Consider the following 55,691-nt stretch of genomic DNA (forward strand, 5'->3'; position numbering starts at 1 on the left):
TGCTGAACCGCTCTGGTTCCAGTGTGAGTGCCCAGGAAACCAGGCTGAGCTGGGCACTGGGTGGGGAGAGCAGCTGTGCAGGGCAAGGGAGCTGACAGCTCCCCTGAGCAGTGGGGAGCTGGGTGGTTCTGCTGTCCCCACGCTCATGGCTCTGCTGGCTGGCCCAGATCAGCAGGAGCTGATCCTGGGCAGAGCAGGGCTGTGAGGAGCTGAAGCCAACCCTGCTGTGGCACAGGGACTGGCAGCCACAGGGTGGGGACAGGCAGCTTTCCTGAGAGCTGCACTGGTACACTCAGCCAGCCCCTCACCTCTCTGCCCCTGGGGAACTTGTCCCCACAGTCCTCTCCTGCTGGGTCCCTGTCCTCCCCGTCATGTCCTCGTCCTCCTGAGCAGCTTGTTCCCATCTCCCCTCACCCCAGTGCCCCCTGTTATTTTACACAGTTCTTGCTCAGTGCTTATAAAATCAAACCTATTCTGCACTGGCTGTTATCTTCTTAAAGAGGCATGCTTTTCCACCTCCTCCCATAAAATAAACCCTAGGCCCTTGAACACTGATGGCCAGGGTGGTCTCTGGCATCCAAATGAGATCCTGCTAGAGCATTGTACCATTCATGGCATCAGTATTTCCCTATCGCTGCTGGAAATTCTGCAATATTTTGAATTGTCTTTGCCTTTTAGAGTCCTGCAGTGGTGGTTCGCAGTCATTCTGTGATTGCTGAATGTGCCAGTGTTTCCCACTTCTCTCATTCCCATCTCACTCGAGACCTTGAACTTTGTTCTGTGAAAAACCAAAAAATCAGAAGTGAAACAGACCAGTGTGGTGTTGCTCTCCTCGCTGAGTGAAACAAAGTCACTTCAAAGCATAGTTTTGTATGTTGCTTGAAGATCTCCAGATAAGGTGGAAAAAATTGCAAAGCCTCTTTGCAATTCATGGTGGAGAACCTGTCCTTACAGAAAACCAGCAAAGAGAAAACCACTTCCCTTAATTTCCTTCAATTACAGCAAGAAATAAAACAAACAAAAAGAGACATCCATTGGTCTTCTCCTAAATAAAATTCAAAAATTTGTCTCTTTAATCTTAAGGGGATTTCCTTTACCTATTTTTCTCTTGAGATGTGGTAACTAGAATAAGCAGATAAAAACTTGCCTTGCTTGCAACAACTCCCCCTTTTTTAAACACCAGCTAAACCAGTTATTTCTGTGTAATTGAAAGGAGATAGTTCGCAAAGTTTACATGCAGATTTTAGCTGATAATATGAAGGATTTCTGGTGAAGGATTTCTGAAGGGTTTTCTGGTCAGTCTAATTAAGTGGCAGACCCAAATGACAGTACAAGACAATTGAGTTTTTTTCATTTTCCAGATTTTGATGATTATAATTTTTCTTTTACAGGAAAGCAGAGAATTATAAAAATGGCCACGACGGCAGCAAATACTCAAAGACAAACGATAGGCTGCGAGGAGTACAGTCTGTACAGCAGCCTGAGCGAAGATGAGCTGATAAAGATGGCCATCCAGCAGAGCCTGGAGGAGGACACAGCAGCTCAGACAGTGGCCCAGAGCCCCCAGAAGTCGCTGGTGGCCCGTGCGGGTGAAGCGGCCGCCCCAAGCCGTGCCAGCCCGCACAACCCTCCCTACCGCATCTACCCCTGGCAAAGGTGAGCGAGCGCCGGCCGAGCTCTGCCCAGAGAGCCCCGCCCGGCAGGGGAAAGCAGGATCGCTGTGTCTGCCCTGTGGGGAAAGCAGGATCCTTGTGTCTGCCCTGTGGGGAAAGCAGGATCCCTGTGTCTGCCCTGTGGGGAAAGCAGCTCCCTGTCCCTGTCCGGCAGGGGAAAGCAGCTCCCTGTCCGTGCCCTGTGGGGAAAGCAGGATCCTTGTGTCTGCCCTGTGGGGAAAGCAGGATCCCTGTGTCTGCCCTGTGGGGAAAGCAGCTCCCTGTCCCTGTCCCTGTCCGGCAGGGGAAAGCAGCTCCCTGTCCGTGCCCTGTGGGGAAAGCAGGATCCCTGTGTCTGCCCAGCAGGGGAAAGCAGGCTCCCTGTCTGGCAGGGGAAAGCAGGATCTCTATCCGTGCCCAGCCGGGGAAAGCAGGTCCCTGCCCGGGAGGGGAAAGCAGGCTCCATGTCCCTGCCCATGAGGGCAAAGCAGCTCCCTGGCCGGCAGGGCAAATCAGGCTCCCTGTCTGCCCTGCAGGGGAAAGCAGGCTCCCTGTCCCTGCCCATGAGGGCAAAGCAGCTCCCTGGCCGGCAGGCCAAAGCAGGCTCCCTGGCCGTGCCCGTGCTCTCTAATTAGCTCTGCCAGGCGGCTCCTCTGCGAGTCTGTCATTAGTGTCAAAGCCAGAGCCTGCTATAAATCCAATGAGGTCAACAATCTACGTGCTCGCAGCGAGAGGAGGATTTGCTTGATGTTGTCTGTCTCAAGCAATAAAAAAGGGGCACAGCCACAAGCTTTCATGAACAGAAGCCCTCCCAAAGCCAGCTGCTCTTTTTTCCCACTGTATGCCAAGCTTAGGTTTTGTCAGAGAGGGAGCAAAGCATTTGTTATGCGAAAACATAAAAGAGGCACAAAAACCAGGTATATGAAATAGTGAGAGCTGAGTACCTGTTAAATACTTCAGTTTTTAAAGGATGTGATTATTTCTGTCTGACTGTGATTATTTCAGTCTGACTTCAAGCACACCACTCTTAACCAAGAGCAACTCCAGACACCAAATTGTGGCAGCATCCCCCTCCCCTGCAACGCTGAGCTGTGGTCACAGAGACCTGCTGACAGTTTCAAACCCAGACATTGTTCCCCTTTCATTTTATAAAAGGCAGATTTCTCAAGGGGGATGGAAATAGATTCCAAAGTCATCTACAAAGCAAAGAAAAATATCATTTTAATCTTTTGAGTTACTTTAGTTTTCCCCTTCCTAATAAACTGAGAGTTACTGAAGTAACATGTTCCTCTTCCCTTTTTGTAACTCCGCCACCCTCTGATGCCTTGCTCATAACCACCTGTGGTTGTTTGGTTTCCAAGGCTGGGAAACTGGGGATAATTTAATGAGCAGCAAGCATGTACATAGGTGTGGAATCAGGATGCTGTGTTGCCAGCAGTCCTGCTGCCACCAAAGGCTGTGGTTTCTCAGTGTGATTACTGTGTCCCTCTACAGCCAGCTCTCCTGTAGAGACCTGATGCAGGGGAGAATAAGGGCTTCCCTGGCCATTTGGTCCTGTCCTTGTTGAAGGTCCTTTGACACCTGCTATTTTGGCAAAAAGCAGCATTAGCAGTTCTGTCATTTTCTGTCCTGTCTCAGCCCAACACTGTCCCACCTCTCACCAGAGGGAAAACCTTTGGGTTTGAAGCACCAAATCTGTAGCATTGCTGAGCTCTTCTGCCACCTGGGAGAGCAGAGATAGAAACGGAGCTGACATCCAGCAGCTCTGGATCCTCCTCTGCCCCCTCCTCTGACTTGTCTGCGTGGCCCTTTGGAGGTGATGAATGTCACCTCACCTCGCTTTGTGCCTGCTTCCTGTGTGGTGGTGGTAGGGTTAACCACACTGTTGTCTTATATGGTCATTTGAATCCCCTGACGCTTCCTCAGAGGGCCAAAAATAAACTCGAGCCGAGTGAGCAGCTGAATCCAGTGCAGAGCAAGCCGTGGCCATCTGCTTTTATTCAAAGCCTGACCGGCAGGCTCGCTCTGTCTCTGTGCATGTGTGTCTCTGCCTCTGCCTCAGCATGACCTGTTTCTCCTACTCGGAGTATTTCTCCTTGTTTCATTCATGTCATCGCCACTCCAGATTGGCCCAGCAGACAGGCCGTGCTCAGCCGTCCGGCTCGGGGGCAGCCTGGGGGGTCAGGCGAAGGTGCGACAGCAGCCAGCTCAGCACATCCCAGGCCGTGTAAGTGTCTCCTTCTCCTCTCCTGCTTTTCCCTGCAGCCACAACAAGCCTTGCTACCCACTCTCTCCCTGAGACATGTCTTCTGGGTGGTGATGGTGCCTGGTGGGGGGAAATGTGGTGTTCATCTGGAGGAGGTCTCAGTGACACCTGCACCTCACCCTCACTGCACTCCTGTTCTTCCTTCCAACCTCCCCGCTGCTCCAGGCCGTTCCTGTGCTCTTGCAAGTGACCCACTTCAAATACCCCTTGTTCTCTTCTCCCTCGTCATCTCCTCATCCCCCCAGTGCTCATGTCCTGGGGACTCTGGGTCAGTCAGAAGGTCTGCAGTGACAAGGACAACAGGGAAGGGATAACTGCACTGTGGTTAATTTACATAGGCTGGCTCAGTTATCATCAAGATAGATGAGGCAGGCAGGTGCTGATAGTAACTGCACTAGTATTAAGTTCAGGGCTCAGCAATGGGCAAAAGTATTTTATAAATGCTCCCAAGATGCCATACCTGCTCCCAGCCATACCTGTGCTGTCCAGTCATACAGAGGAGGGCTTACTTGTCCAAGGAGGAAACTGTCTTGGCTGACTGATCCTCCTGGCCATGTTTTGCTGTTGGCAGAGGCTGCAAATAAGCTTAGTTAAACACAGTCATGGATGAGAAAAGCAGACATTGGCCCAAGCTCTGTCCCACTGCCTGTGTGTAGTGGAAATGTGTGGACCATGACAGGTTTATTACAGCTCTCTGCAGTGCAGAACAGATACATGCCCTTAGCTATCAGGTGACAAGGGTAATGTGTTACAGGCAGCACTTCCTTGCATCCTGCAGAAAAGGAACTCCTCACCTTTTCTATCTATCCAATAAAAATTTTGTTTAATCCATCTTACAAGTCCCTCCCTGGATGCAGGGACTACCCTTCCACCACTCTTCTGCCTTTCAGCTCTCACCCAGCTCTACAATCTCCCCCACCTTCCCCTGCATCCTGGCTGATTCAGACTGATCCTGGCCCTTCACTGGCATTGCACTCCCTGACCTTGTGAAAACATCTTCCTGCTACAGCATGAAGCCTTCCTTATCCCTGTCACCTGCCAGCCTCCCTTGGCCACACTGAAATCACATCCTCTCACTAGGTGCTCTGCATTCCTTGCATGCCTTTTATATGCAGAAGACTTGACGGCAGGCTGTTCTTTTCCACCAGGTAGCTGCACAGAGTTCAATGTACAAGGTTGATAAACTAGCCCTCCTCTGCTGCCAGGTAGAGCAAAAATATAGCTGGGAAGTCCTAGGAGAGCATGATGGCATGACTGGCATTTTTATAGCCTTAGTCTCAGATCTAGGCAGGGATTCTATTTCGGTTCACCTGTGGAAGTGGTGTTTCTTCATCCTGCCTGCATCTCTCCAGGCTGTCAGGAAAAGAAGGAGCTTTTTGAGCCTTTCCATGCTCCACTGAACCTCTTCTTCAACACTCAGAATTGACCTGACCATGCATCTCATCTGCAAGGGGTATTTATTATCTTGCCTGCTGGTCTTTGAAATGCAGTAATTCTTTTGAGTTGCCTATAAGGTTAAGATTTGTTCATATCTTCAGACTTCCTCCATATTTTTAATGCTTGTATTTTCTATAGCTGATGAAATCCAGGCAGCAGAATGTGGTGGGTTTTTGTAACAGCCAACTATAAGTCAGGCAGAAAACAAGGATTTCACATGGAGATTCATTAAACCTTCTGTTCTGATCTGGAATTTTCTTGGCTAGAGCATCCGCAGCCTGGTCCAGCAAACCCCCTCATCTTACTCAGGAATCATTTAAGGTCAAGGAACCCGACAGAAGTTTGCTTCATTCAACATCTGAGGGCTTAAGCAGAATAGTAACTGATTCTTCACACATTTTTAACCCCAGCACAGATCCAAGGTACCTCCTGCTTTCCCTGAGGTCTCAGATAATGTGATTTACCTTGCATTTGCTGCGAGCCGGCCCATGTGCAGACCCCTGCCATGGCCCACCTGGCATGCAGTAATTCATTAAGCACCAGTAATTATATCATGTGCCCAAATCCTGAGGTCACAGCACAGCCCTACATGTGTAACTTGAGCGTTTGTACAGAACAACAGATGGTTTCAGCAGCCTTGTGCCAGAGGTGTTGAAAGATGAAGATCCCCCACCTCCGCCTCCTCTCCCAGCCAAAAATGCCAATAGTTGCTGTCAGCAGACTTCAACGAAATGCTCAAACACCTGTATAAAATTCCATGGTATGTACACAATTAGCAATCTTGGGTTAGTCCCCAGGGTACCCTAAGCAGTATGGAGATACAGCCATGTCCCTGGGACATCCAGCCAGCAGATCTCAGAAGGTTAGACGATTCCTCCCAGGAGGGCTGTGGCCAGGACAGCAGCTGCCTGTTCTAGCTGTTATCTTCTCAGGCAAAATGCCTGGCCTTGTGTCCCATATCTCTCCTCATTCCAGTGTTGCTATTTTTGTGACCCTACTGTCTTGAAATCACTGCTTCCAGCTATAGAGAAGGAGCAAGTGGCACCAAGTACTATTTCACCTGGGAAATAGTCTTTTCCCATTCTCTGGCACAAGTGTTGAGATCACCTGTTCCACTCCTGGCCCTGAATTTATCCTCAGAAAACCAGCTTGGTGACTTCTTTCAATGCTAACATCAGTGTTTATAGCATAGATTGTGTGCCTTTGGGCAAACTGAAATTAGTGAGGCCTGTGTGAGTTTCAGACTGTTGGTCTGTCCAGCCCCTCCAAGGCAATGGAGTTCAGTGCTGGTCCTGTAACTCCAACAAGGTGCATAGGTTGCACCAGTATACTGCTTTGTGAGGACTCCTGTGCTGACCTGCCCATATTTTTCTATCTCTGATCTCACTCTGTTGTGGTATTTTAGACTTTCCTCTTGTCATAACTGGAGTTTCTGGTTGTTCCCATCATCACTAGCCTGTGTGACCTCCACCACATGCTGTATTCCTGCCCTGGCAATGGTAATAGACTGAGACATGCACCTCTCTCCCACATCTCTCTGTCTTCAGGACTGCAAGATTTTCTCTGTAGAGCTAGTTCAAACCACAAATGCTTCAGTGCTTTCTGCAACTTCTTGTTTTCTGTCTCTGAAACTACAGCCCACGTTCATTTTCTGCAAGTCCCCATTAGAACTGGTAAAGTGCTTCCTTCCTTCGTGCTGAATCTTAGTCATTTAGTGCCTCACAATAACAAAGCTGTGGCTGCACTGTCCCAGCACAGCTCAGCTGGAGCCCAACACTGGAAGGCACAGCCCACCAGCATGCACAGAGCTGCTGCCCACCATGGGCAAGGGTCCTGCTGCCTTGGCTGCAGGGTACAGCCCCCAGCTCCCTCCCTCTGCCATACCAGCAGCCTCAGAAGGGTTGAAGGAGGGTGGCAGGTCCTGTTCAGGTGCTGCTGACTTGGGGAAAAGTGGCTGCCAGGCAGTGTTGGGGCTCCTGCTCTGTGGGGAGAATCACAGGAGCTGTCGCTGTTGCTCTGCAGTGGGATTGGTGTGCCCAGGTCAGCCCTGCTCTGCAAACCCTCAGAGAGCTCAGAGAAATGGGTTGCCTGGAGTGTGTGGAATGCAGGCTTGGCAGAGAGAGCTGGGTAGGTGGAATTTTTTCAATTTTTCAATCCTCCCTGGATGGAGAAAGGAGAGCCAAGACCAACACCCCAGTGTTCACATGCTCTAACCAAAGCTCTCCCTACTCCATAAGTGGACTGGCTAAATTCTGAAAACAGGACTGTGTGAAGAAATAAGAAGTATCTTAAAAATACAAGAGTAAGATTTATTGATAATTTCTGTTAAAGCCACCCACAAATCAAATCAAAATATTTCTTCAAGGATGAGCAGGGGTAATTCTCCTCAAAGCTGATCTTATTTGAAAGATCTCACATGGAAGCACCATGCCACATGGGACAGTGTGGTGATGCAATTATCACAGTCATGGACACTCCACAGTGTATAGAGCAATGTCAGAGCCAGTCTTCCTCAACTTCTGACATGTAAAGTATAAGTATTTGTGTCAGACATTTGTTACAGCTACTTAGTTCCCTTACATTCTGAGGAGAGTGATCAACACCTCCAGACAGTGATTCTTCTGATCTGCTGACAGTAACAAAATTAGAGAAGACAAATTTTACCTTTACAGGCCCTATGGTGTCTCACTGAATAAATACATGCTTTATAGACTGCAGGGGTTCACTCTTTTGGGCAAATAAAATAGTGATGTTTCTGCAGAAAGCTTCTCAGTAATGAAGGAAGGAATAACCAAGTTTTAATCTTGTTTTAAAGAGAAATTGACCCTGTAGTGGCAGCAATCAGGGATGGAGATGAAAAAGCAGTATTCAACATGATGAAATCAGGAAAAAACCTTTCTGTACCTAACAAGGACGGCTGGATACCCCTCCATGAAGCTGCATACTATGGCCAAGTGGGCTGCCTGAGCCTGTTGCAAAAAGGTCAGTGAAGTTAAAACTAACTAATTACAAAAGAGAAAATAAGAACATGAATAAACTAAAAGGCCAAATTAGCAGTATTTCAATCCTAGCCTGGGGCTGTATATGAAGATTCTTTCTAATCTCCCTGCCTGTGTACTAATTTCATCTTCTCTCGGAAAGTAGGTTTCCAGACTGAAGCCTCTAAAAGTTAGGATATTTGGGAGAAAGTGATGTGAGATAGATTCTGCCAAGCCCTGCATTTCTCATGCAGCCTTGAAGCTGAGCTCTCTCCTGTTAAGAGCTGCTTGGCTGCTGCAAGCTGACAGAAATAACCCCCTTTTTCCCTGGGGGGAGATCCAACCCAGCATCTCTTTGCTGGTGCCTGAAGTTAATTGCTGTAGTTTGTTTTCAAACTTCAGGTGAAGAACAGTTGCTCAACAACTTTCTGCATCACTAGTGGCCAAAGCTGGGCATTTTAATTTAAACTGAAGACAGGTTTCGATACTCAACCTGAGTTATAGTAACAGTATGTTAATGTACATTATATATATATATTAGTATATATATATGTATAATGTATATATTGTACTATATACATTAGTATATTCCTATATATTAGGAATATATATATTATATATATTAGGATTTTTTAATATATATATAAGGAGTATATATAAATATATATTCTTATATATTCCTAATATTAGTATAACACACTGCTTACGGAAATGAATAAACAGTAAAAACTGAAACTCTCAAGGATTTGGAAGGGTGGTGGTGCTGCAGACCCTTTGCACTACATGCCACAGTGACTCTGGGCTCCCCGTTCCTCCCCAGCATACCCAGGCACCATCGACCAGCGCACCCTCAATGAGGAGACAGCTCTGTACCTGGCCACCAGCCGGGGCAACCTGGACTGCCTACTCACCCTGCTGCAGGCTGGGGCTGAGCCCGACATCTCCAACAAGGCCAGAGAAACGCCGCTCTACAAAGGTGAGGAGCTGCTCTCACAGGGGTGCCCAGCTCTGCTGGCACCACCAAGGCACAACTGCAGGATCTCTTGTGATGAGGCGCTGAAAGTCAGGGATGAGCTCTTGTTTTCTCCTTCCCTGTGGTAGTCCTCTATCTCCTGTGCCTGACCTGCCGTGCCATGGCCTTTTATCTCATCCTGTCATGTAGACAGAAATAGCAGCTGCCTTGCAGGCTGTGATGGGGTGTTGAGAGTGAGGGACATTCTCAGCTGGGCCCTAAGCACAGCAATGTCCCAAACTTACAGCAAGCTGGCCAGTGAAGGGCTATGAATGCTCTGCTGAACAGTAGGACCTAAATAGCTGTTAGATGTACAAGAGATGGGCCACGTGAGGAGGATTCCACACACAGTAACTGTAGACATACCGTGATTCATATACTGTGGGGGTCAGGCCAGGCTGTGTGCTATAGGAGACTCATAAAATTATAAACAATTCAGTGAGGCAGATAAAGTATTTAACACAGACATATTACTTTGCTGCTGGTCGGAGAGAACACTTTCTTCTTTTAGCAGACTAGCAATATATCCATGATATCACAAACACTCAGAGGAGACCTCTCACACCTTCCTGTCTAATCTCCTTTGCTCCTGCCATGAAAGTTTTTAGCACTCTAAAACAGTAAGACATATATTACAGGTTAAAACAGCAATCTTGCCTCCCACTTTGGATGCTTAGCATTACAGCTGCTTTTAAAATGCTTTTGTTTTAAAATACTGGCTTTTAGTTGACATGGGAAAGGCTGTTCAGCTGTGCATTAAAGACACAGTAAAGGTCGTAGTAGTAGCAGTAGTAGCAGTGCTCATAGTAATAATAATCACAACAAAAATTATTTCAAAACACCTTTTAGCCAGAGAATTGTTACTAAGAATGGGGTAGCCTTGATGCAATCTCTTCTACACTATCCTAAAACAACAACAACAAAAATGAGTTAAAAAGACTGTCATAACGAAATAGTCATCATATGTAAGCAAATTAAACTCTGCAGATCTATGGATAGAAAATTACAGAAATGTCTAATTACATAGTTGCTTTCAGTATATGAGTGACACCTGTTTATGGGGGAGAACACTATGGAGCTATTGCTAAGAAGAATCAGAACTAAAAGGTGGGATCTCTTTCTCTTGTGAGAAAAAGACACTATTATTTCAGGGAAAAAACTGATTGCTATGAAATGTGCTTCTCTTCTGTACATTTTCCAACAGTTGCTAACTGGGGTTTTCCATGTAGCTACCCATTCTATGTACCTTTAGGTTGCAGTCCTGCCATTAAGGTGCAAGGGAGCCCCAAGATTTGGGATTCAAAAAGCTATGGGCAATTGGTAGAATAAAAATCAACAAAATGATATTAATAATTAGGAAACTATATTTAGCTGAGAAAGTACTACTGACTCACACAACTGTTGGTTTGAACTTTTTATATTTTCTTGTCTACATAGCGCTTTATCTGCAGTCCGTGGCAGTAAGATAGAGTCAGTTTGCAGAGAATTTGGAAAGAAAGGGTTCAGGTCACGTGATTTCTCTAACATATTTGTTCTTCATAAATTACTTCCTGCACCTTATCACCTCACTGTGTCACTGTGGTTTCTTGTTGGTACAAAGGTGCTGGGCTGGATTCCCCCAGTACCAGACTCGACACAAGCCCTGCACAGGACACTTAGCCAGGTCCAGCTGAAGACTGGCTTCAGTGTCACATCCTTTTTGAGCCTCAGACAATGCCACTTGGCAGCAGCCTTTGCTCTCGTGTAGGCCTAAATGGATCTTTGGTCTTACTATGGCCTACTTGTATGATAATGCCTGGGGCTGCATGAAACAGATACACAACACCCAGAAGCCTGTTCTAGTGTCTTCCCTTTTTTCTAAACCAGCTTGTGAGCGCAAAAATGCAGAGGCTGCAAGACTGCTGGTGCAGTACAATGCAGATACCAACCATCGCTGCAATCGGGGATGGACCGCGCTCCATGAGGCCGTCTCCCGAAATGACCTGGAGATCATGGACATCCTTGTGAAAGGGGGTGCCAAGATTGAGTCAGCAAATGCCTACGGGATCACTTCCTTATTTGTGGCAGCTGAGAGTGGGCAGTTGGAAGCTTTGAGATACCTTGCAAGATGCGGTGAGTACAGTTTACACACATCTATTCGTTTAATTCTTAATAATTCAGAGTTTCCCAGTGATTCTCCCTGGCTCAGTTTTTCTGTCTCTGGACGCCAGGCCTAGCCTGCAGAGAGCCTAAGAGCCTTCTGCTCCTGATGGTAGAACTGGGTGGGGTCTTCACAGAGCGTGGTCTAGACACATGCTTCTTCAGCATTCATTCACAGTCACCTACTTTGAGAAGTCATATGGTGCTGTCCGACTGCATTTCCTAACAATCTTCTAAACCCATACTGCTGCACACATGTAGCCCAAAATCCAGTCAGTCATAAAAGGCAGCTGCAGGTGGTAATAGATGGCAGAAGTTGAACTTCAGCCAACCCCATTTTCTCAGGAACATGTGCAGTGATGGGCAAGGTTAGCTGTCCTCATAATGTATCCTCTGAAAATTTATAAAGTACTGCTGTAGAGTTTATGGGTTTATATCAAATAGAAGGAGACTCACTCTCCCTATGTGTAAATGTTCAAATATATAAACAGAGTGGATTTGAATCTCATTTACACTAAATCTTTTACTGCTCCAGTCATGTAAAACAGCTTTACAATAAGCACAATACACTTCACTACTATTTTGAGGCATATTTTCTTCAATGTAGGAAAAACTTGGGTCCCACACTTGCAAAACAAGAGTTTACCAGTAATGTAGATAAGAAAATGTTTTGAAAAAATTAGTATGATTAAGAAGGATATGAGAGCTGAGAAACCAAAAATGTGTTCTGCTGCCCAGCTAGTCTTGTCAGAGAGTTTTGTATGACTAGTTAGTCAATCATGATGCCTATGACTTAAGAAACTGAGCCAGAATGCGATTTGTGTTTCAAATTAGATAGATATTAAGATTTCCTTAAAGTTCAATTTTGAGAAAAATACGCAAGAAAAAATCCCATGAAACTGTCCAATTTTTCAAGCTCTTCAAGCCCTGAAAAGCTCTTCTGAGCATCCCAGGAATGATATCATTCATTTTTTATGATGAACAATTTTCATCATAAAAAGGGTTTATTTCTCATTAGGAATGAAGTCCTGTGTTATGTTTTGTCACTGTCATTCTCCTGTTGTTTCCAGCTACAACATTTTCAAAGGGCCAAGCACAACACAGATGTTTCAGCTTAGGGTGAGAGCCCAGGGAAATGTTCTCATTGGCAGGGATTTTTCATGATCAAACAGAAGACTGATCAGTTTCTTTATTGGAGTTTAGAAGCAAAACTCCAGTGAACTGTCATTCCCATTTAGGATTCACATAGAGCAGCCTTCCTGAGAACACCATGGTACAGTATATGACAGGCAAAATCCAGGCCTAAGGGCCTTAAATATCTACAGCAGAAAAAGCTAAATTCCATATTGTTTATGGCAAAAAAATCTTGGTTTATGCTTGCATGTTATTTATTAAGCAAAGTACACATTAGAGCTCAAGAAAGAAATTACCAAATAGTCTAGTAGTTTGTTGGTAATATTTCTCTTTTTTTTGTAGTAAAACTTACCATTTGAAGCCTAACTCCAGCCCTCATGAGGTGAAGAAATATGGGCTCAGGTGCTGAGTTTTGAAATGCAGTATTCATTGATTATGGCACTCCCAAATAAAACCTCAGAATTGTTGATCAGCACCGTGCAGATGTCATTTAATAGAGTATTATTTTAACCTGGATACATACTAAAATTAAAAAGAAGTATAAATACTGTAAATCTGTGTAGTACTTACAGTGTGACTATATAGAGTATAAATGATAAATATAAATAAATATATAGCATAAACAGATATCCATAGAATTTTGGAGAGCACCTATTGAGATAATCTAATCCAAACTCCTGCTCAGGAATAGTATATATACATAGTGTAAACGCATGAATATTAATGGAATTGCTGTGTTTGAAGGAAAGGCCATGCCATATAAAGAACAGCCCAATTTATTTTCTTTTAATCTTTGAGCTGAATGGACCCTGGATTCATGACTGGGACCTAATAGTTGCCATCCATGATAAACTGTCCCTCATAAAATTCCCATCATATTATAGATCAATGTAAATCTATGATATAAAGGTGTATAACTGATATGACTGTTCCACCTGTGATATGACTGTGTTCACATCCCCATCCAGCACATTTCATAGCTCCAGTGTCACGGAAATATAAGTGTTCATTCAAAGTATGTTGTTCCCATCTCACTTTAACCTTTTGGTGCTAAAAGGGTTTCTTCCTTCCTAGGTGCTGATATAAACACACAAGCCAGTGATAACGCCTCTGCTCTTTATGAAGCCTGTAAAAATGGACATGTGCCCATTGTGGAGTTTCTTTTGTCCCAAGGAGCAGATGCCAACAAAGCCAATAAGGATGGCCTGTTACCTCTTCACATAGCAGCCAAAAAAGGGATTTGCGAGTAAGTTTTAGTTCGTTTCATGGTTTCATCTTTTAGACAGGAATCCAAAGTCCTTATAAAAAGGAGAATGGAATGTCCCAGAACCAATTCTGAGCAATGTGAGCAAGGCAGGTGCCAGCTGAGAAGTGGGCTTTCTGCTTGCAGAGCCCAGGCTGGAGAGTGTGTTTGGAGGTTGGGATGGGATGGGGTGAATGTGGGGTGAAAGACTCCTTTAATTTTACCAAGACATCATCTAGTACAGCTAAATAATATCATGTATCTTGGAAGTGGATTAAACTGAAGTCCTCAAAATATTCCTAAAATATAATAGGAAAAAGTATTGCTGGGGAGTGTTAGTCCTTAATAGCATTTGCAGCATGGTTTGCAATAATTTTCCTACATAGGCCCATGGTGATTCTTCTGCAGAAGCAGAAGATGCTGGATTCTTCTCTGGTGTGTTCAGGTTTTAATAACAATAATTCAGTTGCTGACAGCAGGAAATGGTTAAGTGAATCTCTAGGGCATTAGTGAAATTGTCACTAGAATATGGTGTCCAGTTCAGATATCCTTCCTTTCAGAAACCTTTCAGGAAATTGTAAAGGCTTCAGAAAAGAAGGACAAGAATTTCTCTTGGTCTGGAAAATATATTTTATTAGTGAATGATCAAATGACTCTTATTTGTAACAGACAAATTCATAAAAAGATCCACTGCTTTCTTTCTGAAATTAAATGTGTTTGGGACAGAGCTGAGCATATTTTTTATAGAGGGAGACAAGTAACTGGTGGAAAAATTAGCAGAAATCAGGTAGAACTACCAGTCCTCTGAAACAGAGATTTTTCTAGGAAAGTAATAAACTATATCCCATGATAAAGAATATCAATTTAGAAGATGCTGTCTGTTGGAGGATGTTGCATTGTCATGTAAGTAGTAACTTGGGACATTGCAGCCTGCTTCTGAGCCTGAACTCCATAGCATTTACTTCTGATCCTAGAGCAAGTTTTAGTTCCTGCTTTTAATCCCTCATTGCTGGAAGAGTAAGTGACCCACAGCTAAGTTTTTATTGCAGTAACAGATCCCTTTGGTGACTGTAGAGGATCTTCTGACTATCACAGTTTCTACCAAAATATTTCTACAACACTACATCTTCCCAAAATGCTTTTCATTCTAGAATTTAGATTTGTTTTGCAATGCCAATTAAGCTTCTCAAACCACTTTGATAGACCTGAGGATATTAACATTGGTTGGAGTAGGCCTGGTTCCTTGTGCAAGCTGTGTATTCTAGAGGGCAGCTCAGTGTCAACTTATGTAGCGGGATTATACACTTACATCATGTACATGAATCCACTGCACTGAATAACATGCATGATTCAAAATTTTCTCCAGGGTTTGAGTTATAAAGTAATTTGCATGTGTGAGAGACAGAACTCAGCTTCAGTTGTTCACTTTCTGAAAAGTTTATCTGAAAGTACAGTAAGTTGATCTGAATTATATAGAGTATGGGCCAGCTCTCTTTCCCTCCCCTCAGCAGTCTCACACTCTGACCTGAAAAATTAACATGGAAACTCCACAACTTGAGTTCACCCTGGGTTATGGAAGGAAGGGCCTGATTCAGGGCTTGTATCAATTATTCCCAACAACCAGCAGCATAAATGAGACCAGAATTTAGTTCAAACTCTGCCTTCCTTCACTTGTAAAAGATTGAGCACAAATTTTGTGCATAACTGCTGCAAACTAAGTAGAAAAGAAAGACAAAAGAAAAGTATATTCTCTTATAAATATTTATCTAAATGACAAAACTTTAGCCTGTTTGGCTGATCATTCTTAATTCCTCTGGTATTCAGTAAAATAACACCCTTCATGGTGACCTCTGTATTCCTGCAGATTTAGTACGTAATTCTGCAGGAATTCCACACTTCAACTTTTTGCCAGAGCACGAAGGCTCCCTACCATCAAAAAGCCAAGAATGTGGTCCCAGGGCTCAACTGTCAACTCTTGTTGCTTGATGTTTGTTTATTTTAAATGACACCTTGTCAATATTGACCTGAAATTCATAAGGGTCATCTCATAAGCTTCAAGCCGTCATTTAACTCTTTCCCCCTTAGAACTGAGGAGTTGAAAAGGGAAGACTTCATGAAGCGTGGGCAGATTTATTAAGTAAATACAAGTCAGTAAACTCTTGGCGTGCTCACACTAAGGATGCTCTGCCTCCTCCTCCACATAACCTCTAACAAATAGAAAACACAGAAGCAGGTGTCAGGGATTATTGAAATCTTGGCACTATTTCAAAACTGTACATGAAGCTCATCCCTGTGACAGACATGGATGTGGCCTGACTTGTCTGGCCTTGGCTGCCTTCACTTGAGTTGCATTCTCCCTCTAGAGAAACAGGAAATGCTCCAGAGGCACCATATTACTGAACTGACCCACTTTGGAGGGTGAGAAAGAGACACAGGTTCAAGCTACACAATTAAACTGGCAACAATTTGATGCTTCCTGCTTGTCACACCAAAATAAATGTGGGCTGCAGGGACTGTACTGAGCTCTAGGATTTGGATGCAGAGCCTCAGTGTGGCACCCGTGAAGTTAGGTTCAGGTTCCCCTTGCAGACAGAAATGATCCAGTGCCTCTTTAACTCAGATGTGAAGAGCTGGCTGAAGCACACATGCTGGAGGGAAAGAACAAAACAGACCCTTAAATCTTCAAAACATTTGATCATGGGATGAGTAATGCTGGTACTTGGCGTAGTGTCCTCACAGTGCTCTGTGCCCTTTTTGTTATTAGACTCTTGCAGAACATTTGCTGAGGGTGGGAAGTTGCCAGCTCACCAGCACCCAAACCTCCAGCTCCCTGGCAAGTGTCACAGTGCTGGAAAATTAGTGTGACTGCTTGGAGAAAAAAAATAAGTGCTTAATTTCCCAAGATATTTACATAATTTAAAAGCCTTTTTGTTTAAAAATGAGATGTAGAAGTAACTTGGAGACATCAACAGTACATCACGTAAATAGGAACATAATCCTGTAAAATTACATCTTCAACCCTTATTTCAGCTCCTGGGAGTGTTGGAGGCTCAGTGTTTCACAGGATCACAAGATCATCACAGACAAAGGTTTTACTGGCTTAGCTCATTATGTAAATATATGTTTGAGGGCCCAGTGTTGGGACCAGCTATTGCTGTCAAGCTGAAGATATTCAGCATTTTAAAGGAGACACACTACATGCTAGGAAAGTGAGCTTTGCATGTTTGTCTGTCACCAGAGCTGATGACTGCTAGGCAGAGTATTCTGCATGTGAGGAAAGGAGGTGGAGAAGGTGAGCTTGGCTTCCCAGCTCACACAAGTTCCTATTTAAGAAATCCCCCTCTACACAGATATTACAAAGGGCGTGTGGGCAACTCCTGACACAGCAGGCAGACTCAGGTTGGATGATCCCTAGGGTCTTTCTAAAAGTAAGTTTCCTTGAGGTGAGTTGTCTATTTCTACAGAATCAACCTAGGACCTTGGCTATATTACCCAACTTTATAAGCAGGAAATGAAGGTTTAATCCATAGGGTTGGTCATGCAGCTTCATTGACACCTGTGCAGACATAAAAATGATCATGGGTTTGTGACTGCAGGGCTCCTGTGCATCATATATTTGAAATTCGTATTAAATATTAGAGCAGCTTGATTTATGTTGGTGTGTTTAGGGCCACATCATGCTTTCCAACAGCAATTCCTCATTACTGGGGTATAGGACTTGGCTACACATGTTTTCTCCCTCAGCTGAAACATGGAAACCAGACTGGAAAATATTTTTACTTCTTTTTCTCTCTTTTACTAATTGTCTTTTTGGCTCCCTGTGGTCTGGGATGGACATTGATAGCCCCATGAACTTGCCATAGCCAAAAGCTGCACTGTGAAGGCCTACAGGATAGGTACCAATGCAGGGTAATAACTGAACTGTAAAATCTAATAGGGAAGGCCTGGGAACCAAATCTGTAGTTTATCCTAGCTCAGTCCTCCAGACATGGGGTTTCACCTCCTGTCTGGTGTCAAGCCTGTCTGGTTACTGTGGCTGTGACCGACATAACTTGCCAGCACTTTGTGTTGGCACCCTTCTCTGCTGAGCAGTAAAGCAAAACCTGAGAAGGGGAGATACATTCTCTCTGCTGGCACCTCAGGCTGGAGATTGTGCACCTTTTCCTCCAGTGCTACCCACAGCATGATGATGAAGGTGCAGAATATCTGGTAGCTCCTGGCTGGTTGTCTGCCATTTGGGCTGTGGAACATAACAGAAGTTTCAACAGGGTGGGTGAGTGCCAGCATGTCTCTCTTCCATTGTAACTGCCCGTGTAGCTGCCATTACATCACAGAAACTGGGTGATAATCTCAAAAATATGTGCTCCTCCATGAAAGGGGAAGGTCAAACAACTCATCTTTTTGGCAAGGTCGGTGCACAGGGAGTTGCTGACAGGTTTGAGGTTTGCAGTCTGGCTTCTATGAGTTGTCCCAGTGTCTGAGTTAGCAGGCTCTGCCCTGGGGGTACAATCATAAAGCTATGAATAAAGCTTGCTGCAGGCTTGTAGATGCCCTGGAGCTCACTGCTGCTCACTGAGTCTCCTCCTGGCAGGATTGTGTCCATGCTGATCCCTGTGACCAGCCGCACCCGTGTCAAGCGCAGCGGCATCAGCCCCCTGCACCTGGCGGCCGAGCGCAACAACGACGATATCCTGGAGGAGCTGATCGAAGCTGGCTACGAGGTCAACACCACCCTCTCTGATGAACGCTCCTGCCTCTACGAGGACAGACGCACCACCCCACTCTATTTTGCTGTTTTTAACAACAACATCTACGCCACAGAGCTGCTGCTGCAAGCTGGAGCCAACCCCAATGTTGACCTCATTAACCCATTACTCATCTCCATCCGCCACGGCTGCCTGAAGACCATGAAACTGCTTCTTGACCATGGGGCAAACATTGATGCCTATATATCAAGTCATCCCACCACCTTTCCAGCTACCATCATGTTTTCAATGAAGTACCTTTCTGTGCTGAAGTACCTCCTGGATCTGGGCTGTGATGCAGGTTCCTGTTTTGAGTGTCAGTACGGAAATGGCCCACACCCTGCATTAAATTACAGAAGGGAAAGACTGAATGATCCCCAGGTGACCAGGGAGCCAGCTGTAGTACAGGTAAGCACTGCCCAGTCTACCTGCAGGACTTTTAAGGACATCTCCTACCAGTGGGTTCTGACAACATTAGTGTATTTTTCTTCCAACTTTTTTGCGAGAGAAAGTGCCACAATACCTACTTTATTTACAGAAAAAAAAATGCTTAATATGAGCCAGCAAACATTCCAAGTTTGTGTCCAATGACTGCAGGAAGGTAGGGAACAGCCACTGTGGCCATAGCTTGAATTTACAGTGAATTGTAGCCATCCTGACAGTCTAACCGAGAGTTCTACAATGCTCTTTTCCTCTGGACCTTAGGTGCCAAAAGTGAGGCATATTTTCTTGACAAACATATGGATGAGAGCATATGGGAGGTAGAAACCTTCTTTTTTAACTTGCACTGTAGGATTTGTTTTGTCTGATACAGAATGTTAGCTACTGGTTACATGAAAACAGTCTAGTGCTTCACTCTGTGAGGGTAAACCAGTGAATGTGAACAACTGCAATTTCTGAGTCTACTGGAAAAGCAGTCACGGAGAGAGAGCATGAATTATTACATTAGCTATGTGACTGAGTTATATTTGAAGATTTCACAAGAGATTAGGAGATTTAGGTCCATGATTTCATCTTTTCAAAGCCACTTCTTCTAAAGCCACAGGCTTTAGATATCTACATTTTATACATGTATCTTTGCAGTCCTTTCTAAAATGCAGCTGGACTTATCTTCCATTGGTCTGGAATGGGACTCTCAATCCCTTAAGGGGCTTTGCAAAATTTCATATTATACTTTTCTTCTGATTTCCATATCTCCTCTCCTTCCAATGTATCTCAAAACCTAATATTACACTCAAAATTTGCTGTCTTTCAACATGCTACACAAAAATGAAATCTCAACATGGCAGCTTTTCTATTTTGCACAAAATCGAGGATGAAATCAATCAGCTTCTAGCTAGTGTAAGTGCAGCTTTGAGGGATTCAGCAGAATCCCAAAGGTATGGTTACCAATATATATTCTTTTGTGGTGGAAAGAATAAAGGAAAACATTAAATGATCCTAGAAAATCTTGACCTTTTTATCAGTCCTGTCTTCCAAAAGACTTTACTCTCAGATAACATATCTGGGAGAAAAAAACAACCAAAAAGAAAATCTTATAGAGAGAATTAGGAGTCCATCACAATATTCGCTTCTCCTAAAGAGGGCTTTACCCTCAAGAGTCTTTTGTCACAACAAAATTCCTCCAGTATACCATATTTTTTGTCAAAGAAAATTTATAAAATACATCATCTCTAGTTCTTGATCTGTGATATTGTAGCACACTGAGTGAACAGAGAAATGGAATTCCAAGACAGGTAGACAGGGTTTGTCTACTTGTAGCCCTCTATGGTACCCTAGCCACTCAAAACCAGTTCCTTCTGGATCTCACCTGAAATTATTGCCTAAGAAAATATTAGGTCACTCACAAAGAGTCATTGCCTGAAAGGTCACATCATATAAGGCAGAGACAGAAAAAATTGTATAAAAATTTATTTGTCTAGAGAGAAAGTCTAGTGACACTATGTGTCTAGTGAGGAGATATGCACACAGAAAAAAAAAAGTAATCCCTTCCCTCTAATATTGTTTTTTATTTGCTTTTGCTGCTAGGATTTTAGCTAATAAAAGTGAGGCTTCTGTGGTAGCTTCATGATAGTTATGATATGATATCATAGGTAGTTATGATATGATTTATATTCTGAAATGTGGATGTTCTTATGAAACTACAGCCTTCTCCATACAAAGGATGTTCTTCTATTTTCTTGTGTAAGATTATGTAAGGATAGTATATCTTAATTATTAGTCTTTATAAAGGCCATGAAGTACTGTAACTGGGTTTGGAAAATGCACAAATATAAATCATAAGTGATGCTACTAAATGAACGTGTCCTGGGGAAAGTGAGCACAGAAGAATGAATGGTTGCTGACCCTCCCCCGTTGGCGGAGCTGCTGCTGATCCCGGGCAGGAGGGCACGGGCGGCAGTAGCGCGCAGTCACGAGAGGGCATTCGGGTGGCTGCCGAGAGCGCAGCCCCAGAGCCGCCTGCTCCGAGCAATCCCGCTGCCTGCTGCTGCAGTTGTGCATTGTTTGTCTTTATATTGCTAGGCTTATTTTCCTGCAATGTGTTTTGAAACGTGCTCATTCCACAAGATGTTTTTGTAAGCCGAGCTTGTGAACAGAGAAGAAGGCAGGCAGGGTCTCTGGTGGAGACAAGAAGAGAGCAAGTAAGATGCAGTGTTTTATGGCCCTACATGTGTCTTCATTCCCACTCTCCTAAAGCAGTCACTGCAAGGAGGTGTTGTGCAGGTGCCCAGTCTGTGTCTCACACGGGTAACTGCATGGCAGTGACACAAACACTGCAGTGACAGGCAGACTCAAAACTGCACTCCCTATAAGCAGCCCAGGTTGGGAACTGTGGGCTGTCCACTGCCATCCTCCTGACACTACTGTCTCTAGTTGTCCTGGGAAACTTTACATGGTGATGTTTGGTGAAAAATAAGAGTCAGAAGAGTAGTGAACACCTCTGTGAATGCTCTCACCTTGAACAAAATAACCTTATTTTCCACAACTCTATTTTACTAGGTGAGCTAATAAAATTTTACTTCTGAATAAGAGTATCCACACAAGAGTTTAATGGCTTTGAGTTAGGACTCATGCATGAAAAACCAAATTTCATCTAGTTAAAGGAATTTAAACTGAGAGAGCTTTAAGCCGGTGCATTTTCTTTCCTGTTTGGTGTGGGCTTTGAAGGTGTTTGCAGACAGGCTGAGTGACTAAGTTGATGGATGGTGCTTCAGCCACCAGCATTCAATAGGGTTCGGCCTTGTGCCTGAGTTCTTATGCACACAGCATGATTTAATTCATGTTAAACTTCCTGAATGCTTGCATGCAGATTATGTTCACAGATATCTTCACCATATGCAGAGCCCTAAGAGAGAAAGATGAAACTGACTGGTATAATATACATATTTAGATTAAAGTGGGCAGATTTTTTTAAAATGAGATTGCTTAAAGTCAGGCTCTTAAATCTGTTCTCCAGTATTTCTATAAGAAACTCTCCATGCAATGAATTTCAGTACTCTTCAGCTTACACTGGAGACAATAGAAAATTGGCATGATCCAGGACTGAGTAAGGAAGGCACCCTCTATTAGGCCCAGGATAGTTCTCACATGAGTGACTAAAATGGCCAGGGATTCATCTGTGCAGAGATTTCTCCACATTTGTTTCTCATAAGATGTTTGGTCCCCCAAAGCTGCAGATACTAGCAGGTTCACAGGAAGCAGGAGGTGCTGCATTCCTCTGAATCTCCCTCTTTCCCCAGGATTCCATTTTACCCCCCAGAGCCCCACCCAAGAGGGGAAAGGACCCAGCATGCTATGTCACAGGGCCCTAGACTGCATGGACCTTCCAGTAGCCCTTGACTAGCTAGGGGCAAAGTTCCTCTGCCCTTGCATTTCTGTGGAAGTAGGATCTTAGGACTTACAAACAATTCAGCATTATTGCATGCTCCAGAGCTAGGACTTTGCCAGGGATTTGTGTCATCCTGTGATTGCAAAGACGGAGTTCTGCCCTCAGGTGGAAAAGAACAGGCTTTAGTTGAAGTTTTCTGAAGGGAAACTGGTGATTGCCCTCACAGCTGGTAGAAGGAGGGTACCATGAACGCTATCAGGGCTATTGCAATTGCTGTTTCCACAAATCCATTTATGTCCCACTGATGGCAGTCCATCTGTTTTTCCTTGAAGTTTTGTGAAATGGTGTCTACTCCAGAGATAAGTCGCTGGGCTGGGCCGATCATCGATGTTCTTCTGGATTATGTGGGAAATGTGCAGCTCTGTTCCCGGCTCAAGGAGCATATTGACAGCTATGAGGACTGGGCTGTCATTAAAGAAAAAGCAGGTATGGTCTCCCAAAAGAGAATCCAGCACAAATTGTCCCACTGTTGGATTCAAAACCTCGGTCACCATCTCCTCTTAGTGTTCATCCCATAAACTTGAAATCTTTGAAAGGATTTCCCTTCTGTGACTGACCAGATATGAGTATCAGTAATTTCTGGCATGTCACTGGCCCTGTGGTGTGAAATGCACACCAGCCATCAGTCTGACCCACTGGGAATGAGCACAGCAGTGCAGAAAGGCCCATTTGGATGTAGCTGGGGTTCAGTCAGATCAGAACAGATGGGCAGCACAGCCATCTCCACAGCAGCCTAGCAGGCACCAATGGCCTTTAAAGACTTTATTAATATTCCACTCTCCTAATATCCTTTCCCTCAGGACAAAGCCTTTCATAGATATTTTCAGAATCAGTTTTTTGGCACCAAGCAAAATTTGGTACCTATTGCATTTATTTTCATTGGGAAGGCTAAACACTTTGAAGTAGCTTGTTTAAATCCTCCTAGAAAGCCCATTGCTATGGCTGAGATGGGTACAGCACCCCATCCTCCAGGCCCACATCCTTCCCCATGTCATGCCTCAGTACACATGTTCTGCCACCAGACATATTATCCCTTCATTACAGAAAAAAAACCCTTTTTTCATTCTTCCTTCTCCCATTTTCCTCCTGACACTCCCCTGCCCAAGCTGAGCTCAAGTCCCTCAAGTTAAAACCTGTTCTGCTCACGTTTCTGACCCACTGTCTTTTAGAACCCCCACGACCTCTTTCCCACCTTTGCCGCATCAAGGTCCGGAGCGTGGTTGGAAGGAACCGCATTAAACTCCTGGACACGCTGCCCCTCCCAGACAGACTGATCCGCTATCTACAGCACGACTACTCACAGTGACCCCAGCACACTGCAGTGCAGCAGCTTCCCAGCATGGCACCCAGCCTCACCACTGTGGCACAGGTGCACAGCAGGGAGGAATTGCTGCTGGCTTGGTCGAGCACCCCTCTGTGACTAATCTAAGAGAAATGCGCTTTTGAAGCAGGAATGAGAAGAAAACGAGGAGACAGCTAACATAGGAGATTGCTGTTAGGTTTTTCAAGAGAAAACACATACAATTCACCTCAGACCTTAGTCTGCAAAGAAGAAGGAATGAAAGCCAATACTGACAAATGAGTAGTGCTGAAGCAAGCATCAGTGAGGAACTCAAAAGTGTCCTGAAGCTGTGGTGGAGTTTAGCATCCTTGCCGTGGTCACAATTAAGAACTTGTCAAGAATCAATGTGTTTGGGAAAGCAATCACATTGCCTTCACTGACTGAGATTTTTATTGTAGTTTCTATTCTATTGTTTGGATTTTTGCTAAGTGTGTTGGTAGCTAATTCTCTGATATTTTGACACCACCTTGCTAACACCTTTTTTTCTTTTTTTGTACCTTTCTTATTAAGTACTTGATTTATGAACCTTCAGATCTCAGAACTCTTTAATAGACTAAAATCCAGAAATGCTGAATCCTTTAAAAGTCAAGGAAAGGTTTATTTAAGGAGGATGGAAGAATTATATTTGCACATAGCGAACACAGTTCATTCTGTGTTATATTTGCAATAGGAAGTAAGTGAAATTTTGCTTGAGAGAATTTCCTAGACTAGGTATTTGAAAGCAACCCTTAGCTCTTTCATGTTTTTTTGGTGCAAATTAGAAGTAGCTGCACTGTAAACAGTAGGTTTATGCTTTCATGAAGCCAGTGTCAGAACAGAACAAAGCCCTAGAGGAACAGGAACAGAGAGTGATGTGAAGGAGAGAGGCAACACTGCTGAACCAACTTATTCTCTTCCTCCCCCAGATCTTATCTCTGTAAAACCCAGGTCTCCAACCTCCTTGGACCTCTATGGCTGTAACAATACATGATTGAAAGTAAGAGAATTTATTTCAAAATTATGGAATTCAAACTGCAAAATTTATGGAAATGAATACTCAGAATTAGGTTTCCAAATCCTTATTCAGATGCCTAAACAATGGCAAGTTGCTTGCACCAGGTATTCCACTTAAATCAGGGGAATCATATACATATCAGATATTACTGAGGCAGAATAAAAAATCTCAGAATTTAGCCCTGAATTTTCTGACTTTGAGAGTTTGAAGGATCTTTTAGCTTCCTTTGACACTGACGAAAGTTATTATCTCAGCTTCTTTGAAAATTAGGTCACCTATTTACAGCTGAGATCCACAACTGATTTATGGCAGCTTAACAAGTCACCATCTATCTGCTGAACCACTATAATTGTCCGTGAAATTCTTTTATTGAAGTTTTTAACAAGTCACATTCCCTCACAGCTGGGGAGGCCAAGGAGCCCATGAACAGTTATTGGCAGAGACTACAGATCCCTTGACAGGTGTGACTTGGTGAACTGCTTTGATGAGTGCTTTATTCTTCACTAGGCACCTAAGAAAGAATGGAAGAAACTAAATTTGGAACTACATCTTTGCAGATCTTATGCTAGAAGCACACTCCTTACCTTAGGTGACAGAAGAGCTGTGCACCATAGTCTGCTTGGAGTCCCCACCGGTGACCTTACAGATCTGGTTTTGTTTGTGGGTCTGCATACCGTCCACGGGATATGACAGAACTCTAAGTAGGGAAAATACATTGCACTGAGTTTTATTTGTGTGGAGTTTCATATCTTAACACAGGACTAAAGTGTGTTGCACAAATACAAGTAATACAATCTGTCTGGGCACACAGACTGTGATGACTTTGCATGACATGTCATCACTTGTGGGACAGGATGAGAGGAGAAAAAGCATTGGTTACATGATTCCTTACTCTGTCCATTGCTGTCCCCTCTAAAAATGCAAAAATTGAAAAACCAACAGAGTTTCAATTCACACTGAACACTGCTCTTGTAAAGCTTTGGAAAGTCAGGTGAGATTCCTCCACTGGTGAAATTTCATCCAGTAATTTCCTTTACTGCCAGTTTAAGATCTACTCCCTTGTCTCCTGCAGGGTGAACAGGGAATTGGTTAGAAATACATTGGGTGGAGAGAAAAGGAACTAGAAATTGCTGTATCAGTTCTGCCAGTGAAGGCCCTGTATTGGTAAGCAGTACCTGGAGAAATAGGAAATCACTGTGGAGTTCATGCATCTCTCACTTTCTGGGTCTGTGCAACAAAGGTCTGGGTCTTACATCGATATAAATCAGAAGTCCTTGAAACAGAGTAAGTATAAAAAAGCAGAGTTGTAGAGGGTGATGGATACAGACAGAGCTTGGTGGAAACCACTTCAGAGTTTGGTGAGCAGTGACAGCCCTGAAGACCCTGGCAGGTAGAAGGGCTCACAATCACCAAGTACTTGTATAACTCCAGAAGTGGGATTTCATAAGCATCCCAAACTGGGAATTTTCCCCATAGCCAACATTTTTGTATCCACAAAAGTCTGGCAAGTAGCAATTTCTTTTTATGTCCTTGGAGAAGCTGAAACTGGGTTTGAATGGGATAAATATGGAAAGCCCATTTCTTCTTTCAACCAAGAGACCTTAGTTTCTACTGGGAGACCCATGTCCTGATTGCTGTCAAAGATCTGTCCTAAGCAGGAGTCACTGAGCCAGAGAGCACTGGTCTGATGGGAACATAACACAACTGTGGGAAGGATAAGTGCATGCTGTGCACAGAAACTGAGGTGAGCAGAGTCTATCTGTTAGAGGGGGAGTCTGGTAATTACAATGTTATTAAGTCCTTTCTGCTTGATCTTTAAAGCAAACCTTCACACACTCAGTTTACATTTATTTGCACTGAAATGGAGCCCGCTACCTCTCCACTCCAGTCACTGACATACTATTTTGTGCACAACACTGAATCTGCACAAATTCAATGTGCCTTTAATGCATCTATTTACATTTACTGTGAAAAGAAAAATACTCCAAAACCCAGGCAAGCCAGGCTTTGTAAGCAGATCAGTAATTCTCGTGCAAGGTAAAGTGGCTTGTTTCACTGAGTGTGATAGTTAGACTCCTTCAGAGATGATGACTTTATGTGAAATGTTCTAGGAATATTTCATGACCAGGTTACTGTACTTTTTTTTTTTACTGCAACATGTGCAATTCACTTGATGTTCTTGTGCACTTTTTTGATTTTTTTAGTTTTATTTTGTATGAAAGTTTTTTCATTTACTTTCCCCTTCCCATTATTTATAAAAGCTATTTTGTTTTTAAAAGTTTAAATCCACACTGTTCTAGTAAATAGCAGCTCTCAAATGTTATGTTTCCATCTTTCAAACAATGTATGAATAAACAAGTAGATTCTTAAGGACTATCAGCTGTCCTGAATAGCAACATCAACCATCGACCAGCCAAACACAAAAATACCCAGAAAAATTCTGAATCAATCCAAGCTTGAATAATTAATAATTCCATTGTTAATCTCAGGGATGAGAGAACAGTAAGTATTGCTAGAGAGGAGACAGAGTTGCTATTATTTGCAAACCTTTTGGAAAGTCTCACACATCCCCATTCAGGGATTTTGAATATACTTAACAATTGTCTTCTGTTCATTTGTGTTTTACTTCACTGCTGCTCCAGTTCAAAGCCCCAGCAAGGGCCACTGCCTGCTTTGGGCTGGGGGGGGAGGTTCCATATCACAAAGGATTTTGAAAAAGTAACATTAGTTCAAATCTGAATGTAGGAGCATAAATATTTGAGTCAGAGGTCATTTAAAATGGTCTGTTTCAATCCTTCATTATAACTTTAAAACACACCATTCTACTACACGGAGAATGTGGAGCAATATACATTCAAATAAAAAGGAGTTTTAAAAAAGTAAAAAGAAAACTAGGAATTTAATATTCAAAATATAGAAACTTGGTTTTAACTCTCTTCTTCCTCTGGATTTCTTCAGAAATAAATTTATACAGAGGCTACCCACTTTGCCAAGTATTTTAATTTTTACTAAACTCCTTATTCTGGTGTGATCCACAGCACTTAGAAATTTCCCTAATGAGCTCAAGGAGGAACACTTAAGCACAGCAACTACTGCAATACCAGTAGTTCATTCCATGAGCTGGTCTGGCCACCCAGATGGAAATCCAGACCAATGCCAAGGAGGCTGCTCTGCATTGATAGTACTGAAACAGAGTTCAGCATCTGGCTGCATCTGGATTACTGCAGCAACACAGAGCTACTGATGTGAGAAAAGTCTCCCATTTCCATGTAACAAAATTCCTTACCTACAGGACTGTAAATGAAAAGCTGTTGTTCTCCTTCCTTTAACTTCAATGGCTCTGGCTTCTGTTACACTCCTTTTGGAGAGGGACAGAGTTTCCTCATGGATTTTTTCCCAAAAAGGGAAAGGCATCTAAGTATGTTCCAATCTTTACTTCTGGATCAAGAGCTAACCTGAAGTCTTTGACCCCTAGACTGGCTCTTTAGCTCCTCACACCTTGCATTTAGTTGCAGGTATCTGCTACCAAAGACATTTCCTGCTCTCTCTCCTGCAGTCCATACTGGCTTGATACATAAATGAAGTGCCATAGTGGGGAGAAAGCAATGAAAGCCATCACTATTTCTACTGTTTTCCTGCACCACAAACACATTACAGACATTGTTTCAATAAAAGTGAACATTGGTGAGATAGGTGAGGTTTAAGGAAAGAGTAAACCACTTTTAGCCTGGGAGTAGAATCATAGAATATTTTAAGTTGGAAGGGACCCACAAGGATCATCAAGTCCAACTCTTAAGTGAATGGCTCATCGAGAGATCAAATCCACAACCTTGGCATTATTAGTACCAGGCTCTAACCAACTGAGCTAATCCCAGTGGTAGTTCATATCCCAATAAAAGTTGCAACCTGGTTATATAATACCAAGGCCATTAGAAGATACAAAATGATACTCTACAATTACTTCCGATTATAATTTTTTTTTTATTACTGCAATGCAGTCAAATGAAGCATTTTCTGTTTTTCCCCTTGTAGAGATGTCAGGAGTCATGGAGAGCTATGCTAGTCACAGACCAAACCAAACAAAGCCACTTTTTATTGAGTCCTGGGAGAAGTTCCCATTAGCTTCAGCAACAGCAGATTCAGGCCCTGGGAGATCATGGGTGTCTATTCTTTGGTCTTTTTTTGTCCCAAAATAAACTTTTCTTGACTTCAGTGATTTACTCCAGTATAACCAAATAGACACATACACCTGCAGTGTTAAACCTCTCGTATCTCATTTCTGTGTCTTAGTACCACTTTCTCCACGGATTTAAGAGAAACCTAACTTAAAAACACTTCCTAATAAATTCTCCAATGCCAATTTGTTTAAAAAAATTAGGAAAATGCTAGGCGAAACATTTACAGCCAGGTCTTGGGAAAACATCTTAAAATCAGGGGGAAAAAAAGATATCTCTCAGCCAGAAATTAAGGCAGTCTATTCTTTACTTTTTTCTTCCATCACACCTAATGGTTTTGTGTTAAACTAATAAAATTCCTCATTTATTCTGTTGATGCAGAGCAATTCCTGATGTGGAAATTCATCCCGCTTTCATTTCACCAGCTTAGCACTAGCTAATTACTTAGTAATTAGCTAAGACTTACTTATGGGAAAATTACTTCTGATTTGTATAAATCTGAACAGGCAGAAATTTCAGCCCTCATATCTCCCCACCAGTTGCAAATCAAACCCGTGTCTACCCAGTGGGGTACTAAGATTTGGCATTTGCAGAATCACCAAAATAAAATTACCTTCTTTCTTCCCTTATTTTTTTCTTTTAATTCTGTCAGTATTTACATACAACAAGAGCTTGAATCAATCACAAGTGGTTTTATATCAAATTCCACCCTTCCAGTCTCTTGCATGCAAAACGATATGACCTGAATATCTTGACTTCTCTGGAATTACTTTAAAATACAAAAACTCTTTGAATGCATTTAATTCATTCCATTTCACTGCTGCTGCCGCAGGGCAGACCGAGAGAAGATGTTCCCACGTGGAGGAGGTCTCCTAGGTGTTACAAACGCGGCTAGGAATGGCCCGCAGCCCCGCTCGCCGCGGCTCAGACAATGCCCATCCATGAAAGAGACCTGGTCATGCTCCGTGCCACCGGCTTAGCAAGGTTTATTCCCGATTCACCCCCGTGTACGGAGAGGAGAGTGCAGCCCAAGTACCTTCCCGGCAGTTCCTAATTCCCTGCGGCCCGCCCACGAGGCACAGGGTGCGATGGCCGGCCTCCTTCCCCTGCGGCTCGGCGCTGCCAGCAGCTCATGCCTGGAGGCTGGCCGGGCGTTCCGAACCCCCCTCGGGAGCTGTCGTGTTCGGCATGACTCTGACTCCCGCCCCGCTAAAGGTAGCCAAAAACATTGAAGATGGGAGGGGGGATGGCGGGCTTGGTGGGAATGGGTTTCAGAACCGTGGGCCTGTAGAGTTTCTGCCCCGGCCCATCGGCCTCCTTGCAGAAAGGCGGCACCTCCGCCGGCAACGTGGCCGCGCTCTTCCTCCACAGCCCCAGCCCCGGGAAGGGCGACGGGGGCAGCGCGCCCGGGGGCTGGTACACGCCTGGCCCGGGGCAGGGGAAGGGGCAGCAGGTCCAAGCACCCACTCGGCCCGAGAGGGCCCCGGCGGGCTCCTTGTCCCCGGCATGTGGCGCAGTGTCAGGGGGGCTCTCCGGGCCAACAGCGTCTGGGGTCCGTTTGCTTTTCTTCCCCTCATAGGGAGGAGGGTCTCTGGGGGCTTGCAGCCCCTCAGGGCTGGCAGCAAAGGCTCTGGCCGTCAGGCTCTGGGCCGGCCGTGGCTCTTCCCAGAAGGAGGCGGGGAGCTGTCGCTTCCTCATGGGCACCTGGTCGGGTCGGGCAGCCTCGGGTTTTTGCTCCTGCAAAACCCGTTCCCCGGTGATGCTCTCCTCTGCCTCGGCTGTCTGCATCACCTTGTCGGCGGCAGCCCCGCCGTATGGGCTGGGCTCAGGTGCCTCGGTCAGGGGGCCGCGGGCCCGGTCCTCTGCCCCCCTGCGCCAGCCGCACTCAGGGGCTTTGCTGGGGTGACACCTTGGGATCCGTGAGTACTTCTGAGAAAACCGCTTGAGCTGCTTCTGCAAATATTTTCTGTGGTCAACTGATCGGCGACAAGGAGCCGATTTATCCAGAGCCGCTTTGATGTCGCTCGAAGCCAGGTTAACGAAGTTCAGTAGAGTTTTTACCTCGCTGTCCGATGCCATCTCACTGAATGCACCGCGCAGAATTTCCCATGAAAAGTTTATAATCCTCCTTCAGACAAACCACGGCAAACCTGCGAAGCATGACAGGCAGAGTTTTGAGCAACAAGCTTTGGTTCAAACAGCACTGAGCAAACGGACGGAGGACATGTCAAACTTCTCAGCCTCACAAACAAGTTGTCGGTCAGCGCGCTGCCATGCAGGGGAGCTGCCGTGGGAGCAGACGCGTGCCCCCAGCCCACGGCCCCGCACGGCTGCCCTGCACACCCCGCACGGGGAGCGGATTCCAGGGCCCTGCACGGCTGCCCTGCACACACCGCACGGGGAGCGGATTCCAGGGCCCTGCACGGCTGCCCTGCACACACCGCACGGGGAGCGGCCCATAGGGACAGCACGGCTGCCCTGCACACCCCGCACGGGGAGCGGCTCACAAGGACAGCGGCTCAGCGCCTAATCTCGTTAGGGAGCGCTGAGCTGGACAGAGCCGCGGTGGCCGCCCTGTAAGCGAGCACGGACACTCACCCGGCGAGCGACAGATGCTTTTCTCACCGGTGCTGGCGGCAGCGTCGCTGCAGAGGAGAGAGAGGGAGAGAGAGAGAGCCCCTTCCCCGCTAATCTCGTTAGGCAGGTTACACACCGCCAACCTCGGCGGAGGCAGCCGGGGCCCGCCAGTGTTTGGATGTAGTTTAGCAAGCACTTGAGCAAGCTGAATGAATATCGACTCCAGCGAGTTCGGGGCTCTCCCAGGCCAATCAGAAGCCACTTTGCCAAATACAAAGCATCCCAATCAGGCATCAGCCTCCCCTCCTTGCATTCTTTGCCATCACAAATTGTCTCCATGGGGACAGCCGCAGAAAGACAGCTAATAAATACAATCATTTCCCCATGATTTCTACCATTCTCCCTATCCCCTTCACCCCGATGAAAACCTTTCATTTTAAAATTACACAATCCAAAGCAAAAATGCTGAAGATCAGTTAAGAAAGTTTAGACACCCTTTTCTCTGCATTCTCGAAAGCTGTCTGTGGGCTGATACTAAACATGCTTCATTGGCACAGGACAATATAATACGGGAGACTGGACTAGCCTACTTTTAACTGTTCCCCATCGGAGCATTTTTTTTTTTTAAGGGGAGGATGATGTCAGAAAAAGGTAGGAAAGGAACAAATCTCTAAAGAGATGTGCAGATATCCATGGAAAGGGAGCTTGAGCGCTCAAGAATCTTGTCTTTATGTTTGCCCCCTCAATTGAGTTACACAAAAGCTGAATTACCCATTCAAACTACCCGAACAAAAGGATGGAGTTGGATAGTACTCTTGCATCTGTAGTCAAACAGTTAGAGACTTAAATCGAGTCGTCATGATGGAGAAAGAGTTAGACAAAGCCCATAGAATTGCCATCAGCAAACATTTTCCTGTGTCATATTAGTGGGTCTCCATGACTCCCCCTGGCCTGGGGACAATAGCACAAGTTTGCACACTCGACTACTGTCACCCTGCCAACGCTGGCAAGGAGCAGAAACAGGACAATCCTTTAAGGGGAAAGCATGCCCACTGCAGGGAAGGTAAGAAGAGAGGGAAGAAAAGGCGTGTGAAATGCTAATTGAACTGCTTCCTTTACTGATCCAGAGTTTTGCGAGCCCTCTGGCTTCTCCAAGGCTTGTCCCTAAGGGGTGACAGTTACTTAAAAGCACAGTAAAACCTAGAGCTGGAGGAAAAGGAGAGCAGAAGAGCTGCCCTTGGTGTGCACTGATGACACAGAGCTGGCAGCAGCCTGTATGCCAGCCAGCACCTGCTGCCTCCCACAGCTGAAGTAGCTTTGCTCCTGCTCTCCAGTCCCCAGTAGCCCAGAGATGGGAAGACTGGATAGGGGCACAGCACCTGTGCACCCATCATCAGGGACATACTGCCAGCTCTGATCCAAACTCAGATGTGTGCTGAGGAAAGCAGGGACTGAAGTCCAAGACATTTTGCAAGTAAAATCTGTTTTACTATTATGAAGCATCAAAGGCCTGAGCACTGAGGGATGAAAACAGCCACATTTCACATGTATTTTACTGACTGTTATTTTATTTTATTTCTATTTATCCAATTTTCATCACAGGAAGGCAAGATCCAGACTATGCCATTATTTGAAAGTCTGGGCAGAGGCCTCAGGGATGACTCTTCATGATCCCTGTGTTGGTGCACTCATCCCACTCACACCTTTTCTCTCAGTCTGGCCTGAGCCATATGTGGGGGTGAGGTGAACCCAGGCTGAGGTGTTTCTGGTCTAGGGAGACCCTGGGTCAGCGACAGAATGTGCTGCAGAGCTGTTGGCACCATGGCTGTAGCACAGTGGCTGATTTGCTACTTGCAGGTGTGCCTCTCTCCTCCTAGTGTCTGTGTGGCCTGCACAGACACTTCTGTGCAGTTGAGGCTGCAGGGAGAGGTTTTGTTCAGCTCATTCAAAGAGATGCATACCAAGGGGTCATGTCTCTCTTTGCAGGAATAAACTGACTCCTGTGCTTGAGGTTTCAAACCCAGCCTGGGACACCACATTTCATGGTGCAGTCTCCCACTAGAGGTAGTTGGTTTCCCAAGGGAAAAAGGGAGAGAGATAGATAAGTGACAGGTGCCTGGGAGACAAAGATTATGCCAGGATATTAATGAACTATGTCCTCAGAGGCCTGGGAAACTCGTGCCATGTATTGTTATGAGACCTACATCCAATCATGGGGGCTCCAGAACCCTGGGCTGTGCTCTGGGCCTGAGGGCTAGTGGGTTGGCTGGACTGAGGAGGGTGGATGTGACTTGCCTGCTTACTGGGGGGTAACAGACCTGCACACCTCCAGCACACTCACTGCAGGAGCGCTTTCTGAGCTCCTGTGCTACAGCCATGCCCATCTTCTCCCAGGAGGATGCTTGTGCAGGATGTGGCTCCTTGGGCAGCACATGGCAGGGGTGGAGGAGCTCCCCACACCTTGCTATGCTGTCTGCTTTGCCATCCCATTCCCCTGCAGCTGGTAACAGTGGGGTTCCAGAGGGGAATGAGCCAGCAAGCAGGATTTGAAAACCAGAGCAACCCACCCTTTCAAGGTCAGACTCAGGTTGAGCTGCACAGGGTTTTCTCTAAGAGGCCACCGGAGCCCTTTTGTTCCTCGCTGCTCTCGCCATGTTCATCCCAATGTACATGTGAAAGGAACAATTAACAATAGGGCACTCCTCTATGAGGATCCAATGCACTTTGAAGTGTCCACCAAGCAAAGGCTCAAGAATGATACATCATTTTCCACTGTGAACATGTCAAACTAGTACAGCAATTGAAAAAATGTCTCCACATGCCTTCCCAGCATGCAGACAGGGACCAGCTGGAAAGCTACTTCATATCCGACATGTCACCTCCTGACAGCTGTCTTCTTGGGAATTTTTAGTATGTAAAGTTTTCTAACTCCTTTTTTTAAGTAAAGCACAAGAATAAATTCATTCACTTGAAAATTGCAGCCAGGCCTTTACTAAAATGAAGCATTTCCTTTGAGACTAAATGAAGAAAAGAGGAAAGAAGATTTTCTTGCACAAATATATCCGCAAACTTTTTTTTTAATTGGGTCACTAATTGTAAGCATTGTCAACTTTTAGTCACTTCTACACCAAAATCTCACCAAGTTTTTTTCCAGGCTGAGGGGCCCATTTAGCAAAGGTATTCCAGCATTAGTTTATCCTGAGCCATGTGAGCACACCCAGTAAACAAAATGCACACCATTAGCTGGGGCAGAGATCCCTCCCCATCAGTGCCACAAGCATTTCAAATAGCAGGAACACCTAAATCATGCTGGGAAAGCAAAAGGCAGCTCAGTGAATGACTGAGCAGTACAGAGGTGATACAGAGGAAGAGAGGAGAAAAATAAATTCCCATTGTTCTATAAATTTTTTAAACTATTTTTCCCCAATTGGGTGACAGTACTGTTACTCCCTGTTGAGCCTAATGGATGTGGACTTTGAAGCAAAGAAAAATGGGGCTCCAACTGTTTTGAAATGTTAGAAAGTTAGCTGGAACATCTCAGATGTGCCACATGTGCATTGTTCCTTTTCTTTGTCCAGTCAACTATGGGCAGTTAAAAGCAAAGATAATTTAGTTGCATGATCTTTTTTCACTCGCCTGCTGCCTCCTAAGTCTCTGCTTTCTCTTCACACTTGAAAAGGAGAGCCAAGAACCTGAGGGGAGGTGGTGATGATTCATGGTGAAACCAGAAGTACTGGCCTGGAGAGGAGTAATGTTGGGATGGAGGAAGACCACTAAACCTCTACCTTTGGATACCTTTGGAATCCTGATTTTAGATTGCATGTTGACAGTGACTGAAGTGGAAAGACATTAATGATGCACTGATGGCATAAAAATGGAAGATGTTATTTAACATCACACTGCAATAATTGGGTGACCTTAAAGGTGAATGCAATGGGAGAGGAAAAGATTGCAGTAACTCTGAGCCACACAGCTCAGGAACTGATAGCAGGAATTTCTGTCATGAGGAAAAATATCATTGTCTGTAAATGAGAAGGGAAATCAGGTCATAGGATAAAAATGAATTTTCCTTCATCTAGTCTGACCTTCAAAGTGTGTGGAAGGGAGAGGGATGAGGGAGAAAGGTGGTGTGGTGCTGATGGCACTCAGGATCTCAAACTGGCTAAGAGCCTGGCCCCAGCCTGGGATGGAAGCTTGTCCATTCCAGGACCTGCAGGCTCATTTGAAAGTGATGTCTGACAGTGTGTGACTGCAAAGGGGCGCAGCCAAAGGCCTTAGCATTCCTTCCTGCACCCAGCATGCAGGCCTGCAGACAGCAGCAGGGACATCTCTCCCTGGCACTGACACTCACACAGCCTGGTGCTGCCCCAGAGCTGAGTCCTCTAAGCTCAGGGAAAAAGAATATGGGATTTCTTCCCATTCTTGTGCTATCCACTTGTTCCCTTTCCTCACCCTCCACACCTTCTTGTTGAAACTAACACCTCTGCTCCCGAGAGAACAGCAGCCTGGCACTCCAGCGGATGAAGCTTTGACTCTTTCCCCACCCTCCTTTTTTTTTCCCCTCTTGACAGTCTGCTTTGACCTGAGTGACATCCTCTCTTTGCTTTCAGTCCCTGATTTTCTGCACTTGGGGACAGACTTTGAGCAGGCAGTAAGTGTTGAGGGCGTGCAGACAGCACGGGGGGGCTGCTGTGCCCCAGAGCCTGCCATTCAGGCAGATGGTGGAGGGGGCTGATGTGAATAGCTCCTGTCAGTCTCACAGAGAGAACTTTACAATTGTGCTACGTGTTGGACTGCATGTGACTAATGCCATTCTTCTGCAGGCTGCAGGCAGGACACAGCTGTTTCTTTAAGGAGAATTTTGTTTTTCTGGGCAGAAAAAGAAGCACCCATGACAATATTGTAACCATGTATCCAATATTATGCTCCGTAATTAGGTATGATCAAAGCCCATCCTGCCTGCCTCTGTCTCGCTTTCTGGTAAATAAGATAATGCTTTTTTAAAAAGCGTGGTCTTGGTTTGGTCGTTCTGAAGGTTTAAATTCTGTCCCCCCACATGGCAGGTATGCACTGAAAAAAAGCAACAGGGCCAAATATAGGTTTCTTTACATAATTCTGGAATAAATAAGTATTTCAAGAGCAGGATGAACTCTGTAACAAATGGTACAGGGTGTGTCTGTTGAGAAGAAACAATACTGCAAAAATAATTTTGAAAATACAGACATTAATATGAACATATGAAAGGGTGGCCACTTTCTCTTAAAAGCTGCAAAATGAGAAACGCACAGTGGCTCTGGACAGGGAAAGAGAGTGCATGGTACAGAAGAGCCATGCCAGACCAGAAGGGTAGTGTGTTCCTCCTGCCCACATTTTGGCCAGGCTCACAGCCCTGCTCCCTGCTCCCCTCTCTTTGGCAAGGCTTCTCCCCATGGGTGTTTCTGCACTGAAATCCGTGCTGGGCTCCTCAGCCCAGCAGCACACTCCTGACACTCCTGCACCTCCATTCTCTTACCACAGGGCATGGCTCTGTACCACAGCCCAGCTGGGGCTGCACTTGCACTTGGACAAGGTGCAGGCAGCCCCAGGCAGTGCTGCCCTGAGCTGGCCCCCACGCCAGGGTGACCATGACGCTTCAGGCAGGCAGTGATCTATCTAGCAAGGCACAGTGTGTGGTTCTACCCCTAACAATTCCTTCTGGCTGCCTCCCCTGTTGTATTTCCAGACATGGTGTCTGCCCCTAGCGCTGGTGAATCACCCCTTGGAGTGTGGAGCAGGCAAGAGCCTTGGTTTGGCTGGTGTGTGAGCATCACCCACAGATGTGTGCAGGAACTGGCTCAGCACAGGGGGAGTTCAGAGAGGATGAGCTTTGCTTAAAGCACTTGGACCATCCCCTCTAAAGAGTGAGCCAGGAGGTGCCTGAGCAAAAGGGTGTCTTTGATCTCTTTTTTCTCCTTCCATTAAAGAGCCACTGAGGCTGTAACAAGCTGCATTTCTGTGGCATAGCAGTCCCAGCTCAGACATTGTGCAACACAGATTGACCTTGGACCCACACTTGTTTGAGGTATTTCATACGTAGGATTGATAGAGACAATAAAAGCTAGTACTAGCTACTATTTTAGTTTCTCTTTGTTGAGAAACAGTTAGAAATAACTGGTCATTATTGTCAAACCAAAAAAAATTCCTTCTGTACCTATAATGACAGAAATAGCTGATGAACAACAACCCTCTTCTTGGACCTGATCTTCAAATTTTCTTGGTGGTTTGCAGTACAAAAGCTGTGAGGGAGCTCTTGCAGTCCCAAGTGTCCTACTGGAGGGATGCTAAGATAAAGACTCAGTATCCACCCTAGCTGGGCTGAACTATCCATGCAGAAGGCTTAGACAAAACTCTACAGATTTCTAAATCTTCTCTACACTTCCTGTTGTCTTGATTGGTAACTTTAGCACTATTCATGGTTTGGGGAATTCAGCCACCTTTGCAGTAGGCAGCTGTTGCACAAGGAAGTAGAACCAGCATGTGCCATGTTCAGTGTCTTCCCTCCATCCCAGTTTTGGAAGTGTCCTTCTCTAAAACTGATCTTATGCTTCAAAGGAATATGTGAAGGTGACAAGGGCTGCAGCTGTTACTGAGGGTCCCTGTGGGAGCCCCTAGAATGGTCCACAGGAGGTGAGTGCCAGCAAATGAGAAGTGCCAAGTGCACACTGCACCTGATGAGCAGCCTGGACACAAGGAGCTTTTCAGGGCCTGCTGTTCTGCAGGTTGGGTAGATGGAGAAACTTCCACAGAAAAGACAATAATCATCATAGAGACTGAAGAACCAGACACTTCTCTGCAGTGCCAGCTGCTGCCACCCTCACTGCCCTCATGGTCTCAAGTGCGCACTCTTGAGCTGAGCACCGAGGCTAACTGGGTATGTCAGGTCTGCCTCTCAGAGTGGTGCATTTGATTCCTAGACTCTGTTGACCCAGGTAGGTGGCCATCGCCCGTGGGAAACGCCGGGAACAGCCCGGCCGCCCGTGCGCCCTTCCCGGGGATGGCTGGGAGAGCCCGAGGGGGCCGTGCGGCGGCGGGGCCGCGAGGGGGCGCTGCGAGAGCCCGGCTGGGCCCGGCCGCGCTGCCGCGAGAGTGAGCGGCGCTCCCGCTGCGCCCCCGCTGCGCCCCCGCGGCCTGCGGTTCTGCAGCCTGCCTGCCTGCCTGCCTCGGGCCCTGCCGGCCTGCCTCCTGCCCTGCCTCCGTGCCTGCTGGCCGGCCTGCCTGCCTCCATGCCTGCCTGCCTGCCTCCTTCCCTGCCAGTCTGCCTCCGTGCCTGCCTGTCTCCATGCCTGCTTGCCTCCATGCCTGCTTGCCTGCCTCCTTCCCTGCCTGCCTGCCTCTGGGCCGTGCTGCTCTGTGGCGGGGCAGCCGCAGCCTTTACTGCGGCCAGAAAAGCCAGCATCAGGCGTTAATTGTTATTTATAACAAATCCCCTCCCCTCTTCTCCTTCTTCACTCGGCGATGCGGAGTGCGGTCGGGAGGTGCTTTCCTCTCCCCGCACAGTGCTGCTGTAAAATGCACCAGGGGAGTAGGAGAAACTATCGCGGGCGAACAAACAAGCTTTTGTGTCCACGGGTCCCTTGCTGGGCAGAAGGTTCAAAGACGCTTGAGCAATCCAGCCTCAGAGCTCCCTCAGTTCAGCGGTCCCTGAGCAATCCAGCCTCAGAGCTCCCTCAGTTCAGTGGTGCCTGAGCACACTCAGCACTTCCCAGGTGCTTGAGTCCAGTTCTTCGGGACCAATCCTGCATAAAGCACCAGGAACATTAACAGAGGAAAATGGGGTCTGCAGAACATACTGCACTGAAGAAACTGAGCAAATCACAAAGCCAATATTAAAGTACTGATGATCAGAATCAGTCTCTGCTGGAGTCAGTATTTGCTCTAGGTGTTCTGGGCTCATTACTGAAGCCAAACTTTAAATGAGCATGGATTTTTACAGTTACCAAATTAGGTTCCATCATGAGCTTTCATTAAAAATACAAGAGCTGGGTACTTGGAGCAGATTAGCACTCTGCTTTCCTGGGATATAAGAGTGTTTATATCCACTGGGATCCTATAGTGGGTGTTGATGGGAGGCAGCAAGGGTTGGTATGTGCTTCTGCAGAATGTAAAGGACTTAGAACTCTAATGTGGTGCATTAAAAAAAAAAAAAAACAAAACCACCAAAAAAAAAAAATTTATTTGCCCTAACACAGTCTTTTCAACCATCTTTTGCAGAGAGAATTCAAATAAATAAAAAAAGTGCTTAATTGTTTATGACAAATAACAAGAATACATTGTCTAAAACCTAACTTTTTCAAGTCTGATGTTAGGTCTGTTATTTTTCTTTTTTCTTTCTGCCCTCTTTCTTTCTTTTCTTTCTGCCCTCAATGAACCTGGTACATCTGTCACTGTTGCACAAGCTAGATCTGTGCATGGAACTGCCAGGCATGAGCAGAGCTTCATATGAGAGACAGTGATACTGGGAGTCCTGGTCTGATCCATCATGAAAACCAGGGAAATGAATCCAGGTGGATGGTGCTTTTAAGAGTGCTTCACTCACAAAATTCTATAATAAGTAGCTCATGGTGAATGAGAAGATTTGCAGCTATTTCTGAGAGTAGCTGAAATGTCTATTACTTGCAGTGTGGTTTGCACCTTGGCAATGCAATGTAACAGACTTTATATCTGATGAGACTTTTATATCTGAGGAGGCTTTTATACTTAAAATACTTACCCAAATTTGTATTGTTTTCTTCATGAAAGCATATTGTGAAGCTCACTCAAGGACAGCAGAGAGTGATACAAGCAGCACTTTGGCACAACTTTGGCAGTCTTCAGGCTAGTGACTGCTGTTTGTTCTAGCACAGAGGGATAACACAAAGTAAACTTGAAGAGACTCACCAGTTTGCCAGCCTGACTGAAGCCAAGCTCTGCACCTGCCTGTTAGAGAAAGACTTGTAGACTACAGAGCTGCCTGTGCTGAGAATGAATGGGAAAAAAAAGGATGAAAATGCAACTTGCTGTCCTGCTATAAGTCTCCTCACTTATAAGAAGAGGTATAAGCATATTATGTGCATTGCTCCAGATCCCACTTCAGGGGAACACATGAGCACAGATTTTGTGCACTGTACAGATGTCAGCACAGACTTACTCACATGGACTCTAATAAATGAACTTCTGATTAGCAGCAGTCAGTTCTCCCTAACCCACTTCTTTGGTACAATACAAAAGGCTACTCCCCTGCACTCCCATGCTCAACAGAATGCTAATTCTTGGATACTGAAGGAGTCCCCATACCTGAGCTGGTAGAGAAATCACCCTCAGTCAAAGAGTTCAGTCTAGGTGTAGAGGACCATTAGGATTAATTTTGTTGGAAAGTGCAAAAGGTTGACATTTCTGATAAACGGTTAACTATACCTGCATTGTTGCCAGAGCTGAAGCTTTGATGGTGAGGTGGAACAACTGTGGGCAAAGAGAATCACAGACAATCTCTGTAAAGCAAACCCTTGTGGATAAATGAACCCAAGCCAAACAATGAGGACAAAATACCATCCAACTAAGTGTGCTAAAAGAGCTCAAATATGAAATTGCTGAGCTACCAAAGCAAAGCTTAAACCAACCACCATCTCAAGGAGCAAAAGTGAGTAATGTGGTAGGTAGTTGTATGAGTGACAGAATAAATAAAGCAACATTTTCTCTGGACTGGTGGTAAATTTACAAAAGGCGTTTCCAAGGACTTATGTTGGGCTTGGTGCTGTTCACCACCTCTGTATGTGGCATGTCAAAACGTGTGAATACTGGCAAAGTTTGCAGATGATACAAAATTATTCACAATAATTAAAGCTAAAGCTAACTGTTGCAGAAGGAGCTTGTAATACCAACTGACAGTGAAGTGCCAGATGAAATTCAATATTGACAAGTAAAAAGTAAGGCACTTAGGGAAAAAATAACTCTACTTATACATGTGCAGTGACAGTCTCTAGATAGTAACACTTAAGAAAGATCTTCGGTAACTAAAATTAAGGTATGAGGCTTTTGAAAACATCACTTACTGCCCTGCAACAGTCAAAAGGCAAATTGGATAGTAGGAGTTGCTGAATGAGGGAACACAATAAAGTAGAACAGAAAATAATATTACAGCCCTGATCTGATAAGTTTCAAAAAGATATAGAACAGATAGCAAGGATGGTCAGAGTTTTGTAACAGTGTATTTTTCAGGAAAGACTAAATTAGAGCTTTTCAGCTTGGCAAGAAGACTACCTGAGGAGATTGATATAAGTGTATAAAATCACTAATGGTATGGAAAAGGTAAACAGGACAAGGTTTATTTGTGTTTCTCCAGTGCAAGAATTAGGGGTAACAAATTGAATTATCCTACAGTAGATCTAAACCATAAGGAAGGAATTTTCCACATTATGCATTAAACGATGGAACTTGTTGCCAAAACAGCAACTTGTTCTTGCACAAATATGTTTAAAAAACTTAGACAAAATCATGTCATATAGGACCAGTATTAAGATGAAATATCCACCTTTAACCTGTAGCTCAGAGGCTCCTGAAATTATCAATCATCAAAAGTACAGACTGTTGTGTACTGACTGGCCCTGTCCTTGTGCATGTCTTTAAATATCCACATGGGCTGACATCTGAGGTCAGGTCCTGGACTGTAGAGACCTTTAATCACAAATAGTAGAGCATTTTCTTTTGCAGGAATGGGAAAATGCATCCTGGATATATTATAAAGTAATATATATTACTTTATAATATATCCAGGCAAGGCAAGGGGCATACTGGAACCATATGAAAAACAAGGTCCAGTTCTCTCTACCTACTATTTAAGTTTATTTGGGACAATTCTGCATTGATAGCAATTTTGTTTTGATCCTCATAAAAAGACATCTGCAACTCAGAAAGGTTTAGTTATGATTTCTTTAGAAGATTAAGCTGTTCTAAGGGGAGCTAACATAATTCAAAGTGTCATCCGTCATGAAAAAAATATTTTTTGAGAAGATTTTGTTGTTGCTGTGGCATTATGGTCCCAGTCACAGCATCTTTCCTTACACCAGAATATCCAGTACTAAGCCCATCACAACAAAACTCCCAATCCAGTTCTGAAGGCAGCAACATCCTGCTTACCTCTGAAGCGTCTCTCCAGCATGGTGAAAGTCAGAGTGGCCATTCATTTCCATACACTTGAGAGTGTGTGTGTGTGTGTGTGTGTGTGTGTGTGTGTGTGTGTGTGTGTTTGCAGATTTGTGGCACAGGAGAAAATCCAGGCAGAGAGAGAGAAAATTACATTCTTATTTGTTTGTTTGCAGGCCCTGTCAGGGGTTGAGATGCAGTAGCTCAGTAGCACAGTATCTGCATCCAGACAGAATATGGGGTCTAAGACAAAAAGTAGGCAATTGTTGAGGGCACCACACAGTTGCCAGCAGCCAGATGTGGGCTTTACAGCAGGAGCAGACAAGCTCCTGGGGCAGCACAAACTCAATTTTGTTCAACTTGCTGAGTCTCACGTTGCAGTGCCTGGTCTGCAAACACAGGAGGCACATTCCGAATGGAGCTAAAACCACTGTGATGGAGCTGTTCCTGCTGTCCCACTTTAACACACAGATTTCATGATCATATTTGAAGACATATTTGACACCTAGACAAAAGCCAAAGACTTTAAGATTTCCTAGAATGAGACAAATACCCATCCTCAGCCCCACGAGCTTTCAGATACTGCAATGAAGTATTTGGTAGAAAAACTTTGGTTGCTTTCTGTTCCAAACAGCTCAGCTTTGATAAATGCAGCAGGATTGATCTGTGCTGTGCATCCCTTAACTGAGTTACATGTATAATCCTCCCTGGAACAGAGCATTTACATTTCACTGACCTAGTTGAAAAAATGCATTAATTTTAATTTATGCAAAATTCTCCCAATAGAAGAGTAAGGGGAGAGAGGCTATGTCTTATTTGCAGTCCTTGCCTGCTTGGAGCTAAAAGTGAAGCCAACTTTTTAATCAGGATTTTTTGAAAATACTGAAGCATTTCAATGGGTGTCTTGTTCATATAAATCCAGACAGAGCTTTTTTGCCTCCCATGTATCTCACACTGTCACAAATACAAAATGTGCTATTAACCTGTCTCCTCTCCACTGAATGGTGCCTCTCTGCCTCTGGAGACCCTGGGGCAGTGGGGCACCAGGGACAGTTTAACACAGACTTCAGCCAGACACCTCATTTCAGCTCCCCTTGTTGCACACCTTTCTGGAGGCTGATCCCATATGGAGATGATAGAGAACTTTATTGTTGAAGAAGGAAGTTAATGGTGCATGTTCCTATGTCATCTGACCTGAAAAGCCCCAAGAGCATAGTTAGCCCACAGCCCAGCCCCAGTGCTGCAGCTCTCTCAAAGAATAAATGGCCACTAGTGTTTGTGAGATCTGGTTGTGTAGCTCAAAATTTGACTGTAGGGTCACTTCATCTCTCTCAGTAAGTCAAACACAACAGGTACATGTACAAAAGGGACTGAGTGGAGGGCGGTTTAATATTGCCTCAGCATGGAAAATCAGAGGGATAGATGTCCTCATGGTAGAATTCCCTTTACTAAGGATTACTTTGGGGTCTTGACTCAGAAATGTTGCTGCTACTGCAGCCAGCCAGCCCTGTTTCCGCATGGGAGGTTGTCAGAGCAAGGAATAGCTAGGAACCATCATTTTTTGCTCAGCAGGCTTTTTGGCAGCTACCAGCATTGCTGTAGTCAGTGTGAAGTAAACCAATTAAGTAGCTTTTCATGCCAAAATGGCCCAGGAAAAGGAGAGCACCACAATAGCTAAGTCATCTTCTTTCCTCCTGCTTAAAGGGTAGATTTGGGGCAGGTGAGCGCAAAGTCCTTTCTTTGTCCCTGGAGGCTCAAACCCAGCCTGCCTTATTCATGCTGACAGCCCAGCTGTGGCTGAGGGGGCTCTTCTCTCTGTGCCCAAAGCAGGAGCTCTGCGAGCCTGAACAATGCCACAGCTATCCACAGGAGCCTGTACGTGACCCGGGGGAGCAGCTCAGAAAGCCACTGATCTGGGGAGATGTTCAGATCCAGACTCTGCCATGAGCCCCCCCAGAAACATCACAGGCAGCCTGTGCTCATGCAGTTTTGCTGCACAGCATGTGGGCTCATGTAGTCCTTGACAGCTACCGTGTAAACACAGGAACCACAACCTGAGCAAGGGAGAGGAAAATAGGAAACATAGAGGTATCTTCAACTGTGTGATTCTTACATCTCCTTATCATGTAGTACCCCTGCTGTTTGTAGTCTTGCATCTTTCTTTGTTTCAAATTCACCTTTGTTGTAACTCTAAGAATGAGAAAAATGTCTCTTGTAGGTGCAAGTAAGGATCTGTGTTTATTGGAGTATCACAGGGATGAATTTTATTACTAATGTGTAAGGGCAAGAGCCACCATGCTTTCAGGAGATTGCTGCCCGCCTGGCATGGTATTTTTTCATGGTTGGTGGTATCTTTAGCTTACAGTAAAGCTCATTTCAGATGGAAAGTACTGTAGATGCTTTGCTCATTACCAATGGAAATGCGATGGTGTGTTCTCAGTAAGGCTCTGAATGTGCTTATCTCCAGCTGTTTAACACAGGTACTGCTGAAGAAGGGCAATCCCTGCACTAGACTGCAGCTGCTCTGAGAGATACAGTATCATAAAATGCAGACAGTAATTTGTGGCAATCGAGAATTTTTTCTTCTTTTCCCCAGCAAAAAAGCAGTCATTTTGCACTCTATCTTATGCAGAATGAAAAAGCTTTTATGAAAAGTAACTTTTCGTATTTTCTAGTAAATGAATACTGATAACATTAGGGGTACAGTACCAGGCAAGTATAAAGAAAGAAAGGCAAGGAAAGCAGGAGGAATAGTGCCCAAAGAAAGTACCCCATCAGCTCCCAGAACATTTCCAAAGATTTATTTGGTAATTAAACCAGCAATATTAATTTCAGATACTAGAACCCAGTTGTCAGCTTCTCAAGCCTAGATAACTCACAAGCTATCAGATGTCCTTCCGAATACACATCCTCTCTCACAAACTTATATTTTCTGTAGCTGGACCTTGGAACAGTCTTAGAACAATTGCTTCAAGACAGAAATATGGCTCTGCAATGATACAACTTTTGCTAAAAAGAAAGTAAGTAGAAATAAGTAATATCATCTCTCTGTACAATTTGAAATTTGGAGAACTCTGTCAGGACAAAGAGAATTTTATTAACCATTATTCCAGGCAGGGAAGTGTTGAGAAGAGACCAGAGTGGTTCACTAGCATGAGTAGCTATGGCTTGGTAAAAGCAGCCTGCAGGTGGAAATATTTTTTCAGAAGAATCTTTATTTTCCATGGAATTGCTCATGATCTTCAGGAATTTGAATAACTCCTAGTTTATATGGATTTGCTATTATTAATCTGGTTTAAGAATCAACATGTTATTCTGTAATGTCACTCTAGAGGCAAAGCTGACCAAAGACTTGCTTGAGAGAGGAGATTGTTCCAAGGTTTTGAACACACCTGGTGCATCTCATTCAGACACTAGCTGAGAAAGCTGCAAGAATCATGGGTGTTCTCTGTCACCAGGTAGGATTGCTTCAAATGTGTAGTCCCCTGTGCCATAGCCTGGACCATAGCCTGTTCTCTGCACAGTCTCCACCAGTACAAGCACTTGGCAGACCAAACTGGAAGTGCTGGTAAATGTGTTTTGAGGGAAGAAGTGATCTATCAAGAGACTGGCAAGTTTTTTTACATGTACTGAACTGACCCAATGTGATCTCACAACATCTAGGAACAAAACTATCCCTAAATGTGTGTTTTGTTTGACTTTTGTTTGCCACCTCTAGGAGAGGCTTGGTTGAATACTGCAAGGGTTTCTGGCATGGTAGCCTCATTGCCTTGATGCAGATGCATTAGTTCCTTTCTTCTCTGCTTGCTATTACTTCAGTTCATATTTATGTGAGCATACTGGTCAGAAACTCCTTCAGATTAAAATAAAGCTTTTTTTTTTTTCTTTTTAATAAGAATTAATCAATAATTATCCATTCATTATTTCCTGGACCATTTGGGTTACCCATGTTTAATCTAATGGGTTAATTCATTTTATGTCAGTTCAGCTGTGTCACATTGTGTCATGTTTCTTGATTGGGTGACTGAAACCTTTGAAATGGGGTGTAACAAGTAAGGAATACCTTGTTCATGCAGTAGAATCATTCTCGGGTTTGTGACTGACTGTTCAAATGATTACATCCAGGTCAGTGCAGCCAGCCACCAACAGGGTGAATGCAGCATGTCAGCTGCACAGAGAGTAAGTGGAGTTTGAAAATGTCATGGCAGACCTGGTCCCACTGCTTTGAATGAAACATCTCCTTTTTACAAACCTTTTGTAAGAAAAAAAGTTAACTGGTCCTACAAAATGATCAGCACTATCATCTGCTTGTTTGTCTTTATGTAACAGTGACTTTCTAAAACCTTTTAAATGCCTGTTTTCACCACTGTACTGAGTTTGATTTTGTAATCTGAATGCACTTCTCAGGATAGCAGTTACCAAAAAAAAGGGAGCAAAAATAAAGAAAACCACAGTTAAAAAAATTCAATTGAACAAAGTTAAAAATTGAAAATTGATTCTGGAGTTTTTTTCTAAACTTGTTTTTCTATTTTAATGCATAAGCATGCCCATCAACTATTCATCCTTATTTCAGCAATTATAGTACACAGAAACCTTAACGGGCCAGGACTTAATTGTCCTTTCCTTTAGTCTTCTGTCCAGGCTGAGCTTTAGCTTCTTCTCTTTGTATTTTCCTTCATCATAGATTCATTTTATTTCTATCATCATCTTGCTAACAGCTCTTACTTAGATGTAGAGAAAAGTAGGATCTCACCCATATGTTTATCTTGCTACTGGGAATTATCTGAATAGAAAATGAGCACAAGCAACACTCATTTAGCACGAAAAAGCAAGCTGGAAAGTGTCAGAGAGCTGCAATGAATGAACTCCTCTTGCTAATGACTAGCTGGCCTTGTTATTAATATGGTTATAATAATGTTAAGCTTCTCTATTAAGTCAGCAGACAAGGGCTATTGGTTACACTTCATTTCTAAGAAACAGGCCCATCTTTCAATTATGTTGTAATTCATGGTGTCTTTAAATGCCTGGAAAATGCAAGTTCAAGAACATCTCATTGAAGATGCTGCAAAGTTTAACTAAAACAAAAGTCTCTGTTTAGAAAGACTACATTTGCTGGCTTGTGATTCACTTCTTCACTATTCCCAGATGAAGGGAAGAAATTGATTACCCCTGTGCAGATTTGGAACAAAAATTCATAACAAATAAAACTGAAAGTAAGTGAAGATCATCCTGAGGATGTGACTGAAGTTGTGTTCTTAAAAGCCTCTGCCAGAGCCCTCAAAATGCTGAGTTACCTGGTTATGCTCAGCAGTCACATACTGGTGTGCAGCTGAAATTCTGGTTAGCATCAGAGGACAGGTGTTAGAGCACCTTAATCTTCCTCATGCCTCTGCTCCAAGGGTCCATTTTCAGTCCCTACCAGTTTCTGGGGCCCAGATATGGTGCAGTCCATTCTGGGGCTGTGGGCATCCCAGGGGAGCAGGGCAGCAGGATCCTCATGTCTCAGGTTTCTGGGTGTGCAGGGAAATGCTGTTACCTCAAGGCTGCTCCTGGACAGTGATGAAAGCAAAACTCAGCCCGTGCTGTTTGTAGCACTGTACACACGCACAGTACATATGTGAGCTCCCAGCCTTGCCCAGGTCCCAGCAGCCCTACTGCCCCTTCCTGCTGTGCACACACTGTGGGGCTGGCTCCAGGTACAGCCTGGGTCACCCTGCCTGCTCGGAGGGGAGCAGAGTCTTCTTCCCTCTTGGTTCTTGTCCGGTGCTCTCTGTCTTTATAATTTTCTTTCTGTTCCTCCAGTGAGATAGCTCAGCTCCTGCCAGGATGGCAGCAGTGATTTACTGTTCACATTGTGGGTAGGGACAGGGCCTGAAGTATGTCCCTTATTCCCCCATCTCTTGATCTTTCAGCTCCAGTGACTTGCACTGCACTGTGGACATGGGAACACCTTTGTTTAAGGTCCAGCTCTGCAGGACTTATGGGAAGAGCCCTGGTCCCAGTGGGGGCTGTTGTTCAGTAACTGTAGGGGTCTCTGTATTAACAGTGAGCATTTCTGACACTCTCAGGACAAAGCACTGGCTGCAGTGACATTTTCAGCCTGTGACATTTCACCTCCCTGTTTGGAATGAAGCAGTCTTTTGAATTTGAGAGTGACTGATATTCATGACCTTTTCATCTCAGAAGTAAAGGACTGTCTTTAAAATATGCTCTGCCTGCATCTTGGGATGTGCAGTGAACTGACCTGCCCTTGAAAACAGGACTTCAAAGGACTTCACTTCCCAGGGTTTGGTCCTGTGAAGGGAAGTGAGTTGGGGTTTGATCATTCCATGTAGGAAGTTTCACAAGGGATCAGGGGTATGCAGTTTCACTTTCCGTCTTGCTCAGCTGAGACCAGTGCCAGGGCATCCTGCATCTCAGGCTGCTGATGGCAGTAGGGCTGGCTGCTGGAGGGGACGTGCCAGAGCCTGTGTGCAGGTCCCACCCCAGGACACAGGACAGAACTTGCCCTAGTGCCAGCCACGTTACAGTAACATGTGGCTTGTTGTCCTCTCAGTGTGTCTTGTACAAAATTCCCACCATTTTATATTGGGAATTTTCTCACCTCCTGACAAGGTTTGAGAGCTCATGCTGCCAACAGCTTGTCCCACTAGTGGATTTGAAACCACCTGAGTGGTCATGAGGGTTGGAATACTGAAACCATGTTTTGTAGAGCCACCAAATTTTTGCAGTTGCCAGAGCAAGAGAAGCAACCCCTGTGTAAGGTGCAGGGAAAATGCTTCCTTAACAGGGATGAAAAATTATTTTAAGGTATGTGCTGTCTCCCTGCACAGACTTATAAAGACAGCATGTAAAAATGAGCAAGAAGTTTGAGGTGTTTTAATCACAGCTACAGGGCTCTTAATTTCCTACATACCTAAATACAAATACCTGACAGATTTAACTGTGGGTCTGATTCCAGTTCCTTGCAAGAAGTAGCAAGGCCGTGATTGTTGCTTGCAGGCTTATGAAAATTACAGCAAGACACAATTCTCTATTAAATGATTGAAAAAATTAAAAATAAATGGAACAAAGGAGTCGGAAAAGATGATCATAGCAATCTTATGATCATAGTGAACCTTTTAAGTTTTAAAATTATGATACTGTAGATATTATTTTCTGTGCAATTAAAAAATGTCTGCTAAGCTTTATTATTTCCATTATGTCACTAATAATGCCTAAACCAAGGCAGAGTTTGTTTCCTCTCTACATAGCAGAAGGGAAGTCCTGAGAACTGCAGTGGTGCAACTGAGAAGTAAATTAGGTTGATGATATTTTTGCAGCTTTTGGCTTCATTTAGTGCACCTCCTTTTGCATGAATGCTCTTTTGAAGCTGGAGCTCTGCAGCTGTATGTAGACATAGGAAAAAAAAAACTTTCTCAACTATATGCATTAGCAACTAGTCCTGAGGCTCATCTGAAGCTGTTGTACCTACTGAGGCAGTGTAGAAGAGCTTTCAGATCATAATGAATTCATGCACCCTCCTTCATTTAAATACATGGAGACACCTTTTTTAAGTGCATAATCCTGAGCTCTCCTGTTTTGTTTTGCACATCAAACAGGAAGGTAGTTGGGATCAGTCCCTGTTCACACTGCCATTATGAGGGAATAAAAACTATTTCAGTGAACTCACTGCAGGGGTGACACCTCAGGATGCAATGTTTGGTGCAGTGAGAAGTATCCAGGAGATTAATCCAGGGACCCTGATGCCCGACAGGCTGGGGTTTAAAAGGGGAAAAGCCCACTGCAGACTGTGCCAGAGGTACCTGAGCAGGTCCAGCAGGTCCACCTCGCTGCAGATAAAGCAGTTGTGGGTGATGGAGAGCTGACAGAACTGCCCTCTCGTGTGCAGGGGATTGTGGATGGTGAGCTGTCTGGAAGGGGTGGCTCTGGAGCAGTGTGAGCAGAGCCATGCTCGTGGCTGTCGGAGACCACTTCTGATTGTGTACCACCTGTGGCTGATTTGTGAAAGCGAGTGCAGCACGCAGCTCGTGCGTGAATCACAGAGTGTGCCTTCCCCTGCAATCTCCACCTGCCGTAAACGACAACTCACAACCAGGCCTGCCAAGCGTTGAGTTCTGTGAGAGCCCCTAGACATGGTCCGCACCTGAGAGACCCAGGCTCTGGAGCATTTTGAACACACTCTTTAAGCTTTGTTTTCCACAGCTTGGTGTTTTGCCCTTGGCAACCTGCTTGAAGAGGTTGGCTAAGGTACAGCAGATCTCCTTCCCTACATGTGCCCCAGTACTCTCTTTTTGAGCTAGTGGTATCCAAGCCTTCCCAATGTCTTTCAACAGACTTTTTTCATCACAAAAATGACGGATGGGAAGTGGTATTTGTCTGTACATTAAATAAAAAAATCAAATAAAAATTAAATAAAAGTTAAATTTAAAAGTGCAAAAAGTAAAACTGCCCCTCAGACCTAGATAGACTAAAATCATCATGCTTGTCAGGGGACAGATCCAGATGAAATCTCATCCATGCAGATGAGGCTGACACCTTCCCTGTGATCTGAAGGGAGAACAAGGCTAGAAGATCTCCTGTGACAATGACACTAGGAGCTGGCAAAGCAGCAGAACTCTGGCTTGCACAGGGGTGTGCATGCTGGCAAGCTTGCCCCAGCAGGCTAGTTAAAGCCACCTCGGGTACCCCTACAGAACAGGGCTGGCATGCCAGGAAACTTCACTCTTTTGAAACAGTACTGACTTCAGCTTGTCCCTCAATCCACACTTCAATGCCCTCCTTCTAAAGGAGACAATCCTTTCACAACCCCCTTGCTCCCCTCCCTGACACTGCCCCTTGCTGCTAATGAAATAAGGGCCTAATGGAACATGTCATGATGGTAAGTGCTTAAAAGATTTATCTTTCTGTCTTCATCTGAGACATTTTAGTATCAGCTAGCAGCTTCCAGCCATCATGATAATTTATTTAAATGATTTATGTGGAAAAACAAGACATTCCACAATACCTCTAAGACGCATCCTGGAGCGTGGCTGCTGCTGGCTAACACGGCCTCTGGGAGCAGAGGTGCTCATTTACACCTTGTACTTCTCATCTCTGCAGGGAGGTGATTACCCCTGACAACACCACCCCTTGCCAGGGATTTTAAGCATTTCTGCCTGAACAAATATGAAGCTACATGGAATTTAAAAAGCACAGTGCACAGGAACAACATGGGAAAGAATATTTCAACAGTGCTCAATGCTACAAAATGAAACAAAAAGAAAGAAAAAATGCAAACAAACAAACTTCAGGAATAGATTTCCCCAAAGTAAAAACAAAATGTATTTAAAGACTTCAGAGCAAAAACTGGAGGAGATGGGGACTGATTAATCTGTGGCAATAGTCAGACAGTAGACTCTACCCTGTTAAAGCTTTCAGGAGCATTGACTGAGAGCTGCTGCAGAAAGTACATTTTTGACCATAAAGCAGTAGCAAGCCATTCTGCAAAAACATGCAAGCAATTTATGGGCTCACCATTGCCTCTACAACTGCCTGGTTTATCCATTTGCAAAGAAATATTGCCAGTTAAGCATGACTGCAGTGTACTAAAAGTTGACTTATCCTATTCTGAAGCTCTTCAGTGAGCAGTGCCATCTGTTTTTCTCTGGACTTAGTGATGTCCCTGCAAGTTACATTAATTTGCAGTTTGGGAGTCCAATCACAGTCACCTCCAGCTTTACCACAAATGCCTTCCCAATACCAAGGATGTGATACATGCAGACATATTATGACTTCCTTGTCTGCATGCACAGAGCTAAGGTGATTTTGAGACTCATTCTCCTGGCCAGCTGGAGTCAAAACAATGTTTAGCAATTTCTGCCTTGTGGATGCTGGGAGCAGGAACAGAGTGCAATGGGCTGCCTCTCCTGGACCTCCCTGGGCAGGGAGGTAGGCTGAGTGGAACAAGGGGCAGAGGCCAGGGTCAGGATGCTCAACTCACACCAGGGCCCGAAGGAGCTCTCCCACACACCCACAGATACGTGTGTTCAAGCTTGCTTCCAGTATGGCTCTAAATTGACACTTCAAACACCACATCAGAAGGCTCTGGATGAACCTTACCCAGCTGCCCTCTGTGTATACGTGTTTTCCAAAAGTCAGTAAGTAAATTAAGACCTTCAGCAGGTGGCTGTGACTTTATTAAGGCCTTGAGCGTGTTCTGCTACAGTAGGAAGGAGACAGACAAGAGACCCTCCCTCCTGCATGAGGCAGTGTGCACCCACTGACCCTTTTCCCAGAGCACTGGTTGCCTGGCCACTGGCACACAACTCATTGGTCCAGGAGGCAAAAGGGAGCATTCCACCTTGCTGTGTTTGCAGTCAGACCTATCAGGGCTGAGGGGAACATAATAAGTAGGAGTATTCTTATATCTAAAGAGCAAGTTATTTTCTCCCAGGGACCAGGAGGCCTGTTAAGCATTACAGAGGGCACAGCCTGTCAAGTCAATCAGCAGATGCAATGCCTTGCCACAAACTCTGCCCAAGAAAGGGGTCTCCACACCAAGCACAGAGAGCACAAGCCTGAAGGGAGTATGTCCTTGTTCTCCCACTCTCTGCTGGTGTAGTGGAACTATCAAAGCTTTACTGCTACAACTTGAGCCAGCCCAGCTGGTGCTGCCTAGGTGGTAACATGCCCTGCAACTTGGGTAAATGTTTGCCCTGGGTCTCTCCCCATGTTCCCCCCACCCCCAACCCTATTTCTCAATCTCTGAGAAATTCCAACAAAGCCAACAGCAGTAACCTTGCTAGGTAATACCTGTTTCCCAAGGCCAGTGCCAGTGTGAAAAAAGTTAAACAACCTTCCATCCAACTGGGGACCTTGTCTCTGAAACACTCATTACACTTTGTAAGGCACAGGCTTTCTCAAAAGCAAAAGGTTTTTAATAGACTCCTTAGCCTTGATGAAGTGGTGTTTTTTGATAAATAATAAAATACCCAACCCAGAAATAGCTATTAATTATTCACTGAGATAGCAACTACAGCCTTGGTTGCCTCATTGCCAATGCTCCATTGCAGTCTACAACCTCCTTGTGAGGGGAAGAGAAGCAGTAGACATGGATCTCTTCTCTTTGGTGACAGTGACAGGACCCAAGGGAATGGCCTGAAGTTGCGTCTGGGGAGGTTTAGATTGAATATTAGAAAAAGACTCTTTACCCTGAGGGGGTCTGGACACTGGAACAGGCTCCCCAGGGCAGTGGTGACAGCACCAAGGCTGACAGAGTTCAGGAAGAGTTTGGAGAATGCTCTCAGGCACATGGTGTGACTCGGGGATTTTTCTGTTCAGGGACAGGAGCTGGACTCTATGAGCCTTGTAGGTCCCTTCCAACTCAACATATTCTTTGATTCTGTGAAGAACTGGTCTCTCTGTAAATAGACACTCCCCAGGTGACCGGATCATGATCCTGTTGATTTAGTGTTTTTTTTCCCATTTAGTTCAACAAGAGCAGAAGGAACCACTTTGTTCATTTAAGTTACACTTTCAAACAGATCTACTGACTCCATGGAAGTTATATTAGTCTCTGATGTCAGAACACTTGATTTTGTGCATGCTGACGTAACTCAGCAATAATCTGAGTAAGCAGGTGAAGTCCAACTTATGTCCATTATTTGCAATAATAAATACCTGCCTTATTTGTCATCAGAATGCTGATTGCTGGTTTATAGGCTCAAATGGGCAAATCGCTAGCAATAAAATATCATTATGCCTCTAGCTGAAAGTTTGGTATCTGATAGGCAGCTTGGAATATTAACTGGTGCAAATAAAAAGTAAAGAACTCTGGACAGACACCAAAATGAAATCAAGAAATAGGTACTAAGCAGAAAAAGCAGTAGGCCTGCTTTTACTATTAGCAGAGTGTTTTGAATCAGATGCAGTAATAAAATGACTTAAGAGGATGGATAAAAACCTGAAGTTCTGGAAAAGGATATCTTAGGTAACAGAAAGGCTTGTTGATTCCCATAAGAGTCAGATTCATCTGTGAAATCTTATCATCTTAACGTTGTTTTTTTCAATAAACACAAATGCTTTTTTTTTTTACATTTTTAAACAGAATTCATCTTTTATCTGTAAAGACTAATAGCTGGTGGAAAACTGAGTGATCTTGAGGAATATGGGCTGTAGGGAAGGTCCAGAAGGTAAACCAAAACCACAATTTACTGAGCTCAGAGTGCTTAGTATTATTCTTCTGTTTGCATAAGTGTCCATAACTGGCTTTATCTTCCTTTAACACACTACAGCCTATGAGATACAGCACTTTCCTCTTACCATGCTATCTCCTGAGCATAAGCAACACTGGAGATGATGACTCCTAAAAACTACTGACATGACCTAAATACTGTGGAATATTGTATTTTCTTTGTCCAAACCAGGCAGAAAGTCAGGATTGAAGCAAGCTGACATGTCTGGCTGAGATGGGGTGGTCCTGCTCATGGAGTCTGGACTGACAAAACCACTGAATGGAAGCCCAAGTAGAAAGCATGTGATAAATTCATACCCACAAAATCGTTATCAAATAACAGCAGCACTGCTGTGTTCTCCAGTTTGGAAGGAAACCATATAACCACAGATTTGATTGAGCTTCTGCTGGGAAGTCAGTGTAATCATCACCTTCAAAACAGATCTGTTGTCTGTCACACGGAGACAAATTGCTTATGACACTTTGCTCTGTTCAATTATTCTTACTATAACAAGATTGAAAAGAAGTTTCTCAGGGTGCTTTTTTTCCCTTTCCTTCCCTTTGCAGCACTGGTGAGGGTGCTTGGCTTTAGCATGTCTTTTTCACTCCCTGCACAGAGGTAGTTATCCTTTCCAAGCACCTGGGCCTGAGGCTTTTCTCATCACATGTTGCTGCACAGGGACCTTGGGAAGCTGGCCACAGGCAGGTCAACATGAAAAAAGGTGGCAGAAATGTGC

The 55,691-nt window shown here is 44.7% G+C and overlaps 2 protein-coding genes across 2 annotated transcripts; one reads left to right on the forward strand and one right to left on the reverse strand.

Annotated features, from left to right (window-relative positions):
* The first annotated feature begins 1,411 nt into the window (after positions 1–1,411).
* Positions 1,412–23,801, forward strand: ASB2 (ankyrin repeat and SOCS box containing 2). Its single transcript, XM_064714732.1, has 9 exons — positions 1,412–1,656; positions 3,778–3,879; positions 8,171–8,337; positions 9,154–9,309; positions 11,212–11,457; positions 13,693–13,864; positions 18,453–19,014; positions 22,768–22,921; positions 23,665–23,801. Exons 1-9 carry the CDS (start codon positions 1,412–1,414, stop codon positions 23,799–23,801), a joined length of 1,941 nt encoding a protein of 646 aa, XP_064570802.1.
* Positions 23,802–29,226: 5,425 nt separating this feature from the next.
* FAM181A (family with sequence similarity 181 member A) lies at positions 29,227–31,653 on the reverse strand. The gene is made up of 2 exons (XM_064713837.1): positions 31,605–31,653; positions 29,227–31,156 (listed from the first exon to the last, which is right to left on the reverse strand). Exon 2 carries the CDS (start codon positions 31,083–31,085, stop codon positions 30,216–30,218), a length of 870 nt encoding a protein of 289 aa, XP_064569907.1. The 5' UTR covers positions 31,086–31,156; positions 31,605–31,653; the 3' UTR covers positions 29,227–30,215.
* Between the last annotated feature and the right edge of the window lie 24,038 nt (positions 31,654–55,691).

The sequence above is a fragment of the Zonotrichia leucophrys genome, chromosome 5 (assembly GCF_028769735.1).
Source record: "Zonotrichia leucophrys gambelii isolate GWCS_2022_RI chromosome 5, RI_Zleu_2.0, whole genome shotgun sequence".
Classification (NCBI taxonomy): domain Eukaryota; kingdom Metazoa; phylum Chordata; class Aves; order Passeriformes; family Passerellidae; genus Zonotrichia; species Zonotrichia leucophrys.

Excerpts from the sequence above, each read along its gene's own strand:
- ASB2 (XM_064714732.1), top strand. The coding sequence starts at position 1,412 with ATGGCCACGACGGCAGCAAATACTCAAAGACAAACGATAGGCTGCGAG. Across the intron at positions 11,458-13,692 it reads GAGATACCTTGCAAGATGCG|GTGCTGATATAAACACACAA; the intron begins GTGAGTACAGTT and ends CTTCCTTCCTAG. Across the intron at positions 19,015-22,767 it reads GGGAGCCAGCTGTAGTACAG|TTTTGTGAAATGGTGTCTAC; the intron begins GTAAGCACTGCC and ends TTTTCCTTGAAG.
- FAM181A (XM_064713837.1), bottom strand. The coding sequence starts at position 31,085 with ATGGCATCGGACAGCGAGGTAAAAACTCTACTGAACTTCGTTAACCTG.